This window comes from Salminus brasiliensis, chromosome 14 (assembly GCF_030463535.1).
Source record: "Salminus brasiliensis chromosome 14, fSalBra1.hap2, whole genome shotgun sequence".
NCBI classification, from domain to species: Eukaryota; Metazoa; Chordata; class Actinopteri; order Characiformes; family Bryconidae; genus Salminus; species Salminus brasiliensis.
Genome location: NC_132891.1, coordinates 32185324 through 32238485, shown reverse-complemented (window position 1 = coordinate 32238485; position 53162 = coordinate 32185324). Strand labels below are relative to the sequence as shown.

The window sequence follows — 53162 nt, the reverse complement described above, 5'->3', positions numbered from 1 at the left end:
GGCCAGGGACCGTCCAGGCCACTTTTAGGACCACCTAGGCCACATGGAGAGGAGAGCAATGCTGGTGAAATACAGCAGACATTTATTAGACTTTGGAAAGAGATTCATAATACATACTTTCTATGTTAAGACTGGGGGCCCTGAGGAGCCAGATTCACTTCATTAGGAAGAAAATTCTTCATTAGGGACTCCCAGGGACAAATATAGCATACCGTATAAGCAGCTCAATTATTCAGTAGCTGGGTGAGCTAGCATGGCATAACCTATTCTTTCTAACCACTGATATTCAGCCACGTGTGTCTGATTATTTACAGGTTTTTGTATAAATTTATCATAATTTTGTTCTCTGAAGACAAATGAAAAATAATCAATAGCGCTGTGGTTTTTCCAAACAAAATTTTATTGCTTTTAATATTTGTACATGCTATACAGATCTGACTGCTTGGGGAGAAAAAGTACTTGTGTTTTCAGTGGATCTGTGTGTCTGTAATGAGGAAGAGATGAAGAGAAGGCCGAGTAAAAGAAGAACCAAGAGAGTGAGTGTGTATGAGCCCAGGTTACAGTTTTAGTAATATGAACGCTGTTCATGACATCCGTCAGTGTTTTGCTGTGTGGCTTCAGTTTCTGAAATCCCACGGTCAGTTTTAATAAAATATACAACTTTGAAAAACATATCTGTGCATTTCTTCATATATAAATATACACACACACCAATCAATCATAACATTAACACCACCTCCATGTTTCTACACTTGGACTACAGCTCCACTTTCCAGACTGTAGTCCATCTGTTTCTCTGCATACCTTGTTAGCCTCCATTAACCCTGTTTTTCAGGACTGAGAACAGTCCAGCAACCAGAAACATTCAACCAACCAGCTAGGTAGGCGTGTCTAATAGAGTGCACAGGGAGAGGACTGACAGAGGACTGTTCAAACACTCCAGCAGCCCTGCTGTGTCTGACTAACCCACCTGCCACCACCATGTCAGGGTCACTGCAGTGCTGAGATTGACCCACCTCCCAAATGTCTCCTGCTCTGTGGTGGTCAGTCCTGTGGGGTCCTGATATAAGGGTAATGGGACCTGATATAATGAACAGCAAGTGTAGAACCAAGGAGTAACAATATGGCTGATCAGTGTGTGTTCATATATTAGCTTTACATCGTTCTCTCTGCGTACACCCAATATACAGTATTTTATATTAACATTGTCTGCAGGATGGTGACCCTCAACTGTAGATTGCAGTACATTACCACAGTGTATTTGAGACGAATCCATAGGGACACATTGGCTGGGTGTGGTTCACTCTCAAAAATTAAGATGCTTCGAATGATTCCTTGGGTGATGCCACTTTTGGTTTCATAACTTTTAAAGGTGTAAAGAACCATTTTATTTTTTATTAATAAGGTTCTTTACACTCCATATTCCATGGCATCACTCAAAGAACCCCTCACAGCAGCCTTTTTAATACGTCTTTAAAGAGTGCATGCATATACGTGTGTCAGATCTGACACTAGGGGTAAATAAGCCCTTAAACCAAACGACAGACCCACTAGCAGAGGGATAAACTGCTGACCCACCTCATCCTTCATGGTCAGATAAGGCAAAGGGAAGTTCTATGTAGCAGCATTCCACATTCATTGATTCTACCTTATATTCTGAAAAATACCAAATATGAAATTCATCAGTTTCCTTTTATTTAAACGACCGTTTCACTGCCGAATTCTCCCTTCTGATGTCTACAGGTGTAGAATCCATTCCAATGGTGGTGGAGGTCAGTGGTTAGAGTAGTCCAAGCCTTCTCAAATAAGAAGGCCTCAAGCCCACTGAAAGCAGTCAGGAGGTTTCTGTTTGGTACTTTGGTGCTAATGTTTGTCCAAAACTATTCAAATCCAATCCAGTCCAATTAGACCAAACCCTGACTACACTTTGTATGGTGTTTAGAGGGTCTTTGGATTCTCAAGCCATCAGTCAGGTTATGGAGAAGGCTTTTTCAAATCAAAGGAACGCTGGAAAAACGAGGCGATGGTATTTTAAAGCTTCACAAACGAGAGGAAAGAAAATACTCGCTGTTCACTGTTTTTTTTTTTTTTTTTTTTTTTCTTTCTTTCTTAAGCAATAACAAAACTAAGCAGTGAGATCAGCATGTTACACACCATTCCTGGCTTACCGAGAGCAAAACGAGTCCGTTTTACATAAGATTCACCTAAATCTTACAATCTTCGTTCACCATCCGACAGAGTCACTATGGTTAGCACTTTACCGAAGGCTACCTCGACAGCAACAATAACGACAACAAAAAAAGAAAAATCTTCAAGTATCAGATCAGACTTTACAGCTGATTTAAATCCACAGGTTTTAGACAAACCTGCCCTTTCCACAACATCTTCCCCCTGCCCCCTCCCACACACACACACACACACACACCCCCCACACTACCAGTAGATAAATGATTTGAGCCACTACCACTCTTGAGGTTCCTGGAACGTTACAGCTTCAGTCTGTAAGAGGGTCAAGGCAGAAGCTAGAATGCAGGAAGCACACGAGCGACCTTTAGGACAGCTTTTCCACGCTGTCAGGAGAAGGGAAGCAGAGTGGTGTGTAGTTGGGTAGCTTCTCCTTGGCTGAGCATCTTCTCTGGAGTGCCGATGGAAGGGGATTTAAAGGGAAAGAAGCAAAGAAGGTTTCCAACACTCGCTCAGGGGTTTTCAGACATCACCTGCAGGACGAGAGCAAAGAGTTGAAGAAAAATGAGAAAAGAGCTCACTGGTCACAATCAGGAATGATCAGAAGCAGATTTGGTGTTAAGTAGAGACATCCTGAGCTGATCCAGTGACTTTGGATCGGGGGCTGCTTCAGGCATTTTACTAATGGCTTTTAAAAGGTAAAGGTAAAGGTGCACATAACAGTCACTGTACTATGTACAGCAAAATATGTCCTCCGCATTTTACCCATCTGTGGTAGTGAACACACCCATACTAGTGAACTAGAGGCAGTGAGCAACCCCCCAGAGCGGTGGGCAGTCAACTCCAGCGCCTGGGGAGCAGGGACGGTGAAGGGCCCAACAGCGGCAGCTTGCCGAGCCCGGGTATCGAACCCACAACCCCCGGTCATCAATATCTCTATAATCCAATAATCCACTTCTGATCCTTAGGGTTTGCCGTAGCAGAGTGCCATCTGGCGTCCTCTGGGTGCCATTAATAGACATGACTCTCAGCTGCTCTCAGCTATATGTGGCTTCTTATTCTAACTCTCCATTCCACCTTAAACAGTAGAGCATAACTGCTGCATTATTTAAGGTGGAACGGAAAGTTCGGGGAAAGAGAGAAAACTTGAGCTTAGAGTTAAACTTGCTGTAAATGTGACACAGCAACAGTGTGTGTTTGTTAATCGGTCAGAAGAGGAGGATCTAAACTCTTGAAAATGTTGGTTTCTTTTCTGCCATTTTTTTGTCTAAGCTGCCAAAAACATCCAGTTTGGTTGTAGTTGTGCAACGACACATTTGATCCCATTATCTCCACTGTTGAAGATCTAGCGCTGGATAGAAACCAAACTATGGAGGAAATGCCGTGTTCTACCAGCCGGAGAACCACGTTCCTTTCTTTGGGTCTAAACCAGCTCTGAGCGGCGCATTAAGAACCGAGGAGGAGGCTAATGCTAATGCACACCTGCTAAGTGATGTGACTGCAGAGTTGTGAAGGAGCTGGGAGCTGAACGGTCAGGTAGAGTTTAAGACAGTCTGCATTAAAAGGATCAGATCGGGGATAAAAACATCTCTACTACTAATAGTGACTGTGGTGAGCTTGTGGTTCACTCCCACCTCCAGATGTAATGCAACGGAACATCTGAAAAGTAAAGCTCACCTGCCTGGTGCTGAGTCTGGCTGTCGTCCAGGCCGGTCAGGCTATGAGTGCTGCCGTTCTCCCTGAAGGCCAGCAGCGGAGCCTTCCTCCTCTCATCCTCTTCCTCTCCATCTCCCTCCTGTCGGGACAGCTTGGTCACCACAGGCACGTTGATCACTTCTTCAAAGGCCTGCGTCTCCGTGACAATGCCATTTTCTCTGAGCTGGGCTTCGGTGCTCACACTGAAACATGGAAAAAGGCGAAGCCTCAACTGACCGCTCTCTCTAATGGGATACACACGCATAAAGAATCCTGAAGAGGGCAGAAGAGAGTCATGTAGGGGGGGCTAGTAGTTTTTGCTTTTAAAAACCTCCTTTTTTGGTGTAAGCAATAAGTATGGAAGCCACTGAAATTCGATTCTGAACAGAAACTGGCAACAAGAGAGCAAAGAAACAGTGCAGCGATCAGGTCCAGCAGAAATATTTTTCCATTTGCACCAGTGAAACTAGAATTTATGTCAAATTTAGGCAAATAACTTGCCCACTTGCTCTGCACATGTCTTTGCATAAGAGGCAGGGTCGTGCCAGAGCTGGTTTATGGAGAGCCTAGCCGCTTCCCATTTCCCCCAGTTTTACTATAAAACAAGCAAGTCCTCAATAAATGAGTGTGAATGAAGCTACATGCCAAAAAATGGCTTCACTACAATAATGAAAACGTACCTGTATATTTCCCTCCTCCTACAGCAAACGTGTTTTGGGCAATACAGATGTGTGAGTGACGCTGGAGTTACAGCCAGTTACGACACAACACCACCTTTGTTTGGGGGTAACTATGGCCGGCAGTTAACGTCCTGGCCAGCTAATGCTATGTTATGTTTAATATGACTACCTTTGCCATGTATCTTGTTGATATGAAGAAATAAAGCTTTATTAAATCAGTGTATAGTTCCCCACCTGTCTGCTCATGGAGGCTGACAGGTGGAAGCGATTGGTACTCTTTGGTTCACTTCTACAACAGTCTACGGTGCAGAAATATGTAATGCTATTCTGTGTTGAGTGAATGAGGGCATTTTTCAGTATGAAATCTTTCTATTCGGACCATTAAAATGGAAAATTACTTACAAATTCTAGAGGTTGCTCCCAAACAAGACTTCACTGAATGGGGGCGAATAAAGGTAAATGGCTAAAAATGTTGAAATATTTGTCTAGTCTTTCACACAAATGTTTTCTTACGTTTTTGTATATTAAGTATTATTAAGTATAAACATATATTACATAAATTAGAAACTTGGAAAACTTTCCAGTGTTCTTCCACATTACAGCAGAATGGTGCTAGCATTACAGTTAATAAGTGAGCAAGTTCTTATTGAAATGAGGTGAAAAGCGCTTAATAGCTAGAAGTAAAAAATTAATCTTAAAAATAAATCTTTGACGCACGTTTCCTTTCATTTTGGAAAGTATAGTATATATAAGTAAGTATATATAAAGTTCTCCGGTCTCCCTGCACTAGAAGTGGTATTTACCTGTGTGCAGCAGGAGACAGTGTGTGAGAGCTGAGGCTGGGATTGGTGTGGCCATTTCTGTGCTGCGAGGCCTCGGGAGAGTGTGGGGAAGAAACGTTGATCGATGGACTCCCTGGAGCTGAATTCAAGAGAGAGTGGAAGATCAGTGAAGAGCAAAAGGTTCTCACCACTACGCTGAGCCAATCCTGAAATTGGGAGTCTGTAAGTCTTCAGCGTTCTACTGTTTTACATCACAAAAACTGTCCCAGAGGTGAGAATATGATGGCACCCAGAGTGGAAACAATACTGGGTTAAGTGGATACTTAAATGTCAACAAGGCACTTTTTTTCCTTCTTGTGGCAAAGTTTAATGCGACTAAGCACATCACACTCAAAACGGAGCTGAGCAGCCCAGAGCACGCGGAACTCGGGTTTACCGATTCACAATGTTCGTCATTCGCCCACTGATACGATATGGTTGGATCTAGAGGTGAGCGATATGGTAAAAATATAATGTCACGATATTTAAAGACATTTTGACACAATATTAACTGTGATATACAGCACATGATCGCAAACACAATGCATCAGTCGCCATAGATTCTTAAAAACTACTATTCTAATACTCTCCTGTAACCAGTCTAATTCCACTGTTTGCAATGAAACGTGCAGTTGATCAGTGTAAATCAGTGCGATATAAACAAAAATCGATCACAATCAGGGTTCACACACTTGAAGTCATGGAAAGTCCTTGAATTTGAAGTACCAAAAAACTCCATTCCAGGACCAAAATTATACCATTATTATTATTATTATTATTATTATTATTATTACCATAAAAAGCTGGGTCCACGCTACTAGCTGAAAGATTGTCCAGGCTGGCTAGTTAACAACATAATGCATGGGTTTAGTCATGAGTTTAGTCATGTAAAAAATTACACTACTATAAAAGTTTGTGGGTTTTTATATTATATTATTATATAAAATGACAACAGGAGATCATTATAATTTCCATGACTTTTAAGTACTTTCAATTTTGTTATTTTGACTATTGAACACATTTTTTTTCCACGACTTTCCAAGATTTCCAGGACCCGTATGAACCCTGCACAATATGATAAACTATCTGCCTATTTCCCAGCCCTAGTTGGGTCTGATTTTGATGATTTTTTAGTTTTTTTTAATAAAACACAGACACATTACAGCCCAGCCTCACCCCTCAGACGGAACTGCCAGTATGCAGGTAAGATGTGCCTTATTTAAGTGTGTTCACGCAGATTCATTTTTAAAATTACAATATGTAAAATGCTTTATAGCATCCCCATCTAACACTTTAGCTATGAGCTAACACGCTAGTCATGATACTTCAATACAGTACAGCACAATACATGGCAATACAATTTGACACGATGCACCGTGATGTCCTGTTCCATTCTTGTATTCAACATAGCAAAGCTACAGCAGTAAAACCTCACAATCACAGCTTTGCTTTTCTGCAGGGTTGAGTTCCAAAAACATGAGAAGCACAAATACACAAAAGAATCTTACCTGAGTCCTGACCACGCTGCTGGCTCATGTCTCCATTCCTCTGGGCTGTGCTTTTCTGGACGCAAAAGAAACACAACTTAAAGCTAACAGTAAATGAAGCACCACGGCGAGAAATAAAAAAGGACAGCAATCAGATGTCCACTCCACCCCCATCCGGTCCCCCAACCCCTGTATTTTTTTGTAGTAGTTATAGAAGCAGAAGCAGCATACAAAAAAAGCATGGAAAAAGTTAGTAAGTTATGTTAGTTGTGAAGTAGTGAACATCTTCTGGAGCGAACCTAAAATAGCAGAATAGTTAAAGCTTCACAGTAAGGGGGTCTTCTTAGGAAACATACCTTGCGAATATTTAAACAAACCTTTAAATAGTGTCATTTTATTTTACAGTACCTGATCAGAACGGCGTGTGCGTTTCATGATCTCTTCAAGGCGCTGTGGAGCGTGAGGAGTTTTGTTAAAATAAATAAATAAATCAATCAATCAATCAATCACCAGATTTTTACCAATCACCAACTACTCCTACATTTCTGACCAACAAACAAAAACGAAGTGCACCTTCTTCCTTTCTAATCTCTCAGCCTCCTCTTTCTGGAAGTGCTTCTCTCTCTCCTGACGTAAACGCTCAGCCTCTTCTCGCTGGCGAGACTCCTCCTCCTCTTTCTGTTAACACACACACACACACACACACACACACACACACACAAATGCTGACTGGAGGCCTGTGCAGGTGTGTGCCATATAACTGTATGCCCCCCTCCCACCACCACAACAAGGGTTGAATATTTCTGCAAGGCACTTGTTGTGTTCACTTTGTTCCATCAGCGGCGTGTGTGTGTGTGTGTGTGTGTGTGTGTCCGATGTCTGACCTGTTTCTGCAGGCGCTCTGCCTCCTCCCGCTCTCTCTGCAGCCTCTCATCTGCTAGGCGCCTCTCCTCTTCCTCCTTCTCCTCAGCCAGACGCTGAGCCTCCTCCTCTCTTCTCGCCCTCTCCTCTGCTTTCCTACGGGCCATCTCCTCTTTGTGGCGCCTACATATAGATGTGCACATGGACACACACACACACACACACACACACACACACACACACACACACACACAATTAATCAACCGATCCTGTTCTTAACCTATGAGGAAGGTCCTGATTAAATACTGTTAAAGCCTGGTCCAGGTTCAAAGTCATTTACTGGAGCATTCTCATTCTCGCTACATAACCCATGTGCTGGCTCTCAAACTAGTCACAGTTCACCATTATCTTGTTTTCTGTTGCTTCAGGTCTATCCCATAACTCAACTAGCTTTTTTTGTGTTTATAGTTGTGCTATCTGGTGTCAATCAGAGAAGGATGGATTCCCCTCGAGTCCTGGTTCCTCTCAAGGTTTCCAGTGGCTTACTCAAAAGAACAAACTGAACATCCACATATAGAACTGTGCACAAATACAGCACATGGGAGTAAGGTACCAGAATGAGAACAGGCTTAATACTGCAGATACTGATGCACTCAGATATTGATAGAACAAGTCAGATCAGGACATTACTGGAAATATCATCTACTGTGAGCTCCCAAGTGGTACCAGTTCGATCCCTGGTGATGCCACTGCAATCCATGGCTGGGAGTCTCTGAGAAGACAACTGGCCTTGCCCTCTCTGGGCGAGTAGGACGGCTTAGGTGATGTAACAGCGTTGGTAGTTAGCGTTTTCCTCCAAGCGTGTTTAGGTGCTCAGTAGCGCTGCACTGCTGTGGTGCTTCATCAGGTAGTGGGTGGGAACTGGAAATGACTAAACTAGGGTGGAAAACGGTAGGGGAAAAAAAAAAGGCATACATCTTCATGTACCTCAATACAAACACACACACCTTTCAGCTTCCTCCTGCTGCCTCTTCTCCTCCTCCTCCCTCTCCCTCTGCTCTCTAGCCTGCCGCCGTTTCTCAGCCAGCAGTCGAGAAGCCTCTTCTGGGTCCGTAGTGCCTGCAGTGGTTCTGACAGCTGGAGGACTGACCACACTCTCTACAGACACAGGCACACACACACGGAGAGACGAAGAGGTGATTGAAGGAACGGACTTCTTAGCAGCCCTAAGGCATGTGTGTGAACGCAATAGCGGGGGTGTGCTCTTACCACTAGCTGTGTTTGCTTTAGGGGCAGTGGGCTCTGCTGTAGTCTTGGCAGTGCTTGCTCTAGGCTCCGCCTCTTCTTGTCCTCTTGCCTCCACTGCTTCCTTCTTGCCCCCCTCTGCCTCAGTTTTAACTCCCTCGTCCTGCTTCCTGCCCTTCTCGCCCTCTGGGGTCACTCTAGGGCTCTCGGACTGCACCCTGCTGGGCCGCAGGTTGCCTGGTGACAGGGAGGGATTGCTAGGAGACAGGGGCAGGGAGGCTGGCGGAGGCGGTGACCGAGACTTTTTGGAGATGGGAGGTTTCTGGGGCGGTTTAGTCGAATTCCTGAAACACAGAGCAACTGCGCAATGAACTATGCAAGAGTGGGCAGTGTGGAAGTGTTTGTGTGTTGTGATCCTATATATGTCGTATCACCCATCCCTGCGGTGCCCTTTAATGAGAGCGTGTTTGAGTACTCTGCCTGTGGAAAGTCTGGGGACACATAACCTGACCCAGGGAACAGAAACGTTTGAAGGAAAATCATTCAACATTTAAATGGGTGTGACACTTTGAGAATAACAACAAATCCCAATAGACAATCTGCTAGTAGCTCAGGGTAAATCACATAGCTGTTTTATGTGCAAAGCAAGGGGGGGGGGCATCCTATCCACCCAGACATCGCAAGGCCAGTTTTGGACCCCTGGTCAACACTGGGCCAACACTTTGACAGTAACACCACCCGTGAGTCCAAACTGAACTAATTCCTTCTTATTACCTTCTTCATAGTTCTTCTGGCCTGACAGTCCTGGAGGTTTGACACAGACCAGCTGCTCACCCTCCAGCTACTGCTACCTGCTTTGGATTAGTTGCCCATCCTCTACCATCAACTACAGCTGCTATTATTATTACTGCTACTACCACCACCACCATTACTATAATTACTTTCAATATTCTATACTTCTAATCAATAACATAAGTGGTTTCAACCAGATGAGGATGAGTCCAAATGAGTCTTGGTTCCTCCCAAGTTTTAGGTTTTTGTCTTATTACCATATTTCTGTAAAACAGCTTTGCAACATCATAATTTGTTAATAAAAATCCTTTACTGCTTCTCTAAACTTGTGTTTCTATGCATGTACCTGACAGACAATGGCTGACTGGTTCTTCCACGCTGGCTGCCAGGTGAGGGCGCTCTCTTAGTGGGTGTTGGAGTTAGTATTGGAGTGGGGTAGGACAGATTACTCCAGGACTTTCTCACGTAGTCCTTATCCTTCCGCTCAAACTGACGACACAAAACACACACAGTTCAACAAATAAACACAGCAGTCACTTATACAGTTATTGTGTCCTTGAGTCGTTACACTTTACAACTGTAGAAAAAACAACTGATCATAATCAACATAAAAAAAAAAAAAAAAAAAAAAAAAAAAAAATATATATATATATATATTGCATGCTGTGGTTCATGACACCAACTATGACGGTTGTTTATAAGTTATGGCGTAATGTAAATGACTGTGTTGCATCATTTTTAATGATAAGTACTTTACATGTAAAGACTGGTGCCAGACAGTGGTTCATTTAGTGTGGTGTTCAAACCCGGACTACCAGAACTGTACTTTTGCTCATATTTTACGTCATGGTGTGTTTATGGCAGTTTCCCTACAATTTAAAGAAGAAAAAAATAAATGTACAATATATAGTCTTGCTAACAGTCCTACTCCTGGAGGAGGTGTTCAAGTAATCAGATTTAAATATGTACATTTATGGTGCACTGACACCTTTTTAATGTGGATTATTCTAATCCACATACTGTCCTGATGCAGAACACAACTAGCTGGTGGTTAATGGTTAACACATGGTTAAAGAACTTCCACTAATGTGTACATACCTATTTCAAAAATGACAATTTTCTAAATTTCAGTGGAAGTCAACAGAGTCACTTTATAGCATTTCTATTGGTTCATTCATCACAAACTCAAAAATGGAGATAAAAGTTTTTTTTGGTCACAAAAATGATGATCTTGGAATCTGCAGTTGTTACTTACTTACTTACGTCTGAACAGAATTAATAAAAATTATTTATATATTTTAAAAAATAATAAATAAATAAAAAGCTGTGTTGTGAGTGTGTTGGTGGACTACAGAATTTCCACTTAGGCCAGTACACAAAAAATAAAATAAACAAAAGAGCAAAGAGATGGACCTATTGGCATGTGGATAAATAGGAAGATGTTTTGTTTTTATAAAAATAAAAAAATAAACTTAAATTGTCTAGAGAATATATTAGAGAGACTCCAAGCACCATGCAACCAAAAGTTCCAATGTAATGATATTGAGCATTGCTAAAATTAATTGCCATCTTGAGGATGAGGAGGAATCCAGTGCTGTCAAAGTACAATGAAAGTCATTTCTACTGGTCTGGGAGATGAAGTGAGAAAACATCATTTAAAAGAGAAATTAGATGCTGAGCAACATGGTCTAGCAGGGCTGTGAGATCAGTGGCAACCTGATGCCACAAATTGCAGCCCATGGAACAAAATCAAAGGTAAATTACATACTGAAGATGGTGTAAGGTTCATATAAAATGGTCTTATTCTATGTGAAGATTTTCAATGTATTATTTGATGATTTGGACTTTTAGAAGAGAACATAATGGTTTCCTATATATAGGAAGCTGAACATGACTGTATATGTACATTTCTGATCCTGCATGTTTAATTCTGACCTTGTGTTTAGTTCAGAAAACATGCAAAAGTTAAAATTTGTGACCAAATTCTTGATGATGATGATGATGATGATTATTATTATTATTATTATTATTATTATTATATTAGGTGTCGTCACTCATTCTACCCCCCTAAAACAGCAGCTCAATGATGTCCCTAAAAGCCCAATATAGCCATAACAGTCATGTCCATGATGAGTGTACATAAACGTCCAACCACAACCCTATCAGATACTTACCGGAATATTGTGCGTCGTCTTTCTGCGGGGGATGGTGTCCGGGCCCACGTATCCGGCTCGGATTGGTCGTTCGAGGCCGAGACCTGCCCTGATCGGCCGCTCGGCACTGCGTGACTGCAGGGACTTGAAGGACAGCGAGCTCATTGGGTGACAGGAAGCTGAGCGAGGACAAACGGGGGTCACTGAACCAGGGTAAAAGATTAAGCAGCCAACCAGGCCATGTGGGCAGATAATGCATGTATCAAACAGGAGGGAATGGAGGGAAGGGTGGGGAGGTATGGATAACAGAAGTGAGTTTAACCAAAAACAAAAAATAAGAGTAGGAGAAGGAAGAGGAGGAGGAGAGGAAGGTGTGTTACGAAAGAAAGAGACAGAGGAAAATGAGGTGTGTTATGAAAAAAGAGAGGGAGGAAAAGAAAGAGAAAGTGTGTTAGCGTCTACAAAGCACTACAAAGGCATGCAGCAACTACAGTTATCCCTGAGGGGAAGGGTCAGTATTACTGAGATTGCCAGTATGATGCTCACAAATGTGGGTGTGGCCAAATGTTAGGTGGGTGTGGCCTGTTGCTGGCCTAAAACTAATAGGGCTGCACAATTTGAGCACGATATTTCCTCAGTACTACTGCAGTTACACCACTACACACTGCTGTGCCATAGTACAATCAAAATAATGAGAATTTGCTGGAACACCACAATCCCTCAATCCCAACTCCCCCAGAAGTCTCTCATTTAACCCTCTGGAGTCTACAAATGTGCCAGCATGTGAAATGTGATGTTTCTTGAGGTTTGTATTAATATCTTTGCAATAATACAGTGCAGAAACATGATCTCCAGAATCCGTAGAGCTGAAATTTAGATCACACGAGACTCACATCCAGAGTTATGAGGCCATGAAGACGAGTCAAGGTACTCGTCTCTGCCGCTCGTCCCGTCTAACTGGTGGATTTGTATGTCTGTAATCTGCCTCTCGCCTGTAATTGGTGAATTTGTGTGTCCATCTATGGTTTTGTGTAAAACTGACCAATGGACACTCTTCTTCCTCTCACTGTTTATAAACTCTACAGTAAAACGTATCTTATAAACTTCTTATATAAACCAGTGCTTTTAATTTGAATTTTATTTAAAAGGATATTAGAAAAAAAATAATAGAAAAATGCCTAAACTCCAAAGGGTTAATCAGGATGCCCCCATTTGCATGAATTGGTCTTCTGCGATACCGCAAAAGCCAGTATTGCAAAAGCCGGCATCACAATATTGATTAACATGCAATATATTGTGCAGCTCTAGTAGCCAGAGATGGAGTTCTGCAATTTAACACATTTAAGCCCATTTTGTTAGTTATAAACTACACTCAGTGACATAATGCCAAAAGTAAGCAAATACACACTGTGAGAGTGTATTTAACACACACACACACACTCCGAGACAGCCAGCCCAACACCAATAGGGTTAAGTAGCATAAGAGTCTAATGATTACTCACACATGCAGCAAAGACGGCCTTTGTACACAAGGGTAAACACACACACACACACACACACACACACACACACACACACACACACACACACACACACACACACACACACACACACACACGTTAGTGTAACACCAAGCCAACAGTAACTAGGCATGGCTGTAACCGTGGTAACACCACAGGGCACAGAGAACCCCTGAAAGAACGGTTTGTTTTAGAAAGAAAGAGTAATCCTGCCAAACAGAGACATCCAATAATATCCACCTCTCTCTCTCTCTCTCTCTCTCTCTTCGGCATGCTCTCTCGCTCTCTCCCTCCCTTTCTTTCACAATTAGTACAATAGTTCTGTATAGTACTGTATGTGTATCACCTGTAGTACACCAAGTCTCCCTCCATAGTTCACGGACTCTCTCTGTACTACACTAATACTGTCGGTACTATATGTACTGCATCTGTAGTACTTGTCCTCTTCACAGTACAGTACATCCCTCAGTACTGTGTATTCTGTACTGTAGTTCACTAAACCGAAACTACACCAATTGCAATTATACTAATGATCTTAGTACTACAAGTACTCCACCTGTAGCACACTAATTTACTCTGTAATACAATAAATAATTCTCTCAGTACACAAATGTTCTCTATAGTACACACATTTCCTCTGTACTATAGGTATTCCCTTTGTATTACACTGTAAATATGCCCACTCTAATACACCAATTCTCTCAGTACCGTAAATACGCCCAGTAGAGTACACCAATTCCCTAAATACTACAAATATACCCACTGTATTACATGAATTCTCTCAGTATCGTAAATAATCACACTGTAGTACACCAAGTCTCCCTCCATAGTTCACGGATTGTCTCTATACTACACTAATTCTGTACCATATGTACTGCATCTGTAGTACTTGTCCTCTTCACAGTACAATAGATCCCTCAGTACTATGCATTCAGTCTGTAGTTCACTAAACCTGAACTACACCAATTGCAATTACACTACTGATCTCAGTACTACAAGTACTCCACCTGTAGCACACTAATTTACTCTGTAATACAATAAATAATTCTCTCAGTACACAAAATGTTCTCCATAGTACACGAATTTCCTCTGTACTATAGGTATTGCCTTTGTATTACACTGTAAATATGCCCACTCTAATACACCAATTCTCTCAGTACCGTAAATACGCCCAGTAGAGTACACCAATTCCCTAAATACTACAAATATACCCACTGTATTACATGAATTCTCTCAGTATCGTAAATAATCACACTGTAGTACACCAAGTCTCCCTCCATAGTTCACGGATTGTCTCTATACTACACTAATTCTGTACCATATGTACTGCATCTGTAGTACTTGTCCTCTTCACAGTACAATAGATCCCTCAGTACTATGCATTCAGTCTGTAGTTCACTAAACCTGAACTACACCAATTGCAATTACACTACTGATCTCAGTACTACAAGTACTCCACCTGTAGCACACTAATTTACTCTGTAATACAATAAATAATTCTCTCAGTACACAAAATGTTCTCCATAGTACACGAATTTCCTCTGTACTATAGGTATTGCCTTTGTATTACACTGTAAATATGCCCACTTTAATACGCTAAATCTCTCAGTACCGTAAATATGCCCAGTAGAGTTCACCAATTCTCTAAATACTACAAAACATACCCACTGTATTACATAAATTCTCTCAGTACCGTAAATAATCCCACTGTAGTACACTAATTCTCTTAGTGTAGTACATTGGATGTGTTTGTAGTACTAATTCCCTCCATTCTGTAAATAATCCCACTGCAGTACACTAATTCAGTACTACAACCATTTTCTGTGCTACAGTCCCGTCTGTGCTATACTAATTCACAGCACAACAATGACTCCTTCAGTACTACAGGTACTCCCTCGGCAGCAGACCTATTCCCACTGTACAACGTTCGTTTTCTCTGTGCTTCAATATCCCATCGTAGCACACTACTCCTCGCTGTACTACACCAACTAACTGAAAAGCTCTCTATTGTGCTTCAGTCAGTGCCTCCTTCCACTGGCTGTAAGTGTGGGGGAGTACGCTGTGGTAGTAACTCCTAACCGAAGGCCTTACCTGTGCATCTCTCCCTCTCTCTCTCCCTCGGTTTTTAGCATTTTTTCCTTTTAGATTTCTTTTAGGCTTGAGAACCGAACTGTGGACTGATTTGAATGTTTTTGTTTAGGCACTTAAAATGTAGTGTTGCACCGATACTGGCACTTACACACAATATCAATATCAGCAACAGAGAGCACCGATACCAAAAAGCTCAATGACAGCCCACAATTTTTGTATAATTTTATATTTATTATTTTTTTTTACATACATTTTTGTTTGCAGACTTTTATGCCGGTCATAAACAGCTATTACCATTAAACAGCCACTGGTACTTTTGTGGTTTTATGGTTCTGACACCAAAATTTTTAAGATATACCACTACTTAAGGTATACTACTACTCACTTCTCTAAAAAAACTTTTTTTTAATTACTTAAAATTACTTTAATTACTTGTTTGTTGAAGCTTAGCAAGATTCACGCTTCCCTACCTGCATGCGTTCCTGCATTGTGGCCATTTTCATTTATTTTTATTAATTTATTTTTTCTTAAATGTGCAGTTCCTCAACCAGATCTTATTTAAGATAAGATATTAAAAAAAAAACATACAAGCTGTAAAAGTGGAGCGTTATAAATATATAGGATTTAAGTCAGAGTTGGTATCGGTACTTGGTATCGGGAGATAATTGAAAATCTGGTATCGGTATCGGAAAGGACAAATTGGTATCGGTGCGTCTTGACTTAAATGTTTAGCAGTTTGGCGATTTTGCCATTATTTCATCAATGAAAATAAACCAGTGACTATGACTGAAATGCAGATACAGCTGTCCAACATGAGGCTATATGATCACCTTAAAACAGATCAGGTCAGTCGAGCCCCAAAATATTGTTACTGTCGAGCAAAAAAAGATTTTTTTTGGAGATACAGGGTGTTTGCGTGACAGTAACAATATGTAGGATTCTGTAGGACAGGGACAGGCTGCATCATTAATCTTTCCAGCTGATCTGGCCTGTGCAGAAGTGATATTATGATTGGTTGTAACAAATAGACAGCTTTTCACTAATCTGAAAGGAGAGAGGCTTAGCCCCGTTTCACTTCATTCACCTCAACACAGCAGAGCCAGGACGATCATTACCTGCGTCTCCGGACAGCGACATAGCGCTGCGGCTTCTAGCCAGGTAGGAGTGAGTTGGCGCCTGCAAGCGGTTGACTACAGTATTCTCCCAAGGGGTTAGCGGCATCCGACGCATACCTGAAACACAGCACAAACATTTATCCACCAGTTAGATGCTGTTTTTTTTTTTTGAAAACCATGGAAACAGTGAGAACAGCCCAAGCATTAGGAACCAAAGGATGCAGCCGATCATGCCACACAGTGATGCAGCCATCACATGCACGTGCAAAACACAAGGCAAGTCAGCCTACTGACCTCAGCATGTGCCAGGAATACATGCACTGTTGGACTGCATACAATGTTTCGCAACATGCCATTCAACACACCAAGTCAACATCGTCAAAATCAGTGAACTGCACAATGACCCTGTGTCCGTCAGTCAAAGCTAGTACAGATAGAGGCTGGAGTTAGAGCGTTTGAGGATGACAGACCCTCTCAAAACAAGCATTCCGGACCAGTGTACCACCCAGCCAGTCTGTAAACACATGCCATGGTTTACCCCGCTGTAATTTCCTCCACACACATTCACCACAACACTAGCTGGAGCAGGGAATATGGAGCATTTTGATTATTGTAGATGAACAATAATCAAATATTAAAGGGCCCATTTTCAGTATTTCCAATATCCTATTTGACATAGAGAGAGGGAGAGAGAGGGAGTGTACAGCATGATGCTTGCTCTACCATCCAGAAATCATTTCAGTGCCAAGATGCTTTTGAGAAACCCAGTCCAGGCTGCTTTTGTTAAGATGCCCACTTGAATATGATGAGTAAACCTGATTGGCTGTTGCCTTATTTATATACCTTCAGTGTGAATGGGCGGGACTACAAGCTGAATAGGGAAATACACTGTAAATGAACTGGGCATCTTGTATGACATTTTTTTTTTCAGCTTATCTCCCACATATGGACTGTCTGTTCGGGGCTGCAAACTATTTCATATTTTTTTATAATAATAAACAAGAATAATAAATAGTTTTTTCATGATATGGGCCATTTAATATTCAAATATAGGTGGGCAGGGTAAAAGGAAAAGACAAAAGACAACAAATGAAACTGAGCTACAGTGCTGAAAAGTAGTCTTGGGACACCATGCATGTATGTATGTGTGTGTGTGTGTGTGTGTGTGTGTGTGTGTGTGTGTGTGTATATATATATATATATATATATATATATATATATATATATATATATATATATATATATAAAAAATTATAAGTAATTAAATTAATAATTAAAATTATATATTTAACAAAGTATATGATTTTAATTTGTAAAACTGGTTGTTATTGATGCCTATAATGGTTATGTGTTTCTGATGGACACAATTAAGTAAATAGGACTTCCAGTGGTCCAGTGTCCTGTGACTAAGGCACTACCCCTATAATCCAAGGATGGCTGATGATCATATGATCATTTGAATCCCGTGTCATGCTGCTCGCCATCAGCAGCCAGAGTCCGAGATAGCACAATTGGCCTTGCTCTCTCAGGAGAGGGCTGATGGTACTTCCTCCCCACATCACTCTCAGTGTGATGTTCATCAGTACAGGCCTCTGTCAGCTGTTGTATCGGAGCTGAGGAGCCACGCTTTCCTCGGAGCGTGCTAGGCTATCTAGAGATGCTGCATCAGCGGAAGTTTATAAAGCAGCAGGACTTTGCGGTTTTGGGGGCGCACTAGCCAGGTATGGAACAGCAGAGTACGGTACGGTGTGTGAAAATGTTGTCCCAAGACTGCTAATCACTACTTTTGAGCACTGCACTCTAGAAAAGCGAATCCCGTCCCAGGACTCCAGCCGGCTCTGTGTGTATGCAGTGAACGTGCATTTCCTGGGAGAGAGAAGGGAGAGAAAGAACTGCTGGGTTGAACCCCTAGTCCACCTGTGGGCTTGTCCTGCTGCTGGATCTTCTCTCTGGAACCTCGAGCTTTAGACTGAACTTTATTGACTAGGCATGAGGAGGAGAGGGACGTCCGCTTCTGTAAGGCTTAGATCAACAGCACAAGACACAACAACGGCACGCCCGTTAACCACAGATTTAGGATGGGATTTCTGTTGATACACAGTTGAGTTTTTGATGGGAACATCTACATAGACCACCAGCTACCTCCATGAACCTCCAGGACAACGTTGCACAGTATGAAACATCAAGTAACACATTTTGAACGGCCAACGCAAGGCAAGAGTGAAAACACAGGGAGAAACAGAACTGTACACATGACAAGAAGGTATGGATCGGTGTTTTGGAGGTATGGGTTGTGTGGTTTGGGAGTGTGTTTGCGTGGTTACCTCGGTCCGGGGAGTTTAACAGCGTAGCGGAAGAGGAGGACAAACGTTTGGTTATGACTGGGTCTGTGTGTTTGGACAGATTCATGGTGGAGACTGACCTTCTGTCAACATCTACGAACACACACAGAGACAACGACATCAGACGCAAAACAGGACACGCTGTGTAGAAGCAGTGAACAGATAACCAGGTTAAATTACTCAAGAGCAGAGAGAGAGAGAGAGAGAGAGAGAGAGAGATGACTGAACAGAGAGATGGGAAATGGAGTTCATATCCATATGTTAGAATGTGGAGGAGTTGGCAAACAGTGAGGTATAAGGAGTATTTCTGCTAAAAATCAAATAAACATGAATAGTTTTTTGCCCCATATGCAGTCGATCAGCCAAGCTATGCTTGGTGTCTAAAACGAGAGATGCTAGGCTAACGTTGCTGAAAACCCCTGACGTTAGACTAGTCACCAGTGTCATTTCCTTAAAATAACTCCCAAAAATGTCTTTCTGCCCTCTTATAATCATCACGTTTTCACTGATTCTTGACAGGACTTCCAGCAGTCTTTAAAAACAAAGATTTACTTTAATCAATCCATGCATCACACATATCTCCTGCAAAGTTTCTTAAATATCAGCTTAAATGCTTTCATTAAAGTTATATGTTTATGCAATTTTACTACACTGCTCTTCAAAAATTAATTTACACAAATGCAGGGTTTGTTAGCAATGGTAGCTTAGCACCCCCGGACTGAACGCACCTGGATCAAGTGATCACTCATGTTCGTTTGATTTTCCCCCAAACTAATTATTTTGTTTGATGGAAAACATGATAACGATAATGATAACGGGCTACAGCTACGGCTAGAGACTGCTAAAGATGACTACACCTTGTGAACTCTGAGTGCTCTCAAAGTGACAAACCCGCTTAACCTTGGTTATCTCCACACTCCATATACGTGCCACTCTAGAGTAACCTTGGACAATTATGCAAATGTAGACAAGCGATTATCGGCAGCAGAAACATTGCGATAAACAATGTTATCACGATCCAAATTCAGCTAGGAAGGACAAAGTCTTACTGGGCTACTTTCCTAGATTACTGAACATAATGCTGACTACACCCTACACAGATGGGAAGTTACACTGTTAACATCCAGTGGTCGTTTACAATCATTTGGAAAGCACTCCTCTCCTTCAGGACAATCTGTGCCATTTCACTAATTTTATTTAATTTGTCTAATTTTACTCCATTTTCTACCCAACTTGCAAGGCTAATTACACCCCCCACCACCAATAGCAACCCTCCAACACTACAAGGGTGATGCATGTTAAGTCAGCCACCTCCTCATTTTGAACTGATGCAGCATCACTAGGTAGCCAGCATGCTCAGAGGAAGGCCCAGCTCCCCAGCTCTGAGCGATGTGGGGAAGACATGCAATCAACCCACCCCTGAACCCCTGAGGGAACAGGGCCAATTGTGCTCCCTCCGACTCTAGCTGTTGATGGCAAATACCAGTGATCCTCGGATCACTGCCTTAGTCCAGTGGACCACTCGGTAACCCCTTGTGAACAAACCATAGCCCTAAAAAGCTTGTAAAAGATATCAGAGAGGTCAGATCTCTTGCATGGTGCTCCTTTCCCTTTTCCCCCTCTTTACAATTGTATGGCGTTTTGGAGATCAAAACACCAGGGGGTAACCAAACCTTTGCATGCAACTGTATCAATTACCATCCCAAGGCTACTCCAGAGATTGGCACACCAAATCAGGTTTGTGCTACTAAAGTTCTTAATATATAATCTTAATATTAAAAATATAATATATATATAATGCTAAAGCTAACATATCAATGGGATCCTATTGCAGTTACTAAAAGGCCTCAAAAGGTCTACACGCTACCTATTGGACACAATCTGTTTCTAATTCTATTGGTGGGCTACGGTCAGTCTCATGCTACGTGCTAGGGCTGCTGAGGCTAGTCAGCTGGCTAGGGGGCTGCTCTACTCTGAGCGTCATATTCACATTGGGTGCGCAGGCGCTGCTGGCGCGCCAGGCTAAAAGCACCGTGATAATGCTCCAGCCCAGCCAGGTCCAACGGCAGGAGGAGAGCAGAGTCATCAAAACCTGAGAGAGAGAGCAGCGAGAGTGAGGGAGCAGAGGAAGAAATGAAGGAGGTAATAAAAGGTTACAGGAGTGAAGGAAAGCAAGAGAGTGACCATTTATTTAAAAAAAAAAAAAACACGAGTTGAAGAGAAGCGGGCATAACATGAAGGGGAGAGGGCAGTCAAAGCATGGACCTGAGTCAGCAAATGTGTGTGAGCAGAGAGAGAGAAAAAAAAAATGCATGCATGCATGCATGCACGCGCACACACGCACGCACTCCAGTGGCTGCACAGATGCATTAACACAAAGTTGAGACACACAAACAGTATGAGGACTTAACTCCTAGAAAACCTAAGTAAGGGTCAGAGTTTACTGTGACTAAACAAAGATCAGCTCCAGTAAATTGATGCAACTCCTATAAATGTCCTGGTTCGGTTGAGTTTCTCAGACGTTCATAGAACTTCATTGGCCTATTGTGTGTGTGTACACACAGCTAACGAAACCGTGAAGACTTCTTAGAAGAGCCTGCCTGAAGTGCAGCAGGAGCGAGCTGGTTGTATATAATGCACTTAGGGGGTATTTAAGCAGGCACTGTGTGTACAGATGTGTTTTACACAATGAGCTTGTTGTATTGTTATAGTTAGTGCATCATTAAACACCAGGACAGAAGGTTTCCGGTGTGTGTGTGTGTGTGTGTGTGTGTGTGCGCAATTACCACTATTGTGCGAGGTGCTGGTGGTGAGAGCTCCTCCCCAGCTCCAGCGGTTGGATTTCGGCCGGGTTCTCTGACTCCTCTCCAGAGTTCTCCTCATCACAGCCTCATAGCGTGCCTGACACACACACACACACACACGCACACAGTGTGAATACAATCTCTATACCAGTGATGCTTCACACAATCCCACAATTGCTGAGCCTGCATGGTTTCCTTCACCATGGTCATCTTTATTTCTTTCCTAACTCTCTAGCCGAGAAGTAATCTATGCTCTAAGCTCTATCTAACACAGCTCATCCAAATTCACACAATCTGCAGAAATGGTCAACAAGCCAAGTTACCAACCAAACCAATCAGCCTGCCATCCAACTAAACAAGCTACCAACCAATTAACCAACCAACCAGACTACCGACCAACTAAACAAGCCACCAACAAACCAGACTACCTTCCACTGAACCAAAGGCTTTAGCAAATTAACCAGTCATGCTACAAAATAATTAGCTAACCAACAAAACAAGCTACAGATTAATTAAATCAATCAACCAACCAAACAATTAAACTACTAGTTAAGGTACACAACTGTGTGAGGTATGCAGTCATGTAAGCGTTGGCATTGTGGTGGCAGCCACTTAAAAGGGAGAATTAAAGAAAGAACCAACCACAATCTGGGGGGCCTAGAGCTCCCTCCAGCCCTTCTAGAGTTAGCTTACTACCAAGCCACCTACCTACCAACCAACCAACCACCCAGCCAAGCTACCGACTCATTAACCCACCAACCAAGTTAACAACCACACTACCATGCAAGCAAGCAATCAACCAAGGAGGCCGCCTACCAAAACACCAAATCTGAGGAAAAAAATGGGACGGACATAATCTGAGATTATTACTACAGTATTTACAGTAGCTGAAAGCACTAGATCTTATCAGACGCAGGAACGCATTGTAAAGTTGCTGACTTTGACACTGAGAGAGAGCGAGAGGGAGAGAGAGAGGGCAACACCCTGGAGATATTTCCATTCCCACACACTAGCCTTGTAAAACTAACTAGATCTGAACTGTGCTAAACAGGCTCAAACATCCCTGAGGAGAACACACACATCATTCCTCTAGCTTTCACACAAGACACTGGTCATTCCCGTAAGGCTGATGTTAATGCTAATAGCTGTTTGCCTGTGGCTGTTTTGCCTAGAACACCTGTGTGAAGGTCTGCAGAACAGGTTGAGCTCCATTTACACACATTACAGGAATGTGTAGGCCAGAGAGAGAGCGAGAGAGAGAGAGAGAGAGAGAGAGAGAGAGAGAGAGAGAGAGAGAGACTATGTTATGGGTACAACGCAATGTTGTTGGTGACATATATATCAGTGGAGGGCACCTTCTCCTCCTGGAGCTTCTGCCGTCGTTTCTCCTCCACAGCGGCACGCCTCTTCTCCTCCCTTATCCTCTGCTCCTCCAGACGCCTCCTTCGCTCCTCCAGTTGCTTCTCATAGAACTGCCGTGCTCGCTCCTCGCGCTCCTGCCACTGTGCCTCCCGTGCAGCTACACACACACACACACACACACACACACACACACACACACACACACACACACACACACACACACACACACCAGAAGCATGATCAGCAACAGCAGCTTACTAGAGCTGTGTTGGCATGATCCTGGGGATACAATACACATCACAATTCAGGAGTTGTGATGTGATAAATTGTCATATATCATGATACTGTGAGCAAGATGATATATATATTTTTTTTTTTTTTTGGAAAAGCTGTCACAGTATAAGAGGGGGGGGGGGGGTACCCGATCAGTACAGTGGGATCTGAAGACAGTACAACACTGCTATCGTGTGGTCGGGTATAAACACAACACTAAATGAACCACTGTGCGTCACGAAACTTTACATGTAACACTACTCATTAAAGACTGATATTAATATTAATTCATATGAACAATTAGGTTAATTTCAGCTAATTAAATAAATAAAATAATAATAATAATAAAATAAAAACATGCCGGGTCAAGAAAGGATCAAGGAAGGCCATTAATTAAAATTTCATTTTTTTAACGTGTCATTAGCGTTCTAGCCACTGTAACGTCATGAAGGCAAAATAAACTGTACTACTTGGCTCCCATACTGATAAATTTACCTAAAACAATATTTGGAAACACTGGAAATAAAACCTGCCAAGGTCCAGGCCAGGACAGCGCCTGATCGCAGAGCTAGCAGCCAACCTCGTCAAGTCACACTGGATCAGGCCTTCAATCGCAGACTAAGCAAGTCTACCAGCGGCCGACTCACTTTCAACACGGAGACCAGTTTCGATGGTGGAGGACTGAGGACTGAGGACTAGCCGAGGTTTTAGGTTTATGACAGTCTTTTATTTATACCCCTCAACATGCACACAAACCATCACCATCACTGCCGCAGAGCTGTTGCCCAATCATCTCTCATTCAGTGGTCCCAAACAAAGAGGGTCTGAACGGTCCCTGCTGAAGCAACAAATGACTGAACAAACCTAAAATAAACACACACAATCCTAAAACCTCTTCCGTCTACAAGCACTCGCTGCCAACAGTTTACATAATGCCTGATCCTCACCACGGCAACCTGCCACATTCACCTAGTCATGCAGGAACAGAGAGAGAGAGAGAGAGCGCGTGAGAGAGGGAGTGAGCGAGAGAGAGAGAGAGATTGTGTGTCTGCAGTCTAATTAGCGATTTTAACTGCCTTTAAATCTCCTCAGAAATCACAGAGGTCCAAATCCCACTGCTGTTCTCACAAACAACCCAGTTCGGGTCCTTTCCACAATTCGGTGCTGGGTCTCATTATTCGAGAACCCAGTTAAACTGGGTTAAACTGACCCAGCGTGAGCGTGTTGGGTTATTCGGTTAATTAAACCATGATATGTGCAGGTGATAAAGTCCCTATTATAGCAATTACACCAATCTGGGATGATGTGTGTCGTACCGTTCTGCTTCTCCCTCTCCTCTCTTCTCTCTCGGGCCAGTCTCTGCCTCTCATCCAGTTTGAAGCCCAGTGGCTCTGTGGATACACACAGACACATACAAGTTTAGGAAATAACACACACATAGACCATCAAACACACATATTTCTGTTGCTTTCACTGCAAAAGAAATTAGATAAACACTCAATGAGGTTAAAAAAAATATATATATATAAAAAAGCTTAATTTTATTTGACATAGGAATCTTAAACGTTTGATCTGATAAATACTGAAATGTAAAATAAGTAGAAGATACTGGTTGTTAGATCAAAGCAAACTGCATTCTTTATTTTGGCCCATCTTGAAAAAAAACATAGGACAAAAGTACTGGGACACCTTTACTGCTTCTTCTGAAATCAAGGAGATTAATAATAATGGTATGTGTGTATGAATTTAGGCCCACCTACAGTGTACGTCCACATGTTTGTGGACACCCCTTTTAATGAATGCATTTAGCTACTTTAAGTTACACCTATTACTGGCACCGATATGCAAATGTTCATTTCTATTCTACTGGCAGAGACTAGACAAACAGTGTGTGTGTGTGTCTGTGCACACGTGCATGCATTTGCACATGGGTGCAACCTAAATAAACAGAATTTGGTGGAATTTGTACGTCGCCTCAAGAAATTCCATACGCAGGCCAAAGACCACCCTTTATTCATTTCATTTTTAGCCAAAAAGGGCTATTATTTCTTCTTTCAGTTATTTATTTTTCAGGAGAAATTTCTTCCATATAAGCCTACGAAAGAGGAAAGTCAAAGCAAGTGACTAAATGACTAAAATGCAGAGAGTTATTATTTAAGGATGCACAGAAAAACGGCCCCCTTACAGCTGTACCAAAGTGCTCGTGTAGATGTATGGGTGGCTCTCACCTGGTCTCCCTGTAGTGTTCTGTACATCTGTCGGACTGGGGATGGTGTAGGTGTTGTGTCCGGAGGTGGACGAGTCTGGGTGACTTGAAGATTTCTTCTCATCGTCTCTGAGAGTACAGTCCGAGCCTAAACAACAGAAGAGGAAGAGACGAGTGAACATCAGTTAGAGTAGATCAGCTAGACAGCAGGTTTGAGACCTGGGCTCAGCAAGCTGCCACTGTTGGGCCCTTGAGCAAGGCCCTTCACCCTCTCTGCTCCCGGGGCTCTGGAGTTGGCTGCCCACCGCTCTGGGTGTGCGTTTGCTCACTGCCCCTAGTTGACTGGTGTGTGCCAACGTTAGCTTGGTATATAGATAGGGCTGGGCAATATTGCAATATTTTATTATATCGTGATGGACAATATGCTTTTCTAAGCACGTTGAGGATACTGTTCGTGCTTAAAGAACAATGATCAACTGCTACTTTCATTACAAACAGTGTAATTAGACTAGGTTTATCAGATAAAGTGCAGCAGATGATGAATATAAACCACTGTACTCAGAACGGGAGAATACTTGAACAGTAGTTTTTAAGAATCTGTCGCTATTGATGTATTTATTCTGTGGTTACACGTCTCATGAAACTTTGAATATCTTGATATAAATATCGTGAATATCGCCCAGCCCCTACATAAATGTATCATTTTTGTTTCCACTCTGGAGAGTCACTAGTATCAATATTCGCTAAACAATACCTTGTTTTTAAGCAGACGTTAACGTTCTATGCCGGATATTGTTATTGTACTTGGCCAACCATATCCTTCCAGTTTAGCTAATCTAGCTGACCAAGGAATTTTGGTTCTCCACTGTTCTCTTAATTCAAACAGTCCAACAACCAACAAAAAACATCAGACGTAAGCAGGAAAACTACTGAGTACTGATTTCGGTATTTGAATAATGGTACCTCGATTAGGTAACAGCAGAGGAGTACCTGTGGGCATCCTAGCCTTGTTCTCAAGCAAATCTATATTTACCCTTTAAAGCAGTCTGTCTACATTATTGGTGTCGGGCTCGACGGCGGCAGATTTTTTGAAAATGTCAAGCGCTGGCATCCAGCCAGCACTTTCATATCAGTGCATCTCTGGAGAAAACAAAACCAAACACTTCACACATGCCTGCTGAAACTGGAGCTCAACGCCGAAGCATAACCAACCAGATTACGATCTCTACAAAGGCCGGGTTCCTACGTTAATACAGTCCCACTGAATAAAATGTTTACAATCGACTCCATTACAATCGTGTCAATTTCATTATTTTATTTTTTTTTTAAATCAAGCAAGAGAGGAAAAACAGCACGTGGCCTCCGAAATCTCCCTCTGCATATGTACCCAGCCCAGCCTGGTGACATCAGGTCAGGTGCTGTTGACTTAATAATCATGCGTGATCCTGTTGGGCCTGGCAGAGGAGATTACTGCACTGGAGCAGAGGGCGCAGGGAGGAGGTGGGTTTACTCGGGGAGAAAGGAGCAGATGAGGAAGACGAAGAAGAAGAAATGGAGTCAGAGGTTTGAAAGGCTTAGGCTTAAGACTTAGGCTTAAGGGCCTGATACTAAATAGTGGTGTTGCTGCCCATGTATGATCATATTTTTATTTCTAAACTGACGGCCAGGAAGGTCTCGGTTCACCCGCTGGCACCTGCTGGCAAAGCATTCTCCATAGCATCTCCATAGCGTCAGCAGAGTAGATAACCTTTGGCTTGCATCCACCACATCAGCTTGAGCATTAACCAACAGTACCTGATGTACCCAATTACAACTGCTGCTTACACAGTTCATCTTTCTACTAAATATTAAGCAAATCTAATCAATGTGTATGTTTTTATTTCAAGAGAAATAAATCAATCAATTCTGAGCTGTCAAAGAGTGAGTTTAGCTTACTATGGAGTTATAACCTTTGCTTACACTCTCTTAAATATTTTGATATTTAAATATTAACATGATCTTTGTGGTCATTTTAGTTCAGTTGGCTAAATTCTTCTTGGCCTAGCAGAGGAGTTACTTAACTAGCCAACCAAACAAATTGATAAGACCAGTCCTCATATCTCCACACGTCTCTTAGTTGGGGTACAATAATTATACAATAATATATTGTATAATAATTATTAACAAATTAGCATAAAAAAAATATATATAACTGGTAAAATAAAAATAATAATAAAAAAAAAAAAACAATAAACTCTGTTATTCATCAGTTTCAGAGTCAGTTTAACCTAATTAGCCCAGTATCCTGTTATATAGGCAAGTAATCCAGCGCTTGGTTGTTTTTAACCCACAATTTAATTCATTTATTTTAGATTTATAAATTATATATTATTTTGTACATCAAGTCATGTTACTGCTGTGATCACACTGGACATTGACATTCTCTCAACAGCAGCTGTTACCGAGGTCGTCCTGGTCCTGCTGGGTTTCGTATCGATTAGTGTTTTAAAACCAATCTGCATGCTGCTGTAGCATTTGCCACCTCACACGCCTCTGATCAATGTTTACTCACACCCTCGCACTCCGATTCGGCTATGGTTGAATCAGCATCGCTGCTGAGAGATGCTATGAAAAGAACCAAGGACTAGAGATTGTCATGGGCTTCATTTAGACCGTTTACTCAAAATCTGATTATTCTTCCTCTACAGCACAAAGCGGACGCTGTAGTCTGATCTGTAATCAGTAAAGAGGGTGTGGTATGGAAAACCACATTCTGATTACATTGCTTGATATTGTAATCATGACTAGGTTTTCGGGACAATAAATTGGACCAGATATAACTGCGATAAAATCGTCATTTTAAGAGCATTTAATGTCACTGATATAATGTTAATATAATAGCATTATTATGCAGTGATAATGCATATAATGCAGTGATAATGCATAACATTAAAAGTGCCCTTTTAATTGGAGTATAAAAATGTCTTCTCAGCTAAAATATATGCAAGTAAACACAATGGTCAATATTGAGGTCACCCAAAATTATCAAGGCCCTGTCTACATATTGTACGATAAGCTGATTATCATAATTAGGGTGAAAATATTCAACAATTTTGAGAGTTATATAATAATAAAATAAATCAATGAATTAATAGAAACCAAGTTCAATTTGAGAGATCCTGCTGATGTGGGTTCATGTCAATTTCCTCCCTTTCAGTTATGCACATCAGAGTGAGTGAATTTTCTCACGGAGGTTTTGGGCACCTAAGCACATTATTTAAAACCATTTACCGTGGCAATAAGTGTTTTTTTTTGCTTGTTCACATTCAAACAGATGCGGGTAAACATGAATACAGTAACAAGAAGGTCACAAGAACAAAGCTTGGTTCAAAACCCAGTAAAAAAACTAAATGAGGAATAAACAAATGTATTACAATAATACAAGCCAATATAAAACAGATTAACCTCATTGACCTCTACATAAAGCAGCACAGCCATTTCAGTAAACGCCTAAATGCTTATAAACCCTCAGCCCTGAACACATAAAAGCAGGAGACCTAATCTGTTTGGAGCATTTCGCTGCAGCTGTCCACACGCAGGCTTAGAGGCCTTTAAAAATAGAGAGGAACTGTGTCTGTTTACTTCTTCTAGCTTCTTCTAGCTTATACTCCAATGATTACCATCACATACATTTCTTCACATACATTGCTTACTTACATGGTTATTGGCACTTTAAGGACTGATTTGGCAAATCATGACTACTAAGGCTAATGAAACTTCTAGCACACACACACCCCCAAGAAGCACACATACACACCCCCAAAGTGGTGGGCAGCCAAGTCCAGCACCCGGCAAGCAGAGAGGGTACAGGGCCTTGCTCAAGGCCCGGGTATCGAACCCACAACCATGTCATCAATAGCCTGGAGCTCTAACCTCTGAGCCTCCACTGCCCCACTAATCTGCAGAGTGCATCCTATAATGCTGAGGGGAACAGCTAAAGCATGGACAGATGGGCAGATGTCTAGACATGGAGGAGAGGAGCACAGGGGGTAAAGGGCCTTGCTCAAGGGCCTAACAGTGGCAGCTTGCAGAGCCCGGGAATTGAACCCACAACCTTGTTATCGATAGCCCGGTGCTCTAACTGCTGAGCCACCACTGCCCCCAACGTAACGTGGCTAATCAGTAGCTGATTAGCTAATAATGCTTATACTCCAATGATTACAATCACATAAATTTCTTAAATAGGCTTACTTACATGGTTATTGGCACTGTATGGACTGATTTGGCAAACCATGACTACTAAGGCTAATGAAGCTAGCAAGTAACGAAGCCATCTAGTATCTAAGGCACATACTCCACTAAACAGCATAATCACTTGCCTCACAGCATGTTGAGCTGTTCAGTAAATAGATCAGTAAACTGTTCTATGAGCACTACCGCTAGGCCGTGTTCACATTAGCAGGCTAAAGTGACTCAAATCGGATTTTTCTCCTTGATGTGATGCAGATCAGACTTTTTTTGTTTCCAGGGCTGGGTAGACATGTCTATCAGTCATCTGATCTATTCAAATTAGACTTGACTCACTTTGTATATGTGGCCCTAGATCGGAAACATATCCGATTCGTGGACATGTGGCATGGACGTGAACGGTCAGATCAGACTTCGTGCTTTTTTTGGCCAGTCAGCACGGACAGCACGGACAGCACGGCAAAACAGCAATGAGGAGAGCAACAGCCGTGACAAATCTGACTGATTGTGACGGACATGCAGGTTACTTGAATTTATGAGCGTGAACCTCCATGATAGCCAAATCCGATCTGAGCAAAAATCAGAACTGATTAATGAGGCTTGTAATGTAAACATAGCCCTGATCAATCAAACTGAATCTGAAGTACCTGAATCTGCTAATGAGCCTCATCACTTTCCTCACAACTTGTGTACGGTGTGTTTTTCCAGGCCTGGCTCTGGTAGCCAGATCGGATGATTCCATTATAGCTAGGCTGTATCGATCTGGATAATCTCAGGGAAGCGATTGTGATTGGACAATTTCATGCTGTTGGTTTGAAGATCTTTACCTTTTTGATTCCAACCACAACTAAATACAGCAAGTCTCAACAGGCATTTGTACAGATCCCAGTCATAATCAGACCTTCTCTAAACACCTACAAGGACTTTTGTTTGAACCAGGACTTCCAAACATCCATGCTACTCCAGTAATCAGACATCGGATGTTTGTGAGGAAATCCAAGGACTCCCTCAGAGAAAACAGACTCGATACTACTATTCGGATTCTACAACTACTTGGTTTGGCAAGACCAGCCAAAAGTAGCTGCTGCCTGCTCCAGATTGCCTTTTCCTAAAGGCTCTTTTGGGACACTGCTGTTCCAGATATATGCAAAGACCCAACTCCGTCTGACCCATTTACTCCCTGCTAAAAGCTCTGGGATCAGTTTCCAAGCCTTTACATGCAAACAATAGAGTTTTTTTTTTGCCCTACAGGAAATACAGTTAAAAAGAGTCTAGAATCCAAATTCTTGGTTTTACTAACTGCAGTTTTCAGCTTACCAGATGAGCAGTGTGTTGCCGTGGCCTGTGGGGAATTTATTCCTAGGAATAAAAAAGATGCAAACCTCATTAATACATCAATATAATAAAACCCTGAATATATTTGCCTCCTATTGTGATCTTACTGAATCAGGCTAAACTACAGGTCGATTTCCTCCCCAGGGGAAACAATGGAGAAAGGGTTTGTGTGTGTATGTACACTTTCCAGTCTACACCCTACAGCTCTTCCTGATGCGGTAACTGAGCTCAGTGACATTTATCGGAGCAGGAAAGCCAACTCTGCATTCTGACTTCTGGATATTTCTCTGTTCCTTCCGCCCAATCTGAATGTTAGGCTGTATGAAATCCAACACGTTCATTGATCAGATACCGACAGATTTGCAGTTTCTTGTTTCTCTTCAGTTAGCCAGAAAGCTAGATCAGACGGCCGGGCCGCGATTCACAAAAGCTTTCTAAGGAAAATCCTTTGAAGGAACTTGGAAGATAAACTCCATAAGGTTCCTAAGAATGGGCCTCATTCACAAACTGTACTGATTTTGACATTTACCAATGTTTTCCTATTCGGGATTTGTTCAGTTTATGAGGGAGATGGGCTCAACCATTATAAGAGCAGGGCTGTGAAAAATCTAAAAACTCTTGTTAGGACTTTTTTTAGGGTTTTTAACATTAAAAAATAATAATTTAAGAAAAATTACATTTATAAACCACTGCTTTAATGTGATTCCTGTGGGGGGAAACTATTCTTAAGAATTTCTGAAGACAATCTTCGTTGTTTCCTTAGGTAGCTGTTTGTAATGTAGCCTTCTATGCTGTATTTAAGGCTGTTCATTAACGAACAGTACTTCAAGAACAAGCTCCCCTTTTAATTTAGTTAATTTAGACATTAAACCCTTAGATCCTCTATATAAGCCCACATTTCATCACGCGCTACATTACAGCCAGAATTAACAGCATTTTTATAGGCCCCAAAACAGAACCCTGTAGGACGCCAGAAAGAAATGCTAAACTAACTCATTTTCCAAATGTAACATTAGCCAATTAGCCAATTAGCCAAAACCTTCGTTAGACTCTCTCCCGATCATACATAATGATCACTCAGCCTCCTTTTGAACGGCAACCGATGCAACGTCCCCAGGCTGCCAACATGCTCGGAGGTAAAAGTGCCGGGTACCCGGCTCTAAAGCATCGGCTAGCAGTTGTCGGTGTTGACTGTGGTGATGCGGGGAGGGAGAGAGCAAGGCCAGCTGTTGTCCCTCTGGCTTCGGCTGCTGATGGCAGGCAGCACGACCATGGATTCGAACCAGGCTCCTGGATTTAAACAAGTGTGCTCTTAAACAATAAAAACTAAAAACGTCAATAAATTCGACTGGATTTGTCCAAATTTAGTAGAGTAAATTTACCTAATAGATCGAGACAAGACTGAGGTCATTCGTTTGCAGTCTAGGGACTGGTCTCCAGACCAAGATTGGATCCCAGTACTCCCATCAAATCCTGCTTCTCCAACTGAGCCTAACAATTTACATTTTGGATGGATTTCTAAGACCTATTAAAGACTCTTGGACTTCATCACATAACCAGATCAACACTGACTATATGAGGTCATTACATAAACCATAAAGTACCATAAAGTTAGTAGCAAAAAATGAGGTCTTAATTCACACACTCTCCAAGCCAATGTAGTAATAAAGATTGCTTGCAGGGACGCCATATTTCCATATTTGCGATTCCGTGAAGAACGAATGTGGACTGAGGAGGCACTGAATAAGCACTAAGAAATTAGAACTCAAGTCCCCTCACAGCTAAAAATATCCACTCCAGAGAAAACTGGAGCTCTGTGAAGTGTATAATAACGATAGTGGTGCAAGAGGCTGGTTCTGTACCTCAAACAAGGTACAATCACACCACTGTGGATACACAAAGGAAAACCTCACAGCAGCGATAACCACTATTTACACAAACCCAGCCATGATCGCTAAAGCACTTGTAGGACATAAGGAGCGTTTCCTTTGTGACCTACAATTCTTAATGCATAGTTTTATAAGAAAAATACATATTCATACCTTTTCAAAATAAAAAAAAAAAAAAGCACAAATCCTCAACCTATTACAGTCTCCCATTCAACCACATCCCAAAGGCGTTCAACTGGATTCAGAACCGGTGACTGGGAAGGCCACTGAAGACCACTGAACTGACTGTTCGGTCATGTTCACGAGATGACCTTGGTTTTGTTACATGGCGCATCATCATGCAGGAAGCGGCCATTAGAAGATGGGTAAATTGAGGTCATGAACACTTAAATAGTCTGTGGCAGATTATTAACAGACCCAAAGGGTGCCAAGAAAACATTCCCCACACCATTACACCACCACCTCCACCTCCACGTCCACCAGCCTGGACTGTTGACACAACATCCAACAGCCTCAGCAGAATTCAGAAGAATTTACCAGACCCTGCCATGTTATTCTGGACTAGTTCTGGGGAATCTGTGCCCACTGCAGCCTCAGCCTTCTGTTCTTGGCTGAAAAAAGGCGATCCCCATGTGGTGTTCTGCTGTTGTAGCCCAGCCATCTCAGAGGTGGACGCGTTATACACTCCGTGAGGTCAAATACTAATCTTGGACAAGAAGGCCTGGCTCACAATTGATGAACTTTACACCACTCACAAGTCAGGTGTTCATAGACTTTTGGCCTTAGAGTGCATTTCATTTGAATGAAGTATTATCTAATCTATAAAGGTCCCAATCTATTAATGTTGGGCCTAAGTGTGTGTGTGTGTGTGTGTGTGTGTGTGTTCATGCAAACAAACTAAAAATCTTCTGTCACCTTCTACAATAAACAGAACTTGTATAACCACAATGATGGTGTATCTAGTTATGCAAAGCAGCTAAATGAATTTCCTGCCACTGAATGAACAGAAAGACACAAGATCTTCATGCCATGATGGATCAATATGAATAATCACATACTCAAATCAAACAGTCAGATAACCCCCCCCCCACACACACACACACACACACAGTATTCCAGTGCAGAGAGCACATCTCTAGCTCTATTCCTGGTGCAGACTATCTGGGTTAAGGAGGATTTAGCAGAACATCCTCCATGCTGGCACTCTCATTGTCCTCAAACAGCTCTCACTGTAACACTGTCACACACTGCCATATTATTCAGCTTTTCCCAAATGAAGATAGACAAATGCGCTCACGCTCACACACACACACACACACACACACACACACACACACGACAAAACAATCACTCCTAACTCCTGTTCCAACAGTGGCCTCTCCGCTCATTTCAGTCTCTCATGTAACTATTGGTCTCGGCCTGATGCTAGTCTCTATGCTGGCTCTGATGCAGCCAGTTTCCATGGCAGTGAGCGTGTGCGCACAGCAGAATGGAACTGAGGCTCTGTGATGGAGGAATGCCAGAGCTGTAGCCAGCCTGGGGTCAGAGGGCAAACAGGGGAGATGAATGGTTATGTAAAGCAGGAGCCTTGCTTTTGTTACACAACAGAACGAATGACCAATCACATAGACGGAAAGACCGAAAGACAGGAGGACAGACAGACAGACGGAGAGAGAGAGGGAGAGAGAGAGCGCGCAAGTGAGCATGGAGCTTTAATAGACAGCAAGAAACATAGCTAGATAGACAGATACAGAGAAAGACTGACTAAACAGATTTATAGACATACAGCTAACCAGCCATAGATAGACAGACAGACAGACAAACTAGACAGACAAACTAGACAGACAGACAAACTAGACAAACTAGACAAACAGACTAGACAAACTAGGCAGACAGACAGAGACAGACAGACTAGACAAATTAGGCAGACAGACAGAGACGGACAGACAGACGGACAGACTAGACAAACTAGACAGACAGACAAACTAGACAGACAGACAAGACAAACTAGACAGACAGACAAGACAAACTAGACAGACAGAGACAGACAGACTAGACAAACTAGGCAGACAGACAGAGACAGACAGACTAGACAAACTAGGCAGACAGACAGAGACAGACAAACTAGGCGGACAGACTAGGCGGACAGACTAGGCGGACAGACTAGGCGGACAGACTAGACAGACCAGACAAACTAGACAAACTAGACAAACAGACTAGACAAACTAGGCAGACAGACAGAGACAGACAGACTAGACAAACTAGGCAGACAAACTAGGCAGACAGACAGAGACGGACAGACAGAGATGGACAGACTAGACAAACTAGACAGACAGACAAACTAGACAGACAGACAAACTAGACAAACTAGGCGGACAGACAGAGACGGACAGACTAGACAGACAGACTAGACAGACAGACTAGACAGACAGACTAGACAGACCAGACAAACTAGACAGACTAGACAAACTAGACAGACAGACAGACAGACAGACAGACAGACAGACTAGACCGATAGATAGACAGACAGATGGCAACTAGATGGACAACCATCTAGACAGACTAATGACTAGATAGGTTTGTTGGATTACAGATGGATCGTTTAGTAAATAAATGCATCAACAGAGCTAGAGCCAAAGCTGTTTTGAACAGAACATTGTCCTGAGGTCAAAGGTCAGAGAGGTCCAAAGTGTCTCATCGAGTCTCTCTGCTGTTGTACTGCCCCTAAACTCTCCCACATGACCACCCCTCCCCCAGCGCTAATCCCACAAAGCTTTATACGCTCTGTGCCTCTAAATATCCCCTTTGCAGAGATCACAATATACAATATACAAAGAAATATGATCAGAAACTACACCATCTTCTCAGTCCTCAAATCACAGGCATAAATTCAACAACTCCATAAAGCCTCCATTCCTTCTTCATCCTGAAAATCATTTCGTATAACAATAAGGCCAACATGAGACAGCAATAACTTCGCAAGCCCTGAGAGTGACCAACAGGATATTGGTCACGGCTGCTCACTGAAACATGTCAAAATGAGAGATGGATAACCTGCTAGATAGATAAAGTAGATAGATAACGTATCCAGGCTACCACATAGATCAATATATAGAGCAAGTGATTGACAGATGAATAAATAAAATAACTGATGTTAAATGTACAGATACTTGGCCTAATGAACAGAGAGGCAGGGACTGAAATGAGCATCTTGGAGAAATGGTTACTACAAACTCTTCAATATACTTTAAAATGAAATTTGCTACAGAACGTACAGATACAGCTTTCAACCCAGCTACAACCCAGACCTCGTAAGTCCATCTCATTTCAACTGTACTGATGAAATAGTTAGATAAATAGACGACCAGATATCTAACTAGACAGATAAGACAGATAACTAGACCGATGGATAGACGGGTAACAAGACAGGTAACTCGACAGATGGATAGACCAGTAACTAGACAGATGGATAGACGGGTAACAAGACAGGTAACTAGACAGATGGATAGACCAGTAACAAGACAGATGGATAGACGCGTAACAAGACAGATAACTAGACAGATGGATAGACGCGTAACAAGACATGTAACTAGACATGTAACTAGACAGATGGATAGACAGGTTACAAGTCAGGTAACAAGACCAGTAACAAGACCGGTGGACATACAGCTAACTAGACAGATGGATATACAGCCAACTAGACAGGTAACTAGACAGGTGGATAGACAGGTATATATCCATCTGTCTTGTTACCTGTCTAGTTAGCTAATTAGACATGTAACAAGACAGTTGGACAGACATCTACCTAGACAGATTGCTAGATAGCCAGCTACCTAACTAGCTAGGCTGTCATAAAAATAGTTAACTATATAGCCATGTTGATAACTAGCTAAATAGCTAGACTGATAATGAGGCAGGTAGGCAGATTATCTGTATCTGCAAACATTACAGTTAAGGGACCCTTAAACAGCATTCTCTAATGTACAGAAAGGCACTCAAAGGTGTCCTTGACAGTTGTACGTGTTCTCAACGTATTTCAAAACAGTCTTAGAAGAACTTTGTGAGTTCTATTAACATCATTACAACTAAAATGCGTCACCGACACCAGTTTACCGATATAGCCAAAGTTCCCACCATAACAAAACTAGTACGGCACTCTTACCTTGTGCGTCACTCATGGTTCTGGACCGCCACTGGGGTCCAAGTTCCAGAACACACTTCTCAAACCTCGGTTACATCCCAAATGAAACGTGCCAGCACCCCTAACGCCACAGACACACGCTGAGGGTCAAACCCAGCGGCCAGCAGAGGAAGCATCCGTCACAGGCCAGGGATTACACCCGCTAATTCGAGGCCAAATAAAGCGGCAAAGTAATGAGAGCGGAGGACAGAGGAGCCACTGCTGGCCAGTCCCTGACAGGACAGAAAGCCTGCTGAGCGAGAAAATGCAAGAGGTGGCCTCTCAACCCCCAGCCCGAGAGAGAGAGAGAGAGAGAGAGAGAGAGAGAGAGAGAGAGAGAGCGGGGTGTCAATAAACACCCGCTTCTGTACGTGTTCTATTAGCATCAGGGTTTGTATGTGCTTCATGAATGTGTGTGTGTGTGTGTGTGTGTGTGTGTGTGTGTGTATGCTTAAGCATAGGAGACAGAGGGAGATTATTCTAGTGTTAGCGATTAATGTGCACTCCTCCACATGGCACCAATCTGTGTGTGTGTGTACTTTTGTGTGTGTTTGTGTGTGTCTCAAAGTCCGCAAAAGGGGAAGGGCTCCAATCCCAGAGTTGAGCGGCTTAGCGGCCGCTAATACTAAGCTGGGAGAGAGCGACAAAGAGCGAGAGACATTGCTCAATCATTAAAACACAAAAAACACACACACACACACACACACACTCTCGTGTGTTAACTAGCCGTGCAAGGTGTGACCCCATTGGCGCCGCTCATTAACTGACCTCTACTCAGTTCTTCTCAATTAGATCCCTCAAGAACAGCAACATTCTCCAAAAGGGTACACAGGTCTATGCTACATGGCCGAAAGTATGTGGACCCTCACCACCACTCCTATATGAGCTTGTTTGGCATCCCATTCCAAAACCACAGCGTTTACATGGAGTTGGCCAACCTTCTCGACTACAATAGCCTCTATTTTTAGGAAAAGATTCATTCCAAAGGTGTTCAGTGGGGCAGCTCCAGTTCTTCACACCAAACCATGCCTCTATGGAGGTTGCTTTGAGCACCGGGGTGCAGTCATGCTGGAAGAGGGAAACAGTAATACTGAAGTTTACTGAAGTTATGGGGCTCAAGGCTTGAAATCCAGGCCCAGACCATTATTCCTCCTCGACCAAACTTTACTGCTGGCGGTCTGGTAGGTAACATTCTGAAGGCCTTGAACAAACCCAGCACCGTCTATGAGACTGCCAAGTAGTGAAGCATGATTCAGTGCTCCAGAAAGTATTTCCACTTCTCCAGCATGCTTTACACCACTCCAGTCAACACACTTCTCCATCAGATCCTTCAGAAACAAGGCCTTGCCAGAACCATGGGCCTTAATATGGAGTTGGCCCCCTTCCCCGTCACAGCTACAATAGCTTCTATTCTTCTGGAAAAAGCATTTTCACAAGATTATGGAGTCTGTCTGAAGGAATTTGTGCCCCTTCAGTCAACAGAGAATTTGTGAGGTCAGGCACTGGCGTTGATGTTGGACGTGAAGGCCTGGCTCACAATCTACGTTCCAATTCATTACAAGGTGTTCAGTAGGGTTCAGGTCAGGTTACTGCAGTTCCTCCACACCAAACCACACTTTTCTAGAGCTTCACCTAGGAGAAGCAGATTCGGACAAAGCCAGCATGGTCTGTACAGACTGCAGAGGGAGCTGGAGGTGAGTAGTACAGCCCATATTGGAGGCTACCCTACGTATGAGGTTCGGGAATTTCCGTTCCACCTTAAACGGACATGTACTGGAGCCAGAATGCAGACGCTGCACCATCACTGAAGGTTACACACTCCTATTTAAAGTAGACTGAGAAAGTAGACCTGTTCCCATCACTGCTGTAGACTGGTTTGCACATTGATTTTCCTTGTATCTCTGTGTGTGTGTGTGTGTGTGTGTGTGTGTGTGTGTGTGTGTGTGTGTGTAGGTATCTGAAGTCAGATGTCACAGTTGGAACGCTCCACTGATCCAGTTTGTCTGTACCCATGGAGACAGCCTGGTCACCTGACCTCACCCATCATCCCATTACAGTTGGCGTTCTCCTCTGGGTCACGTGACCAGAAGGAGGAGAACGCTGCTGCATTCCTGTCCGACCCGTCAGTCACTAATGGCTCCAACTGTAGGGCAAAGTGGCCACTCCCTGTAACCACACAACGAGCCGGTGAGCCAATCTGCCTAAGCTGAGGGCAGCTGGAGAACAGTGCAGGGCAAGCCAACCATGGAAACTGGAAGAACCTAGAACAGTAAAACACCTCTCACACGGTTCCAGTGCCCGCCCCCCACACACACACACACACGTATGTGTGCTAAGTTCATACACATGCACATCCTCCTCGACACCGGAGCAAGACCAACCCTCAGGAACACAATCAGAACACATACAGCGCCCTGTAGCAGCACACTGGCAAGAACACCAACCGTCAAACCCATTCATACGGAACTGACTGGGCTACTACTTCAAAGAGGCACAATAAAGAGCATGTGAGAAGGGGGCAGCCAATCAGGTGGGAGGTCATTTACATAAGCAGGTTTAAAATCAAAGTCACAACAACAGGCAGTTCGCAAAGCATAAAGCCAGGTTAGAAACATGTTAAATGGATTGTGAGACATTACTACACATAATAACATTGGAATATCTAGAACTCTCAGAATATCTAGAACACAAAGATGCAGCCTATTACAAGGGTTACATACAGAACCAGGATACTTATAACTCATAGTAAACACACAGGCCCGTCAGTGTTCTAGAACTCTGCCACGTCTAGTCAGTGTTCTAGAACTCTGCCACGCCTAGTCTAGTCAGTGTTCTAGAACTCCCACGCACAGGCCCGTCAGTGTTCTAGAACTCTGCCACGTCTAGTCAGTGTTCTAGAACTCCCACGCACAGGCCCGTCAGTGTTCTAGAACTCTGCCACGCATAGTCTAGTCAGTGTTCTAGAACTCCCACGCACAGGCCCGTCAGTGTTCTAGAACTCTGCCTAGTCTAGTCAGTGTTCTAGAACTCCCACGCATAGTCTAGTCAGTGTTCTAGAACTCCCACGCACAGGCCCGTCAGTGTTCTAGAACTCCCACGCACAGGCCCGTCAGTGTTCTAGAACTCTCCAGCGTAGTCTAGTCAGTGTTCTAGAACTCCCACGCACAGGCCCGTCAGTGTTCTAGAACTCTCCAGCATAGTCTAGTCAGTGTTCTAGAACTCCCACGCACAGGCCCGTCAGTGTTCTAGAACTCCCACGCATAGTCTAGTCAGTGTTCTAGAACTCCCACGCATAGTCTAGTCAGTGTTCTAGAACTCCCACGCACAGGCCCGTCAGTGTTCTAGAACTCCCACGCACAGGCCCGTCAGTGTTCTAGAACTCCCACGCATAGTCTAGTAAGTGTTCTAGAACTCCCACGCATAGTCTAGTAAGTGTTCTAGAACTCTGCCGCATAGATAAGTCAGTGTTCTAGAACTCTGCCGCATAGATAAGTCAGTGTTCTAGAACTCTGCCGCATAGTCTAGTCAGTGTTCTAGAACTCTGCCGCACAGTCTAGTCAGTGTTCTAGAACTCTGCCGCACAGGCCCGTCAGTGTTCTAGAACTCTGCCGCACAGGCCCGTCAGTGTTCTAGAACTCTGCCGCACAGGCCCGTCAGTGTTCTAGAACTCTGCCGCATAGTCTAGTCAGTGTTCTAGAACTCTGCCGCATAGTCTAGTCAGTGTTCTAGAACTCTGCCGCATAGTCTAGTCAGTGTTCTAGAACTCACACACTCTCCAGCATAGTCTAGTCAGTGTTCTAGAACTCTGCTGCATAGTCTAGTCAGTGTTCTAGAACTCTGCCGCATAGTCTAGTCAGTGTTCTAGAACTCACACACTCTCCAGCATAGTCTAGTCAGTGTTCTAGAACTCTGCCGCATAGTCTAGTCAGTGTTCTAGAACTCACACACTCTCCAGCATAGTCTAGTCAGTGTTCTAGAACTCTGCCGCATAGTCTAGTCAGTGTTCTAGAACTCTGCCGCATAGTCTAGTCAGTGTTCTAGAACTCACACATTCTCCAGCATAGTCTAGTCAGTGTTCTAGAACTCTGCCGCATAGTCTAGTCAGTGTTCTAGAACTCACACACTCTCCAGCATAGTCTAGTCAGTGTTCTAGAACTCTGCCGCATAGTCTAGTCAGTGTTCTAGAACTCTGCCGCATAGTCTAGTCAGTGTTCTAGAACTCTCACACATAGGCAAGGCAGTATTCTAGAACTCTCACACATAGTCAAGTCAATGTTCTAGAACTCTCCAGCATAGGCAAGTCAATGTTCTAGAACTCTCCAGCATAGGCAAGTCAATGTTCTAGAACTCTCACACATATGCTAGAGAGTTCTAGAACACTGACTAGACTAGGTTAGTCAGTGTTCTAGAACTCTCCAGCATAGGCTAGACAGTGTTCTAGAACTCTCGTAGCCACTATTCTAGACCGATCACAAAGACTTCAGGCACTATTCTAGAACTTGGACACTATTTTAAAACTCTCACAATGACAATTCTAGAACTCTCAGAGTCATGATTATTCAGAATTCTAGAACTCACATTTAGGCAATTCACTATTCTAAAACTATTCTGACACACAAACACCTCTCTGAACCCTGGATAAAAGCGATGAGGTGATCTTTCAGTTCTAGCTTCAGCTCAACACACCAAAGAAAGGTGGAGTTTCAGACTGCTGCATAGCACAGCACAGCCTCTCTTTTACTTCTCCTCCTTCTCTGTTCACACTCTTTTCTACACCACCCCACATCCTCCGTCCTCCATCTCTCACTCCTAACTGTCTCCTCTCCCCTCTCCAAACCTCCAGCCCTTCGTGACCCCTTGTCGCCCCACCACCCTCACCTCCCACCCTCACCTCCTCTCCTGCGTTTCTTGCGGCGGCTCCTCTGTTCCTCCTCTTCCTCTGTGATGGTGGAGAGCGAGGGCAGAGCCGGCCTGCCGCCACAACCACCACCTCCCCTCCTCCTCAGCCTGGGGGGTGCCGGCATCCCCCCGCCCTCACCTCCTTTCAGCCCCCCTTCTTTCCTTTCTCGTCTTCCCCTGCTACTGTCCTGTGTGCCTACTCACGCTAACGCTAACCGCTAGCACTCAGCCTGCCTGCAGACTGCTCATCTGATCAGTGTGCGCGCAGAGGAAACGGCTCGGAGACAGAAAGCAGGATAGACGGGCTGACATCAGAAGACTGGGGTGGAGAAGAGGAGCTGAGGGGTAAACAGCTCAGTGGAGACTCCTCACGCTGCCAAGCTTTAAGAGAAGCTCACTTTAATCCACACCAACAGTCTGCTCTGCTCTCCCCTCACCCCGTCCTCACTCTGTCTTTAAGCCTGAGATGCTGCTGCCGCCGCCGCCGCCGCCACTGCTGCTGCTGCTGCTGCTGCTGCTCTACTTGCTGATGCTGCCTCTCTCGCTCTCTCACTCTCTCTCTCTCTCTCTCTCTCCATCTCAAGGTCCACCCTAGCCTACACTCCCAGGCTCACACACACACTTGTCACCACAAAGATACACACACACACACACACACACACACACACACACACACACACACACACACACACACACACACACACACACACACACACACACCGCTCTCTTTCCTACTGAAATATTCAGTATGGAGGGAAGCAGGGCAAGGTGAGCCAGTCGGTTACTGTTCGCAGCGTGGGGCGAGTGGAGCGCGAGAGGAAGAGAAAGTGTAAATGAATTTGTGAATGAAGGAGTTTAGGAAACATGTACGGATAAGTGCACAGACTGATGGACACACTGACCGACATATGGACATGGACTTACTTTTGGTAAGGTGGACGTAGGTGTATGAACTAAAGGACAGGCTTAGAAGTGTCCGTGTGTATATTATGGATGGACCAATACATCGTTGAACTGGGGGGGGGGGGGGTATTCGGAAGGTTGAAGTCGGTGGTCTCAATTCAGGGGCTGCATCCTTTGGAGGCCGCATTTGAATACTGATTGCGTCACAGCATACCCCAAGCAAACGTATCCCAAGATTCATTGCACTCCACCAAGGTTGCTACAGACTACAGGAGCAACGGTTTAGTGGTGCATAGTGGTGGTCGCAATGCGACACCGTCCCATTTTGGTACGGCCTTCACGGCCTATGAAATCACAGTAGTCACAGCAGTGCTGCTGGAGTTCTTAAACACTGTGTCTGTTCCTTTTATTCCCCACTGTGGGACTAATAAAGGATTATCTTATTTTATCTTATTAGACACTCCTACTGAGTTCATCCACCTTGTAGATGTAAAGTCAGAGACAGAAGCTCTCTGATCTGCTGCTGCACAGCTTGTGTCGGTCATCCTCTAGTCCTTCTTCATCAGTGCTCACAGAACACTGCTGCCCACTGGATGCTGCTGGCTGGATATTTCTGGTTGTTGGACAGTTCTCAGTCCAGCAGAGACATTGAGGGGTTTAAAAACTCCAGCAGCATCACTGCTGTGTCTGATCCACTACTCGTACCTGCAGCGCAACACACACTACAAACACGCCACCACACTCAATGTACAATCAGTGCAGCCAATATAGCAGAACTCACATGCATCTATGCTATGGTGCATTACTGTAACTTGATGCCCTCTCTGACCATACACCCCCACCCCCCCCCCCACCTCAGTCTCTCTCTGTGTAATGTAAATATGCAATGTAAGCAGCAGCATCCACGGTCATACACACACACACTGGCTGACTGGCACACTCACACACACACACGTCCCTCCAACAGCAGATATGAGCCTGTCAATACTCCAGAGAGGATTAACCCATTCAGAGTGTGTGTGTGTATTTACAATGCACACAGCCCCATTATGCTACCGGAACTTTCCATTTAGAAAGGCTGCAGCCTTTTCTGGACATCTCTCCCTCTCTGTTGCTGGTTGTTTGTTTTGCTCCGTCCCAAATCACACACACTACTGCACTTCACTGAACCTGACCCTGACTCAAGCAGAATACACACATTCACACACAGCTACTAATCACTCTGATCCTTCCAGTTCACCCATCATACCCATACTAAGCTCCACCAGCTCAGGAACTGTCCTGTACTCTGCATTATAACTGGAACTCCCCCTCTGGACAGAAGCTGTGTAGCTAGCTGCTATACTCATTACTGCACTGCACGCCTTATTTACATATGTGACGCTGTTTACAACGCCAACCGGGTCTAACTTAGCATACACTCCCTGTTTTAGTCTTCATTTATATACATACATATACATACTGCTCTACATATTCATTCCATTTAACCATTAGTACAGTAACTTAGTCTGGACCTTAATCACCCGGCCTTCATGCACCCTTTTGCACATGCACATATTTGCATATTTTAGTATGTATTGTATTGTGTATTGTCTCATGTTTTGTCTACTGTCCTTGCACTATTGCATCATGTCCTACCTGTTCTGCAGCCTACCAATGTTTCTATGTACTGTATGACCCTGTCCCCTGTCCCCATGTCACTTCCTGGCAGAGCCAGCACTCCATATAGCACACTTAGCATTACAGTACTGATCTTCTTTCATTAATAACATTTCACTAACATGTTATGAGACTCCTACAGCAGGGAGAGCAGAAATTAGCATAATCATAGCAGTGTGTGTTGACACAGAAAGCCCAGGCCTACTACTTTTGGTTTGCCACCACTGTTTATGATCTGTTTGACTCCAATATCAGCCTTTTTTTTAACTATTTAGAATTATTACAGTACTAGCCTTTCAACGATTCGGGTTTGCCTTGGTGATATCTAGGTAAACACAGCCGAGCGAGCTCTCCCATTGGTTAGGCCTAACGTTTCAGATTAAAGCAACACTATGCAGCATTTTGACCTTAAAATAACAGCTCCAATTTTATGTATTAAGATTATGAACATTACGATGCTCCACTGACCTCTAACAGGGGAGAACAGCAGTGCTGTCGCTGCTTCTCTAGGCTCGACACACTGCTAACCGCAGCATGTAACTTGCAGTATGTGGCTTGCGAGAACTGTGTAACACTGCGTAACCAAAGTCTGGTAATGTTACCAGACCATGTTATTTTTTTCCTCCCACTTTCAGGTTCTGTCTGCCAGCTTTCAGCACCTCCTTGTGTCCTTTATGGGTGGCTTAAAGTGTGAATTACACTATCTGTCTGTAGAGGGAGTCCAAGTGCAAGAAATGGCAACAATTCATAGCGTTGCTTTAATGACCAACAAATTCAGAAAGTGACAGAAAAATCAGCTCCAAAATGACGTCAAGTAGAAGGGGCCAGTTTTGTCGGCCTACATTCGTCACTGACTGTGAATATGTATGTAACATATAATGAATGAATGTAATATATAACTAGAATCCTATAGAAGGGCAAACGGATATTAGCATTATCGTATTGGTGGGGTTTGACTTTTGTGGCCTGAACTGATGGCCTATGTCGAATATAGGCCACACACACACACACACACACACACACACACACACACACACACACTTCCAACCGAATACGGCTGCAGCACACCTATAGAAAGTATTGCTACCGCTCATAAAACCATAAACACATTAAATAAGTACAAGGCCTCCAGTTAGCCGGTCACTTCACTGGGAACCATATCCATTACATTGTACACAGACCTTTCAGAGCACCAAACCGGGAAAGGGTCTTCTCAATCTTCTCAATACGCTGCTGTAAATTTTGCTTAGGCTGAAAAACCCTGGAGAACTTTAAACACACCCAGGAACGTGGACTCTCTCACACACACACACACACACACACACACACACACACACACACACACACACACACACACACACACACACACACATGCCATGTCCATTCAACACAATAAGAAAGACTGAGACTTGAGCAATCTGATCTTTGCCCCTTCCAGCTTAGAGAGTGAATGTAACTGTACACTTTCAGCCGTACATTCACTTCACACAAACACACACACACACACACACACACACACACACACACACACACCGCTGCGACTATCCTAACCAACCCAGCTTTGGTTCACCTGCTTCCCTGCACTTCACTGCAGAACTACAAGCACCACAATCCCAATAACGCATATTTACTTTCATATGACCGATATCAGGAGCTGGAACATCTCTCAGTGCACTGCGTACTTGTGTCTGAGGCTATTTTGGGGTCTATCCGGTGAGTAAACTCACTTGAGAACCTTAGACGACAGTTAGACTATCAGGTCCTCAGGGTTTTTTGGGGATATAAAGTGACACAGCTTTTGGCCCACAAAACATTCAAGCTCAGGTGTTTTCTAGACATTGCTATCAGGCTCGTAATGAACTTTACGGTAATGTTCATTTATTATTATTTATTATTATTATATTAATCTCACAACTGAAGAAGGGCTTTCCACATATTTTACAAAGTAACGAAAGGGCAGGTGGGCTCAGAGTGGTCCAGTGGACCGAGTTGATGCCACTATGAATCCTGCAGCCGGAGTCAGAGAGAGCACAATTGGCCTTGCTCTTTTAGGGGTGGGCTGATGGCACTTACTCCCCACATCACTCCAAGTGTGATGTTGATCAGCAGTTGAATGGGGCGTCTGTTAGCTGTTGGGATCCGATGCTTTCTTCCAAGTGTGCCGGCCACCTAGCGATGCTGCATTAGCAGCAGCTTGAAAAGTGCCGGATAAGACATGCTGGTGTTGGGAGCACTGCTAGCGATATGGGGGCTTTCACACGAATGGGTAACTGCCCTTCCAAATTAGGCAAATATATATATATATATATATATATATATATATATATATATATATATATATAAAAATTTAATTTGTAATTATTTTTATTATTATTTATTTATTTAAGAAAAAAAATATAAATTGAAAAATAATTATAACAACAAATAAAAATGACCAAAATAATAAATAAATACTTAAAAACTTAAAAAGTAATGGAAATAAATGAAAATGTAACGTTATCAACAGTGTAATATTATATGAATATGTAAATAAACGCTCCAGTTCTTACATTTGGAAAACATTTGATGTCACGCGTTAAATATTACGTGTCCGTACAATTATGCATCCATACTATCAGCATTTGACATTTGTAATTTAGTGAACGTTACTTCAAACGTTTCCATCACGTTACAGTGTTTTTCTAACTGGGAACGTTGACGCAAGAAACGTTCTCATAACGTTGTGACGCAAACCACGTTCACGTTCAGAACGTTCCCGCGACCTGCATTCAGGAACCCTTTCAAAACGTTGCCGAACGTTCGTATGACGTTCTCTGCTATCTAGGAAACTGGAGGAGCTCGAGCACTCAGGGGTGGAGGGGGTGTTAAGGTGCATTGGGTGCACGCAGACAGCCTAAAAAAACTAAAACCCACAACCAGGCATCCCGTACGAACATCTGAGCAACCTGTCAAGCTCCTCTCGCGGCATTTCCAGCTCGGTCTGGAGCCGGAGGGAGAGGAACTCGAGCGGAACCCACGCAGCTAACTAACGAGTAACAGGTGTTTTCACGACGCTCGCGACGCTCGAGACGTTTACAACTAGCTGTGCTTTCGGACAGGGAAACAAATGGACGCAGTGCGGTCGAAGAGAAAGAGAGTACGGAGAGCTTTCTCCACAAACAGCACAGAAAAACAACACTGTCCGGTCCCCGGTTAATCCCGTGCTCGTGACCGGCTCGCGCTGATCACCGCGGGGCTCGCTCTCTTTATATTCCCTGAGGAAATGTCACCTGACACTTCCCCCAAACCGGCGCCTTCACTCCCGGGGTCTCGCCAGGTGCTGTAAGAGCGTTATCGACCACCCTGCCTAATCTGCCTAAAACTTTAGCCAACACTCACCTTGGCTGTAACTTGGCTGATGTCCGGCGCACTCCTCCGGCTCCGCCATTTCTGACCACGTCACGTGGGGCGTCTACAGGCGCGCGCCCTGGCGTACAGGTGGAGAAGGGGCATGACTCACCGCTTCCTCCCAGGTGTTGCTCATTTCCTCAGATGAAGCGACAGCAGTTGAAGGTGGTGTTTCTGGAGATGATGCTACATCACTACTGTTGACGCGAGCTGTAGTGTGGTGTAACGTGTTGACCTACACGTGACATTAACCACATACCACTGTTGACCTAGTGTGACATGGTGTGGTGGTCAGGTCTATTTATTTGCATAATTTGCATATTATATGTCGAACCATCGACCACGATATAGACATCTATTTAATACTGTAGTATGATGTGACACTGACTTTACTATGGTCATAGGATGCAGAATACCAACATAATATTTATTAGAGTAGCATTTTGGACCATATTGACATTATATTGACATAGGATTTAGTATGAGAACATGTACAGTGTAGTATAGTACAGTATACTGTAGTATAGTATAGAATTGCATAGTATGGTATAATATTAATGTAGTGTGTATGGTTGTGGATGCTGATAGGCATAACATTCTATCATGTTAAGCAATAAATCAAAGTATTACACACAATTTAATAAAAAAAGATACAGTATAGTATAGTAGAATATGGTATGTTGTTGTATGGTAAAGTGTAATGTAGAATGGTATAGTATAATGTAGTATGGTATAATAAAATATAGTATATAGTTGTATAGTATAATATAATGTAGTATAGTATAGTACAATCTAGTATATATTTGTATATTATAGTACAGAATAGTATATAGTTGTATAGTATAGTACATAGTTGTATAGCCAAGTATAATGTAGTATAGTATTGTACAGTATAATGTAGTATAGTATAGTACAATCTAGTATATATTTGTATAGTATAGTACAGTATAATGTATAGTATGTAGTTGTACAGTATAGTACAGTATAGTATAATGTAGTATAGTACAGTATAGTACATAGTTGTATAGTCAAGTATAATGTAGTATACAATAGTACAGGATAGTATATAGTTGTACAGTATAGTACATAGTTGTATAGCCAAGTAAAATGTAGTATAGTATTGTACAGTATAATGTAGTACAGTATAGTATATAGTTGTATAGTATAGTATAATGTAGTATAGTATAGTTTATAGTTGTATAGTATAGTATAATGTAGAATAGTATAGTACAGTATAGTATGTAGTTGTACAGTATAGTATAATGTAGTATAGTACAGTTTAGTATGTAGGTGTACAGTATAGTATAATATAGTATAGTACAGTATAGTATATAGTTGTACAGTATAGTATAATGTAGTATACAATAGTTCAGTATAGTATATAGTTGTATAGTATAATGTAGTATAGTATAGTACAGTATAGTATATAGTTGTATAGTGTAATGTAGTATAGTATAGTACAGTATAGTATATAGTTGTATAGTACCGTATAGAAATCTACAATACAGTATAGTACAGAACAGTATAGCAAAGTATATTATTGTATAGAATTGTAAAGTATAGTATAGTACAGTATAGTTTATAGTTGTACAGTATAGTATAATGTAGTATAGTATAGTACAGTATAGTATCTAGTTGTACAGTATAGTATAATGTAGTATACAATAGTTCAGTATAGTATATAGTTGTGTAGTCAAGTATAATGTAGTATAGTATAGTACAGTATAGTATAGTACAGTATAGTAAATAGTTGTATAGTACCATATAGAATTCTACAATACAGTATAGTACAGAACAGTATAGCAAAGTATATTATTGTATAGAATTGTAAAGTATAGTATAGTACAGTATAGTATATAGTTGTATAATACTGTATAGAATTCTACAATACAGTATAGTACAGAACAGTATAGCAAATATAATTGTGCAGTACAGTATAGTATAATATAGCTTAATATGGAATTGTACAGAATAGTATAGTACAGTAAAGTCCCAGACAACATGCCCGTTTAGGGCCTATATGGTTAACTGGGAGCCAAAAAGGTTCCCTGGGATCCAGAAAGTTTTGTCCAATGGTTCAATGTTGGCCCAACCTATGTATTGCCCAGCAGGGTCCCACCAGGGTCAGTAATGGGACACAACACATGTGCAAACCCACCCTGGAACCCACCTAGCCCAAGTTCCACCTATGTGAGCCCAACATGAGTAGCATAGTAGAGTATACTATAGTATATTACAGAATTGCACAGAATAGTATAGTATAGTATTAGTGTAGTGTAGTATAGTAGAGTATATAATAGTATACTATAGTATAATAGAGAATACCACACTCTTCACAGTGCATTTGTGAGGATTCTGCCTTTTACCCTTTTTGTGGACTCCACCTAGTGGCACAAAAACAAAACTACATTAGTTAGTTCTAGTGGAACATCCTTCATTAATTTTCTGTGAATAATAATAATAATAATAATAATAATAATAAGTATGTCAGTTTAATGTGACTACTAAAAGCATGTGAGTTCAGTGGGACTGCTAAGCACAGTGTAATTGCACCACTACTTTACTACATAAACATATTTGCTACTATTATAATTAAAGCTCTCTCATATATGAGATCCATCCTAAGTTACTCTCCTGAATTCTGTGTTCATCTCAAAGGGAAATGTTCACACACAACCTGGCTGACTGTGAAGAGGCTGAAGCTGGAAATACATCAAGGTATGCAGCTAGGCCTTTCACCTCTCAGATGGCTGCAAATGTGGGAAGCTGCTTTTTTCTGCTCAGCTTAGCCTTAGCGTTGCCAGATTGTGATAGATGGTAATGAATTAGTGTGTGTGTGTGTGTATGTGTGTGTGGTGGGTGCGAAGGTGTTTCTGTCATTGCTGAGCTATGATGATCTTTGGAACATTGACCTGAATTTATTGGCATGTAATTACCTCTCCAGACCAGAGAGTGGCACTGCAGTATAATCTAAGATTTTCTATTCTTCTTAGAAAGAGAGTGGGCCAGGTCACTTAAGGTGGGAGAGGTGATTTGGCCCAGGAGAACGTTAACCTAACCTTTTCCTTTTAAATGTTAATAAATATTCATTTCAGAATATTAAGACCACCAACCTAATAGCAGGAATAACCACCTTTGGTTCGGATGACACTGGTGAGACGTTGAGGCATGGACTGTATTCGGTGATGGAAGGTGTTCATTATAGAAGATGCTGCTCCACAGAGACACGTCAGTTGCTGGACCATGGAGCACCACCACTGTTATGCCGTTGGGAGACCCTCACTGTGCGAGAAGTCCATTCTTGGTACACCTTCACTACAGCAGCTGCTCTGGAATATGCCACAACGTTAGTGGTTTCTGGTACCAGATCTTAATACACCCCACATGATCCATATCATTGCTTTCAGAAGACCCTGACCCTGGTTGGAGTTAGAACCTGCAAGAAGGTGGTCCTCCAGGAACGGGGATGAAGACCGCTATCTTCAACCATGTTGAAGCTGAAAGAACCTCCACATAATGTAGTGTATATGTTCTACATAGAGCCATCAGAGTCAAGGACCATTTAGCAACCACTCATGTTTAAGAGAGTATGGAAGTGAGGGCCCGAAGTAAGGTTTCTAGGAAGAACCTTTAATGGGTATCTACATTTTGTGAGGGTTCCTCAAATATTAGAATGGTTTAAACCAGTGGTCTCCAACCCTGCTCCTGATTCTTTTAATCCAACCATAAACCACCCCACCTGATCCGTCTCATTCCTCCCTACAGAAGACCCCGATTGGGTGAATGAGGAATGTCAGATTTGGGTTGGAACTGAAACCTGCAGGATGGAAACTCTCCAAGTGAATGTCTGAAGACCACTGGTGGAGACCAAACATTAAAGGAACACTCTAGCACTTTTCAGCCTGAGCTCTATCTGCTGCATCTACAGTATGCAGTCACTTACCACAGACAATCATTTTCACACAGTAATCAGTACGTATTAAAGCCAGCTTAGTAAAAGCAACTGCCCATTGACTTCTATTGTAAGCATGTTTCAGTGTGTTCTTTTAGTACCTACAGGGGAAACGCATCAGAATTATTACCCGCCATGCTAATGTAGCGTAGGCTACAGAGTCAGCGGATAGGGATGATGGCTGATTGAGGCTGAAATGTTTATTTAATAATAAAAGTCTTTAGTTATAGCCTATAGAACTTTACTTTAGCTACACAAAACAATGGTCGTTGTTCATGGTTTGACCCTCTTATCCTGCCAAGTTGTAGTGGTCCACCATCATAAATGACCCCAGGGGGCAAAGTAAGAAGTGTGAGTGTTTCAAAAATGTTACAGATGGTGAAATACAGTGCATAAGGGCTCCAAGTGGTCCAGTGGACTAAGGCACTGCCCACTATGCCCTGAAGATCATGCTGCCTGCCATCAGCAGCCGGAACCAGAGAGAGCACAATAGGCCTTGCTCTCTTTCCACACGGCTCCAGTTGGATGCTAGCCGATGCATCAGATGCAGATGAGCTAATACCTGGTGCGTTGGTTGCCCAGTGACGTTGCATTGCCAGCAGTTCGAAAAGAGGCGGTGGCTCCTCCTATGTCAGCGGTCTTCACCCTTACAGTGTTGGCTAATTGGCTACATCTAAAATTGAGGAGGAAAACTGGGTAAAAATAAAAAGAATAGAAAAATATTATTTACATTAAACAACTAATTAGTGACATCAGAGTTTTGGCAGTGGTTTTTAAAAGCCTAGAGTAAAATAAAGGCAAATGGGGAAACTGGCAATGCAATGTCACTGGGCAATGCAACATCACTGGGCAACCAACGCACCAGGTACCAGCTCATCGGCTGCTGATGCATCGGCTAGCATCCAACTGGAGCCGTGTGGAAAGAGAGCAAGGCCTATTGTGCTCTCTCTGGTTCCGGCTGCTGATGGCAGGCAGCATGATCTTCAGGGCATGGTGGCAGTGCCTTAGTCCACTGGACCACCTGGAGCCCTTATGCACTGTATTGTATGCATTTGTAACATTTTTGAAACACTCAAACTTCTTACTAAATCTTACTGTGA

At 42.8% G+C, this 53162-nt stretch overlaps 1 protein-coding gene across 11 annotated transcripts; it reads right to left on the bottom strand.

The window, feature by feature from the left end:
• Window positions 1-379: 379 nt before the first annotated feature.
• Window positions 380-48166, bottom strand: map7b (microtubule-associated protein 7b). 11 transcript variants are annotated; one of them, XM_072696496.1, is made up of 20 exons: window positions 42154-42703; window positions 25654-25779; window positions 24742-24816; window positions 23146-23309; window positions 21773-21887; window positions 18969-19079; window positions 18562-18666; window positions 16645-16761; window positions 13421-13438; window positions 11940-12097; window positions 10112-10254; window positions 8998-9317; window positions 8736-8886; window positions 7752-7911; window positions 7441-7545; window positions 7276-7317; window positions 6889-6943; window positions 5363-5480; window positions 3866-4082; window positions 380-2717 (listed from the first exon to the last, which is right to left on the bottom strand). In XM_072696496.1, the coding sequence occupies exons 1-20, from the start codon at window positions 42284-42286 to the stop codon at window positions 2697-2699; spliced, it is 2454 nt and encodes an 817-aa protein (XP_072552597.1). In that variant the 5' UTR covers window positions 42287-42703; the 3' UTR covers window positions 380-2696. The 11 variants fall into 11 exon arrangements, with proteins under 11 accessions (XP_072552597.1, XP_072552599.1, XP_072552595.1 ...); XM_072696498.1 differs by lacking the exons at window positions 13421-13438; window positions 42154-42703 and adding an exon at window positions 48102-48166 and having other exon boundaries at window positions 11940-12121; XM_072696494.1 differs by lacking the exon at window positions 13421-13438 and having other exon boundaries at window positions 11940-12121.
• Between the last annotated feature and the right edge of the window lie 4996 nt (window positions 48167-53162).

Excerpts from the sequence above, each read along its gene's own strand:
- map7b (XM_072696494.1), bottom strand. The coding sequence starts at position 42,286 with ATGCCGGCACCCCCCAGGCTGAGGAGGAGGGGAGGTGGTGGTTGTGGC. Across the intron at positions 25,780-42,153 it reads CAAGAAACGCAGGAGAGGAG|GCTCGGACTGTACTCTCAGA; the intron begins GTGAGGGTGGGA and ends TCTGTTGTTTAG. Across the intron at positions 5,481-6,888 it reads GCAGCGTGGTCAGGACTCAG|CTCCAGGGAGTCCATCGATC; the intron begins GTAAGATTCTTT and ends TCTTGAATTCAG.